We start from the raw sequence: 72089 nt of genomic DNA, 5'->3' as shown, positions 1-72089 counted from the left end.
ATGGTTCAATATATGAAAATCCATCAATATAACCCACCATATAAACAACTGAAAGACAAAAACCATACCACATGATTATCTTATTAGATACTCAAAAAAAAAAAAAAACCCTTTGATTAAAATCCAACACCACTTGATGTTAAAGGTATTAGAGAAATCAGGGGTACAGAGAGCATAGCATAAGTATAAATATACAGCCAGACAATAGCCAACATCAAACTAAATGGAGAGAAAATTAAAGCAATTCCACTAAAATCAGGGACAAGATGAGGCTGCTCACTCTTTCCCTATCTATTCAATATAGTACTTTGTTGGGCCTAACAAGAGGTCTAATCTCCATTCCACCTCCACCCTTCAGTCATGTACACAGGTGGAGGGGCGAACAGGCCCTAGAGAGATTTACATACTAATGAGATACCTGAAGGCCAGAGGTGGAGCCGATTAAACATTCCTCCCCACTTCTCCCCTCCCCTTTTAACTAGGGTCGATCCTGTGTTTGGGGGGGTATGCATCGAGATCCATCCACGATCCGCCATGTGAATAAACCAGTTTTGGAAACCCAAGGGCTTCCTTGTGTGTTGGGGCTGCGCCGCTATGAGGAACCATGAGGAGCCAGGGAGAGGCTTTTAGTTAATGAACAGCCGGGCCCAACTTCCAGCTGGAGAAACCCAGAGAGTTCCCAGCCGACTACTCACAGCATGGCAGGAGGAACCGCGGGATCCCCAAGCCTTTTTCCCCACAGTACTTGAAGTTCTAGCCAGAACAATAAAACAACTAAAGGAGATCAAGGGGATACAAATGGGAAAGGAATAAGTCAAAGTATCAGTATTTGCAGATGATATGATAATATACATAAGGGACCCAAAAAATTCTACCAGAGAACTCCTACAACTGATAAACACCTTCAGCAAAATGGATGGATATAAAGAAATTAGTAGTCCTCCTTTATACAAACAATACCCTTTACAATAACCATGAATGATATAATATATCTTGGTGTAACTCTAACCAAGCATGTGAAAGATCTGTATGACAAGAACTTCAAGTCCCTGAAGAAAGAAACTTAAAAAGATATAAAAAGATGGAAAGATCTCTCATGTGGATGGATAGATAGGATTAACATAGTGAAAATGGCCATCTTACCAAAAAGCAATCTACAGATTCAATGCAATCCCCATAAAAATTCCAACATAATTTCTTAATAAACCATGAAAGAGGAATTCTCAACTCTGTATAGAAACAAAAAACAAAAAAACCAGGATAGCCAAAACAATAAAGAACTTCTGGGGAATCACCATCCCTGACCTCAAGCTGAACTATAGAGCAATAGTTATAAAAACTGCATGGTATTGTCATGGAAACAGACATGTTCATCAAAGGGATTGAATGGAAGACCCAGAAATAAACCTACACACCTATGGTATACAGGTCAAATGGCCCTGAGTGGGGAGTAAAGCTGATTATAGGAAAGATAGAAAAAATATACAAGCGAGAGATATATGAGGGCTGCAGGTCATTACCATGCCAGCCTGAAGTGTGTTTCTCATAGTCTTATCCTACAGTACCATGGGAAACAAAGCCACAAGAAACAAATATAAAAAAACTCTGTTCTCAACCAAAAAAAAAAAAGAAAAAGAAAAAAAAAGGTTCCTTCCACTAAGGTTAATAGAATCTTCAGCTCTTCACCTTGAGCCTCAAGTGCACCTCCTCTTATCAGTCCATGCCTCAGCAGACTGGCAAACCTGCCAATAGACCCTGACCTACCTTAACTGCCTGGCAGGCAGACTTTCTTTCTCTGTCTCTGTTTCTCTGTGTCTGTCTGTGATTGTCTGTGTCTGTCTGCTCTTCTCTTCTCTTCTCTTCTCTTCTCTTCTCTTCTCTTCTCTTCTCTTCTCTTCTCTTCTCTTCTCTTCTCTTCTCTCTCTCTCTCTCTCTCTCTCTCTCTCTCTCTCTCTCTCTCTCTCTCTCTCTCTCTCTTTCTCTCTCTCTCTCGCTTTGCTTCAGAGAAGTGGCAAATGGCTCCTGCCCATATGGACACTTTATTTTTGATAAAGGAGCCAAACCCATACAATGGAAAAATAAAACATCTTCAACAAATGGTGCTTGACTAATTGGATGTCTACATGTAGAGGAATTCAAATAGATCCATATTTATGACCCTGCACAAAACTCAAGTCCAAGTGGATCAAGGACCTGAACTTAAAGTGAACAAACTAAATCTCGTAGATAAAGTGAGAAATACCTTTGAATGCATTGGTCCATGAGACAATTTTCTGAACAGAACACCAATGACTCCGGCACGAAGATCAACAATTGATAAATGGGACCTCATAAAATTGCAAAGCTTCTATAAGGCAAAGGGCTCTTGTCTATAGGACAAACCAGCCACCTACAGATTGTGAAAGGTTTTTCACCAACTATACATCTGACAGGGGGCTAATATCCAAAATTTACAAAGAACTCAAGAAGTTAGACATGAATAACCCAAATAACTCAATTAAAAATGGGGTACACCTCATATAAATAGGAGGAAAGAGGATGGGTTAAGGAGTTTTTTGGGCGGGGGAGACAGAGAAAGGGGATAACATCTGAAATGTAGATAAAGTATCCAATAAAAATAACAGAAAAACAAACAAACAAAAATATCTAGATAATGGAACTGGCTATCATAGTCGAACATTTGAGACTATTTGGCAGCAATTTAACATTACCCATATTACTGGGATTTCTTATAATTGTGAAGGATAAGACTGTGGAAGGGGCCCATGGAACTTTAAAACAATATCTTCATAAAATAAAAGAAAGGGTGGATATATACGCATACACCACAAATTTATTTAAATCATGTTCTTGATTTCAAATTTAAAAAAAAAAAAAAAAAACAATTTGGAGGCCAAGGAACTTTCTGCTGATTGTCTATGGCACTCTACGACTAGGCATACTTATGCATAGGTGAAAGGGAAGGATTCACTTACTGGTATATGGCATGATCCTGATCAGGTATTAAATATGGGAAAGAGGGCATGTTTATGTTTTTGCTGCAAGATGCTGAAAGAGCATGATGGCCACCAGAGCAACGGGTGAGACATGCTGATGCCAGGACAAAGAATGATGCTGACCTGTGAGCTTGCTAAGTGCCCTGACAATGTTGACTAGGAAGCTGTATTGGACATATGTTCCCGACTCACCATTGCTTATCTATACCCCTGATGGGACAAGGTGCCTTGCCTCGAGTTTTTAGACCTTGTGGAACAGAGAATCAAAAAGAAAAGTTATAATGACTCCCGTATTGTTCTTAAATGTGACCAGTTATTCAGATTCAATCATGGACTGCTCTAGAAATCAATCCAATATTGGAAATAACAGTCTTCATTTGGAAGTCCAGTTCTGGACATTTTCAGAGACATATATGGAAGTTAGCTGCAGTTCTCTATGATGTTATGTTAGCAAGAGATCAAGTTGGGGCAGGATCCGGATTTCAAACAGGTGTTAGCACATGTGTTAAGGCTCTTTTAAAAGTCAAGTTAAAATTACTTTTGTTTCTTCTACAGTATTTAATGTAAGTTGCATTGATTGTACACTTTCTAATTGTGTTTGTGTTTTGAAATCCAGCATGTCAGTTACGGAGGTCTATCAACCAGCTTTTGTTTTAGTGCTCTGAGTATCACAGAACCTTGGTAATCCAAAAATAGCTAGCAGATACTGAAAGAAGTAAGTCAGCCTGTAAGCAGAAGCAAGAGGGTAGTGGGCTTGATTGTTGCTGGTATAACAGATTTAATTACATTAATTGCTAGCACTACTGCTTCTTCAATTGCTTTGACACAAGCAGTTAAGACAGCTACTTTTATTAATCAGTTAGCAAGAAATGTTAGTAATGTGTTGAACATACAAGAGGATTTAGATTGGCATTTGGAAGAACAGAATGATGCTCTTTATCCTATTCAAATTATTGGAAGGAGGTTCAGACTTTAAGGGTAAGGAGCCATCTTGAGTGTCATGTCAAATACCATTAGAGTTGTATTAGTTGTAAAATTAACAGTGGTTGTCACTATAATTAGGAAAAAGTTTAAAGACCCTTGCAGTGTATTTGGGATAATTCTAACATTTCTCTGGATGTTTTAACTTTACATAGTGAGTTTATGAATTTCAAGAATACTGCTCTGCTGAGCATTGATGTGGTAGATACTGCTGATAAAATTACTCATGGCCTGAGGTATTTCTATTTTGGTCAAACTTCAAGAATGGCATATATAGCTTGATCATGCTAGCCCTTTTTGTCCTGGGAATAATTTTCTTCCTGCCCATCATATTAAAACCTGTCTTTAACAACATCAACATGTTGGCAGCCAAATACATGGCTTGAACCTGAAAATAGAGCCCCAGACAGAGTTATTAAATTAACGGACTGGCAGGCCAAGGATGGGTTAGATTCTGCACAGAGCCTTACCAACCTAAGACCTAAATGCATTGCTTTTGATAATGCATATTTCATGATGGGTAAGGAAGGCATTCTTGTCAGAATGACCTAAGACAGAATCAGTCTTGTTAATGAAATAGAAAACAAGAAGAGGCAGAGAGCCTTTGGGACTGTTTGGCAAGAATCTGACATGGGCCAAGGACAAGGAAATGGGCTGCTTAGCAGGAATATAACATTGGCCAAGGACAAGGACGTGGGCTTCAGGCAGGAATCCAACATTAAGCTAGAACAAAGAAGTAATTTCAGACAGGAATCTAAATTTTAGGTTAAAACAAGGAAGTAGGCTTCATACATGAAAATGACTTTGTGCTAGGACAGGGAAGTTGACTCAAATATTTTGATCATCCTGATAAGCCCTTAGAAACAGTGGTCACGGAGTGTTCACGAAATTTTGTTTATTGCCTTTTCTTGTTCTTTGACTATTTCTGTTTGTCTTGCTTGGTCTTTGACTATTTGAATCTATTATATTGCTAGTCCTTCAACCTAGAACTGACCTGACTACTTGCATGTAATTCAAACAGTATAAAAGCAAAAGAGAGGAGGGAGATGGGATAGGGGATTCTAGGGAGGGGAAATGGGGAAAGGGGATGACATCTGAAATGTCAATAAATAAAATATCCAATAAAAAAGAAATAAAATGGGATACAGAGCCAAGCAGAGAGTTCTCAACAGAGGAGTATTGAATGGCTAAGAGGAATTTAAAGAAATATTCAAAAATCCTTAGCCATTAAGGAAATACAAATCAAAGCAACTCTTATGTCCCATATTACACACATCAGAATGGCTAAGATCAAAAACTCTAGAGATAGCACATGCTGGCAAGGATGTAGAAGAAGATGAACTCTTCTTCCTTGCTGATGGGAGTTCAAACTTATACAACAATATTGGAAATCAATTTGGAAGTTTCTCAGAAAACTGGGAATAGTTCTAATTCAAGACCCAGCTATACCCTTCCTGGGAATATAGTCAAAATATGCTCCAACATCTCACAAAGACACTTGCTCAGCTATGTTCATAGCAGCTTTATTCATTATATCAGAAACTGGAAACAACCTAGATGTTCCTCAACTGAAGAATAGATAAAGAAATTGTGGTATATTTACAAAATGGAATACTAGTCAGCTATTAAAAACCAAGACATCATTAATTTTGCAGGCAAATGGACACACAAGAGATGGCTAGATGGCCATGGAAATCTGTAACTGATATGAGTGAAGAGGTGGTGAGCATCTCCAATATTATTGGGGGTGACCTTAGCTGTAACTCAAAATGTTGGGTATCGAACCTAAAGAGGCCACCTCCTGTATCCAGGCAGAAACCCCAGTGAAATGATAGAGACACAAACCCACCCACAAAACTTTCAACCCCAAAAGTATCCTGTCCACAAGAAATGCAGGGACAGGAAATGGAGTGGAGACTGAGGGAATAGCTAACCAATAACTGGCCCAACTTGAGACCCATCCCATGGGCAAGCACCAATCTCTGACACTATTAATGATACTGTGCTATGCTTGCAGCAGGAGCATGTTGTCCTCTGAAAGGTTCTACCCAGCAGCTGACTCAGACAGATACAGGCACCCACAGACAAATGGGATGGAACTTGGAGACTCTTATGGAAGAATATAACAAAGGATTGTGGCCCTGTATGTGATAGGAACTCCATAGAAAGACCAACAAAGTCAACTAACCTGGACCCTCCGGGCTTTTAGAGTCTGAACTACCAATCAAAGAACATACAGACTGGACCTACACATATGTAGCATATGTGCAGCTTGGTCTTCATGTGAGTCCTGAACAACTGGAGGGGGGCTATCCAAAAACTGTTGCCTATCTGTGGGATATGTTCTTCTATCTGGGCTGCCTTGTCTGGTGGGAGAAGAAGTACCTAGCCTTGCATAGACTTGAAGTGCCAAGGTGGGGGGATACACAGAGGTGGTTCCCAACTGCTCAGAGGAAAAGGAGAGGAGGGAGTAGGGGAAGGATTGTTGGAGGGGATGACTGGGCTAGGGACAGTAAGTGGGATGTAAAGGGATTAATTAAAAATATTAAATTACATTAAATTAAAAAAAAATCTCTAGCCTGATGGTTTACATATAAGGACACTATATTCAATAGGCAGTATGACCTCTATCTTGATATGGGTTTTCTCCAGGAAAGTTCATTAGCTGGTGAAGCATTTTCAACAGAAACATTTTCTGATGTGTAGTCCCTTTTGCTGATTTGGGACTGCAATCTGCATTTTGAGTCAACTGTAAGGATTTCATTAACACACAGCTCAGAACCTAGTGTAGAGCAGCCTGTGTGATGAATGGGATCTGGGGTTCTTCTTGAAGCACTATCACACCATATATCAGGTTTATGTCAAATGAACTGATGGTTTTATGGCCTTTCCTTTCAATTTGATAGGCCCCTTGTCATCGGTTCTTTTTAATATGGCTAGAGGGCATTTTTTGGTGGTGATGACACAGTGATTTATAAAACTCACATTATTCGTCAGCCACATATATGTAAATCAGAAACATTTCTTTCTAGGAGAAATTGTCTTTGATATTTGATGATAAATAAGTGCATATTCAGTAGGCAGGCATTCATCAAGACAGATTTGAATTCTCATTTCTGTATGCCATATGACCAAACAATTAGCATCATGTCAGGGGACAGTACTCTACAACAGAATCCTTCCAATTTAAGACTTGTAGCATTCAAGTTCAGAACTAACATGACTCTCATTATGATGGAGCATGGTGGCTGGGGACACCTGGACATCAGCCTAAATGATACATGGCAAAGAGATTGTTTAAAAGGGGCATTACAGATTAAAAGAAACGGGAGTACCTTTTCACCTCTGTGTTTCAGCATTGCTGTATAACTTAGTGTTACCTGTTTGATTTAGTCCTCAAAACATTCTGAAAGGTGGAAATTGCTGTCTAACAAAGAAAGGAACCTAAAGTGAACTTAGGTCAATCTAACTCTGAAACCCATAGTCTCTCTGCTATACTAATGCACCACAAAACACCTTTTGGGTCAAAATTTGAATTCTGTCTCTGTGATAGCAGCTTGCGGTGACAAGGTTACAATGCTTAGCAGTTGTACATGCCATCTGCATTCTGGGCTCAGGCTTGAATTGATAGAGATGGTATCAAAAGTATTAATGTTTCTGGGTGTAATGGCTTAGCTCTTTAATGACAGCTATTTGGGAGACTGAGTCAGGAAAACCACATATCCTGGGGTCTGCCTGGGTTGCAGATTGAGTGTAGGGACAGGCAGAGCAATTTACTGAGACTCTGTCTCAAGGTAAAATTTAATAGGAAGGTTGAGGATATATCTTGTTGTAAAATGTCTACCAAGCATGCTAATCCCTAATCCCTTTGAAACACAACAAAAATGCTATAATACCTAGAAAGTTGAAAAGACACATTAAAAAAAACCTCTAGTTGGTTCTCAGAAACATTGTTAACTATTGTTCATTCTTAGCTGCTTGACTGAAATAAAATTATGTGTAAACTTTAATACTACTCAGAAGTCATTGGTAACATAAAAATATGAGTCTGATAGCATTATTATTTCCTAAGGATTTGTTTGTTATGAGAATGAACAATAACTTTTAAACAATGGATATTTGCAAATCACTTTTAAAATATCATGTTGCCCTCATAATGGGTGTTATTTGCCCCATTCTTAGACAGGAAATTGAGGCTCAGAAACTGGGGGAGAATCCCAGAAATGGTCATACAGACAGTCAGGGCAAGGTGAACTTCCATACTCTAAATCCCATGTTCTCATTGCTCACAATTTTATACACACACACACACACACACACACACACACACATGTATCTACATATACATATATATAACTACTTTTATGTACTCTCAAGTCTCCATATCAAAACACAAATACACTCCAATAATTTTAGATACAAACTTCATTTTCAAAGAGATAAGAGAATTTTTTACTCAAATATTTGATTGGGGACTACCTTTATAATATGGGATACTAAATTTTATTCTGAATTGGAGATTGCAATCTATTCATTTTATTTTGTGTTTTCCCAATAAGTAAAAAACCAGAGGTAAATATTTGGCATAAAGAAAAAAAACGGTTCAGGGACACTGACCTCTAGTTAAAAAAAATATATAAGCAGGATGATTCACAAACCAAAATAGAAACCAGGCAAAGAGATTATAGACCTGGATTCTCCTGGCAGATGAAGGAAGGAACACAGAGGGCCTGTTGCTTAGAAGACTACATTCAGAAGTGAATTCTGGAATTTCTTTTCTGTGAAGATATTTGGTAGCTTCTTCCCTGAGGCAGCCAGCTGGACATGAAGCAAAATTCATGAAAGGTGAAAATTCAAACTGCAAGAAGAGGAAGAGGAATATCATGAAGCAGCATTTCCATAGCAGACAAGAGAGAAAAACCCTTTGGACAGTGGGCTTGTCTGAAGCCTAGCATAAGAGGGATTGTGTAAGTAACAGGATTCAAGCTGGACTTTAAAGGGCGTAGGTAGAATTTCATAGGGACAAATATTTTTGCCTCATGGCTTTGACCATGAGTTGGGGAAGCTTTCTAAGATGATTTTAGCTAATAGTGAGACTGTGACTAGTTCCATATATTTATATACTTTAAATATATTACCTGCTCATATTTGAGAGTTCTTTACCTGTCTATCATGTGTCCATATCTACTTCAACATCTAGCTTTTTAGACCTGATTAGCTACATGTGTGCATATAGGCTTGCTTCAGTACCTTCTTCAACCAAGAGGATGCTTGCTGACCTAGTAGGTGTTTTCTAGCCAACCAGACTAAGTTAAAATTATTTGTATGGTACAAATGGAATATTTTTTATCTGACCCCAGAGTTATTGCTGGACTAGTGTCTGTATTCTAACTCCTGTTCTTCAGGCAACCCTGGGAAAAGCGTCTTTTCTGCTGTAAGCTTATTTCTTCATCTGTAAAATGGGGATAATTATTTCATTTTATAAATATACTGTATGCATCAAATTAGAATATTTGTGCAGTGCTTAAATTTAACCCACTTTTATGTATTTGGCTGAGTGTGGTAGAGGAAAAGAGACATTTAAAATGTATATTTTATACAATCCCATATTCCCAAATGGCCCAGTCATTTCTGATCATGAAGGTTTTTTTCCTAATTGTCCCACAAACCTCTGAAGTGTGGCTATCATTACCTGGAGAGAGATGCAAAAAAGAAAAGAAAAGGTGGTTAAGAGTGATGACGTGGAGAATACAGTCTTACTGCTACAAGGAAGACAAAGAAGCAAATATGTGAGGTGATCATCAACATTCCATCCACAGAACTTTATGCTGATTCTAAATCCAGCCAAGTTGACAATGAAGATTAATTACACTAAAGAGTTGTAATTACTGTAATAAGGTTCAATCATTGTATGTATGTAAAAAAAGCATTAGATACACTCTACAATAGAATAATGAGTTCTTGAATGCAATTTTACAGGTGCTTTTTATTCTCTTTTTATTGCCTAATGCTTTTTAGTATTAGCAGGCTTTAATGTGTAGACAGATCAGCATTACACTTCTAGGCTCTATGAAAGGCCTGAGACTACCCAAGATGTGAAGAGGTTGTGATGGTTAACAAGTAAGAATGTTGCAGTGGTTATTTAATCTCTGTGAGATCTCTAGAAGTACAGACCTGAACTGTGGGCAGAGAGTGAACTGGAGGAAAGGAAGAAGACAACCAGTGAGACACTGCTTGCTTTAAAATTATCAACTCAAGGCTGGAGAAATAACAAGTAGTAGGCTTGGCTCAGATGTCCAGGACTGTGGGTTTGATTGAATTATTGAGAGACACAAAGAGATAGAGGCAGAGACAGAGAGAGATAACATAGAGACACAGAGAGACACAGAAACACAGAGACAGAGAGAAACAGAGAGAGACACCAATACAGACAGAGACAGACAGAAAGTGACAAGAGAGAGGAATTGTGGAGCGAGTGGTGGTTTAAATAAGAGGTGTTCCCCTGAGGCTTTGTAGTGATGCTCTTTGGGGAGTTGAGTAAGTGGATATGAAACCCAAGAGGTTTAAGAAATGTGTTCAAAGCCAGTATTAAGTTGATGCCAAAAGTAAAAGTCAGATCTCTCTTGTTACTCTATCACTACCTCCTCGTGCAAAAGTGAACTTGAATGATTGCACTCACGTTTGAGGGTATAGTTTCACCTAATTAATATTTCCAAAACTTTCAGAAAAGAAATTTGACTGCTCATTCCTCCATCATAGGATTTAACATAGTGGGAACAGAGTGGGCAAGCCTTTTATAAATGCTGAGCAGGGGTAAGACTGTGTTCATGTCAGATTCTCTCCTGGAGTTCATATCTTTTCCAGTTTAAAGCATTTCACAAATAGCTTTGACGATAGCTGTCAAAATAGCAGATATCAGGCACATTTTTAATCCCCCTATTTCAAAAATTCGCTGCCTTCATTGACAATATATTACCCTCTTTATTCAGACCTTCGGGAAATTGTTATATGCAATCAAACTATCTGGACGTTTTAAGAGAATGGCTTTTCTTTTCTCCGCTGAGACATGTTTTTAACAGTCACTTGATGACAGGGAGTAGACTCAGTTTTGCCTGATCTTCATTTGGTGGTATTTGCTTTGTCTCTGTTTACCTTAACACCGTAAGAACTTTTGTTTCTCCTTAGAGGAGCATGTGACTAAATAACACTTCCTTGCCCTTCAGTTTCTAGCACATCTTAATCACAAATAAAAATAATTTCAATAAACCAACATGACACAAAATTCTGAGGCCCTTCTGGCACTACAGAACTCTTTCTCCTAGTGTTAAGTTCATGGAGGAAGAAAGAAAGAAAGAAAAAACTAAAACCTACCAAACAAGGGGTAATCCTGCTGATCACACCTTTTTGACTGGAAGAGCAAATTACTACCAGATGAAGCCAGCAAAGAAACTGACCAGAGGATTTCCTCCTAGCAGTCTCTCTTCCTCTTTGTAATATTTGCAGAGATTGCCACCAGCTGGAATACCCAGAATTGATTTACAGTGGTCAGTGCTTCTTCAGCTGTCTTGATTATCAGTGCTAACTCTGGGAACTCTGCCATCCATGTGACTTTAGCAGATAAATAACACCATTATTCTTTAGCCTTCATGCTTGGGTGTAAGTCTCACTCACAGATAGCTGAGATTTATGGATGATGTAATTTAGAATTCTGGCCCCATAAGTTAATGTTCCACGAATGTCTTCTTTATCTCTGCAGGGATGATCCATGGGCAGATCCCTGGAACAACTCTCATCTTCTCACTTGTTCTCTTTGCTTTTGATGAAGGCTTTACACTGCCAGAATCACTGCTGTTTGCACTGGGAAAGAAAATTGATTTGCTGTGGACAAAAATGAGATTAATGTCTATGATGAAGCAATGTTTTTTTAAATGCCAACTCTAGAGAGATAAATGACCATATAGAGCAATTACTAGGTACTATATATATATATATATATATATATATATATATATATATATATACACATATATGGCAATTAACTGAACTTTATCTTATGCTTCATATAAATTCACCTATAAATCCATTTAATTCTTTCAACAACCCCATGGGATATGCATTTTACTCTTGTTACTTTGTATTTAAGAGATGAGAGGCTTGGCAACATTATGCCATTGTTCTAAGAAGTGTTAAAAGTTAGGCTGGAAATTGGTCTGCTTCTCTATAGTGTCTGTATTTTAACTATTGCTCTTTATATATGAATCAAACTGATGCACAGAAGGGAAATCCCACTTGATTGCAGGTTACATGCAGTCCCTTCCCATCTCGGACTTCAACATGTATGTATATGGACATATAAATACATTTTCTACTTCTTCATTATTGTTTATTTCTCTCATATAAATACCCTCATATTATGGATGCTTTATTTTGAGTAAAATTCTTTGAGTTGTGTCTTTTATCGATGGTTCATTTATTTAGTAATTTAGTTGGTTTTCATTTGTAACACATGTAGAAATTCTTTGCTATTTGTTCTTGTGAGAGAGTGGCTCCCAACACAATTCTCTAAAGGCTGAATATGAGTGGACATGATAGCTATTTCATATCCCTAGACATAAGCAGGCAATCTAATGTTAGTTAGATACTTGTATTTTGTCCCAGTTTCTCAAGTGTCACAGTAATCTATTTAGTCAAATCCCTGACAAGTCAGAACATGTATGTATTGGTTTATATGAAAGTAGACATCTTCAAGCTCGTGAACGTAGTTTAGTATGTCTGAGCCCAGGAGACTTTTCAAGCCCACTTTTTCAAGGGTGCTTCCCTATCCTGTGCCTGACAGATGCTCCTGTCCAGCTCTGAATTAACACCCATCTTTGAAACGAAAAGATTTTTGAACATAAGAGCAGGGCAGACAGTAGAGAAGTCCTTTGAAAACCCAATAACCTTTCAAGTTGGGTAGAGGCTCCTGTACATTGTCACTGCTTACAGTTCACCCAGTATCTTAACGGTCTACATCTATTTCAAAATCAATTGGTATTTGTCTTAGTTTGGATTTTACTGCTGTGAACAGACATCATGACCAAGGCAACATTTATAAAGGATAACATTTAATTGGACCTGGTGTGCAGGTTCAGAGGTTCAGTCCATTATCGTTATGGTAGAAAGCACAACAGCATCCAGGCGAGCATAGTACTGAAGGAGCTGAGAGTTTTCTGTCTTCATCCAAAGCCTTGAGCAGAGTATCCTCAGGAAGCCAGGAGGAGGGTCTCAAAGCCCACCCTCATAGTGACACATGTCTTACAATAAGGCCACACCTCCTTCAACCAGACCACACCTCCTAATAGTGTCACTCCCTGGGGCAAGTATAAGTTTAAAAACAACCACAGTGCTAGTTGGGACTCAGATTAGAAATTTACTAAGAGGGAACTTATAGCTTCTGTTGTGGTCCTCTGGGTTGTAAACACTCAGAGTCTGTAAGTTTCCTTTTATGATGATTAGTTACATCTCTCTGGTCACATGGCCACCCTCCAGTTCTATTCTGTATACTGATAGATGATGTGTTAAACATCTCATTCTCTCCTGAAGAGACAGCCTACCTTCTTGAGATCAGAACACAGGTTAGTTCACCAAGTACCCATGAAATTATGGACCAGATATTTTGAGAGGAATCTTATACACCACTGACTATATGAATCAGTGGCAAGAATTTTCTGTTTAAATCAAGAAACAATTTATTTCCTCTTTCATTCTAAAAGATTAAATATTCTTTAATACTATCATATTTAATGAGAAAAAACTAAATGGGAGATATTTGATAGAAAAAATTTGGTCATGGCCTAAGTCAGAGTTGATTGCATTATGCACAGTGGAGAATAAATGTTTTTTTATCTGTATAAACAGATAGAGAGACAGACAGACACACTCTATATCCTTCTACATGTGACATTAACTCCAAGCAGTGAGTGAAGAAGAGACAGACATTTGTGGCTAATGGTGGATAGAGTTTCCTTTTCCTTTTCTCCTCAAGGTAAAGCTATTCATCTGAGATGGAACATACTTAACCTATGCTTTGGGTCCATAGTAGTACCTCGTATGGTTAGTAAAGTTTCAACATACTGTTGCTCTCAAGTGCACTCTATTGCTGTGGTCTAAAGAGTAAGCATATTATTTTACTGGCAGGTATACCTTCTAGGGTTCTCATTGGCAGGTTCCTTCAATACAAACACAGAGTTGAGATGAAGAAAAAGGTAGCCTGTGGTGTCCAGAAGCAGAATGACTAGGCATAATTTCAAAAGGAAGGAGGTAATCAATAGTACAAAAAGCAAGCTTAAAATATTGATGGCCAGATTTGGGCTCAGCAGGTAAGACAGGATCACATGGCTAACATGGAGACCCATGTTAGGGGTATAGCTCGATCCAGTTGCAAAGGTAGCTTAATTTGACACTCCCCAGCTGTACCTCTTCAGATAGATTTCTAAATTCTCAGTTTAGGAACAGATCACCAGTCTAGACATGCTTAGACTCACTGTCTATGGATTTCCTTTAAATTGCCATCATTTCTCCTTTGGCTCTGAACAGTGCATGAGTATACGCCTGGGTCTCATTTTGGTGATGCCCATTGATGCTGCAAATAGAAAATTCTATAGCCTCTGAATCTCCCAGTGTTGTAGAATAAGGTAGCTTTCCTTTGCTAAGGTTAAGGACTTCCCAGAGACTGTGCCCTTCCTCTCAGCTGCCCTGTGGTTTAAAGTAAATCTCGGTGGTTTTTGCCCATGTTATATAAAGCCAATGTTTTACAGTGCAGAAAAATCCCCATCTTTCCCAGATAAATCTTCACTCTCAAGAATACTGTTCAATTGTCAATTCAAAGATGTCGATTTGAAATTCGAAGCTTAAAGTAGACTGCTTGTAGCCAGTTTTTGTTACTCTCATGTTGACAGGAAGACCACCAGGTAACAAAAGGATCTGTATGACAACCTTGAAAACTTGATCACCTTTGTTATTGCAACACTGGTTTTTTTCTTTATATTGCTTTAAACCTTTGCCTGTGTTTTTGAGGGGAGCAAAAATTCAGCTTTCCTAAGTCCCTTGCTCATCAGTCAATCCTGTTTCTAAGCTGTCTCAGGGCTGCTTGAGACTTTACAGACTTCTTTAAGCATGTCTACCCATTAAAACCTCTGCCCCTACATGGGCATAGACGAATCTTACCTTCCATTTGGGTACATTATTCAAGCATATCCAATCTCTAACAATCTTCAGAACAGTAAATACACCCCACATACTCTTCTCCTTTTTATGCAAACATTTCCTAATGTCTGATCCTCAGCTACGGTACCCTCTGTTAGGAATCTTTTAGTATAAATGTGTTCTGAGTCTCCTTTCTTTTTTGTCCCTCCAGGCATTGACTCCAGGGCTGACTCCAGAGTAAATAATGGCATAAGTAAAACTTGCGTTTTTTATAGTTTTCTGCTTTGAGTTCCACTGTGTTTCCTATTATGTATGCAGCAGTCCTTAATAAGCTCAGATACATAACAGCATGTAATTGAATTTCTATTTTCTTTGATTATTAGCTTTGAGAAATTTAATGTCATTAAATAGACATGAAAAGAATATTCTTAATGCAGTGATGATCAACATATTTGAATTTCTCTTGAGTTAGAGTTGTCAATATTATTATTTAAAATTAGTTTTGAGAATCCAACATTGTAACTGAATTACAGTCTCATTCAGACACATGAAGGCCAAAAATTCAACTCCACCAACTTAAAACACAGTCATTTCCAAGTGCTTGAGTCACTTACTTGCTTAACACTTAATTGTCTTTTTTTTTTTTTTTTTTTTGGAACGATGTGGTTTTTGTTCTGTTTTGTTTTTGTTTTTGTTTTTTTTTTTTGTTGTTGTTGTTTTTCTAGACAGGGTTTATTTGTGTATCTGGCTGTCCTAGAACTAGCTCTGTAGACCAGGCTGGCCTTGAACTCACAGAGATTAGCCTGTCTCTGCCTCTCCGGTGTTGGGATTTAAGGCATGTGCCACTACCACCTGGCTTGCAAGTCTGTAATTTTTATACCCAGGAATTCTGTAGGCTTTTACACCCAGGAAGATGAAATATGCTAAGATCTGATGACAAGTTAGAGATGTGGCTTTATTTTGCCATCTGGAAGAAAGGCAGCAGGATAGAAGTCACCTTGATGAATGCCATCTTTGATATTTGAGTTAGGAAAGTACGTATGTGTACTAAATGTTTAGAAATAAATTATTTTTGATTTTCCCTTGACTGCCTGCACTTTGTCTTCCTGAACATGGCTTGAAATTCATTGTCCCAGTTGTTGAGCCCCATAGGCACCTGTTATTTGCTTTACTATATTTCATACCAAAAATGTACTTAATTCTTCCTAGAAGTGGAGGGTCAGCCTGTTTTCCCATTCTTTTCATATGTTTCCTAAGCAGGCATCTCATAAGCCTCACTGAGATGTAATCTGAGACACTGAAAATGCTTTCTGGCAAGAAATATCCCCAAATAGGAGTAATAACATTGAAGACATAAACACAAACACATACAAATTTGTCTTTATTTTCCAAGAAGCAAGGCTAATGGGTAATATGAATTTATCAAGGGAATATGAGCCAGGTTTCCAAGTTGAGATTGTGGTTTTGTTATTGTTTTCTTCTCAAAGCTAGGTTCTCAGCCTCCTCATTCTTAGACCAGCTGGCAGCAGCGGGCGGTGGCCCAGTCCATGACTGAGCACTGGCAGTGGCAAGTATTTCCATTCTGGATATCCCAAGATCCACAACCATAGCCACAAGCACATCCAGTGACAGCCATTCCTGCAAAGTCATGTGAGACAGATGTCAGAGCCATTGAACTGTAAGCAATGGGTAGGCTCTATCTTTCTCTTCTTAGGAAGCACATGAGTAGACCTAGGTTTTGCAGGACATTTGCAGCTATTCAAGTTTCACAGTTCTCTTCAAGCAAACTAATTGCAAGTTACTTAAACTGAAGGACTTGGAAGGAGGAGATTCACTGTTTTTCAATTAATAGCAAATTCACCCCTGTTCTACCCACCCCACCCCAACACACACACTGATACACAATATAAGGGAATCGATTAGGAAAGAAATGAATAAATGAATGCTATATCCATGGCCAGACAGTTGAGGGACAGAAAGGGCTGTCATGTGAGGTCATGAAGGAAGAAGTGACAGAAGGGGCAGAACCCAAAAGTCCCTCAGTAACATCCTTGGGGAACTGAAAATCAGGAAGTGGTATTCGAACACTTGGAATTCTAGCTCAGCTCCATGGCAGTACAAATCCAACTTAAGAGAAGGTGGCATTAAAAGATTGATGGGGGAGGACACAGGGACACCGCAGTCACAAATTCTTTTTGAGGAATTACTCACCAGTGGGACAAGAGGCCAATCTGCCTGATGCCTTGACACTAGTGCAGGAGAAAGTCTTCGTTACCGGGGAGGCACAGTTATCTGAGTGAGAGAGAAAGAAAAGTGATATTGCCCGTGATCTTTCTCGCAATTCTTTTGTGATCCCTCTTGTTTCTTAAGGGTGTCACTGTTTTCGTAAATAGTCCACTCACTAGCTTTTAAGATCCAGTTTCTTCATTTGTGAAGAGGAAGTAATAGTTCTACTTACCTCATAAAGTTGCCTGTGAAAATTGAATGAACTTAGTGAATGTTTAATATGCCTGTTTTGTGATATGTTCATAAATTACAGCCCCTATCCTTTTTCTTTATCCTGATCAAGAACATTGAGCTCTTACTCAAGAGTTCAAAAGGGTAGGGTGCTGAAGGAAGCCCTGGTCAGGAAGGCAGGGATGAAGAGGACTAAGGGCTTAGAGCAAGATACAAAGGATTTTAGAATTTATGTACAGTCAGCATCAGCAAAGGTCAAACTGTGATCTTTCCTACTCTTCTCATACCTCGTTGGCCAAGAAGTTCCTTGACCTTTTTCTCCACGATAGAGTCTAAGGTCCCCTCAGTATTCACTAGGACCATCAGGTGGAGAAGGGAGATGCAGATGAGAAGGGAACAAGTTGCAGTCTTCATCCTGTTGAAAGTCTGCGTCCTGGGGCTGGAGGGAAAGAGCAGAAAAGATGAGATTGCTGAGCTCTGGGATGGCTGTGAGGAAAAGGATGTATTCTGGAGAAAGCAAGGCGAGAACAACAGAGGTAACTGTACTAAAATTGTTCTAGATGTTTAGAGAAGATGAGAGCTGACTGACTCACCAGAATCTCAAAAAGGTTCCAGGACCTGGCAAGATGAGATGCTTTTATACACCGTGGGATTACTAACCTGGGTACCCTTAATATATACAAACACACCCCAATGCAGTAAACACTTTCAGTCCATTTTGACATCCCGGATGTTGACTATAGCAATTTCCTGTGAATTATGACACTTGACCAAAGAAAAACAGGTGAGGTTCAAGAGACTAAGAAAGTAAACCCTCTTCACCTGTCTGGAAAAGCTGAAACTTACAAGGTTCACAATCTCCACTCTAACCAGCTGAACTGCCAAGTGGTGACTCTTGGCCCATTGGAGATGCCTGGAATGCCTTGCAGAAAGCTCTATAGATGCAGCATGAGGGAACTGTAATACATTCTGGTATGAGCTTTTCAGTGATGCAGTTGCATTCAAGCTGCCCTTGAGCCTGAAATTAAAACACACATGCACACACATGCAAACACACACACACACATGCAAACACACACACATCACATGCAAACACACACATACAGAGAGAGAGAGAGAGAGAGAGAGAGAGAGAGAGAGAGAGAGAGAGAGAGAGACCATAAAAGAGTTTCATACAATTTTGGCACCAGAATAGGAACAAGAGAGAACCAAAGGTGTTAGAAAAGAGTGGCTGAATGTCCCTAAAATGCGTGCTGAGACATTTCCCCAAACAGTGTTACAATACCTCTTGCTACATCAGTGGTTATAGGGGACTTTGCTTTGGGTGATGAAACATGCAACCGAGGCTGAGTCATCTACCCAGAGGCACAGCCTGGATGAGGAATCCATAGGAGAACGCCACTTGGAGCTGTTTTTCTCTATATATTATAGAGTAACATGCCTGCTCCATGAGTGGTACCTGCTGTGTGAGTTCAGAGATGCTTTGAGATAGGTTAAAGATTTAACACAAACTTTGTGGACCTTGAGAGCAACAATAAGGGAAGAGAGTATTGGTAAAGTGTAGTGAAATTGCTAAAGCACTGCTATGTGTAATAAGAAGTGCATCTAATGCCAACATGCCTAGTCAGTGGGAATTTGTCTGTTTAAGGGAGAAATTACAAAGGCAAAAAAATGGCAAGTATGTTCTTTATTAGCCTCTGGTTTGGGTGTACATTTAATAAAAGTGAATAGGCTTGCCTACTTCTTACAGCTGGAAGGATGGAAGAGAAAGAGAAGACAAGTTAGATTTGTGCTAAAGGTCACTTTCTGGTATTAAAACATTTTAAATTTATAGAAAGAGTCAGGTAGAAAAGAAAAAGAGGCAAACAAACTAACAAAGGATCATAAAAGTGATGTCTGGGGCAGTGGACCGTGCCACCAGACAGAAAACTTGGTAAGATCAAGTGGATTCAGAAACCCTGTTAACTGTCATAACTGACAATGACAGGTGTTTAAATCTCCTCCCAACCAGTTTCCTGTCCTTGAACACATGACCATGACACCTCATAGAGTGGACTGTGACAATCAGTCACATAGGGGCAGCACCTGAAGCCCCTCCACATGCAGATGAGGAATCCCTCTGTCTTCACTTGCGCAAATGTGGGTGTTGTGCCAACAGATTAACATCTCTGAGCAAGCTCTGCTCTAAAGACTTCTGCTTTCTTTGCTGTACTTCCTCTCTGGAGTTTAGAATTTCAGGTAAAGAAGTAAAAGACAACTTAAGCAGCCATTTCCAACTGAATGACTGATGTCAACTTCACCAGGACATCAAGTTTGGCACAAGACTCCATAAAGTCTCAATTCTCTATTCTCAGCAGATAGTTTTCATTGTCTTTCTTGGTTCTCATTTGTTTCACAATTTTATCATTGAATAATACGTTACATTTAAACAAATCTAGAAAGAACCTAGGTCATTTTGGGGAATGTCACTCTTTGTTGTCACTGCTCACTGTTGCCATCTGGCCTGGGAATAAAGGCTAAGAACCCAGTTTTTGAAATGAAGACTATAATGAAAACAGGATCTCACCCAGGAAATCTGACTCATTGTCCCTGTTATGAATTCATATTCCACAGTAATCCTGCCTCTTAGGTAATAAAGACACCCATCTCATATGCCAGTGAGATATAATCACTGAGATACTGAAAATGTTTTCTGGCAACAGGCCAGGAGTAATAACATTAAAGGCATAAACATAGACAGGTGCAAATATGTCTATGGAAGAATCCCTTTTCTCACATAGTATGTGATTATGGACATTGTTGCTACAGCAGGGGTTGCACGGGCCTTGCTTTGGGTGATGAGACATAAAACCAAGGTTGTATCTTCTATTCAGAAGTCTGAGTGGGTAGTCTGCAGGGAGAAATCAAATGGTGTTATCTGCCTCTCTGTGACATGGAGTGACATCCTTGCTTGATGGATGGGGCCTACTGAATGAGAACACAGATGACTCAATAAAGGGTAAATATTTAGAACAAATTCTGCTGTCCCTAAGAGTAAAAGGTAAAGAGAGTGTCTATGAGCCAGGGCTGAGGAGCAGAGCACTTCTTTGTATAGTAAAGAGTCATCTCTTACCAAGATATCAGTGAGAACTTGCCTGTGTAAGCGACCAATTATGGAAAAGATGTTCTGCTAGCATGTTCAATATTAGCCTCTGGTTGAAAAGAAGAGAGAATGAGATGGAGCTATTAACTTACGATTTCTTACAGATGGCAAGATACAAGGGGAAAAAAAGAATCTACATTAGATCTGTACTAAGAGCCCTTTCTGGAATCCTAAAACTTAAAATCCAAGAGAAGATTCTGATAGTCCAAAAAAAAAAAAAATGATGTGATAGAAAAGTAACAATAAAGAAGCTAAAGCTTACCTAAGTGATGGTTAATGCCTAGTTCATCATGTAAGATAAGATTGTGTTTACAGCAAAGATTTTGTTTAAAAAAATTTATCAGAGACTTTGATATTTTATTGAGCCTTAGTGACTGGTGAGTTGCATGATAAAACATGATTTTATTGTTTAAATTAGGAGAGGCTTTTAGAACACCTAAATGATCTATACCAGAATAGAAATCAAGTTTTAAGGTACTAAAGCACCTGGTAGGAGATGAACAAAAGAAAAACAATTGATGACTTCCGTACGGTTATTACAAAACAAATGTGGCAAGATTTGTGTTGAGCTCTTAAAGTCCCTAGGAGGAAAGGCTGGTAAAAGCAAAACAAATGGAATACTTTTGTGAATTCTGAGAAGGCTTTTCAAGCTTAACCAGTGTTTCAACAAAGTTTAAATGAAGGTACTTTCGAAAGTACAAGTGGTCTTCACAGAAATTCCTGTTTTGGAAGAAATACAAGCCGCTTCCCTGACAGGGTGATCAAAGTTGTCTGTACTTGAGGGCCATTCCTGGCAACTGGTGGCCTTCTGTCAAATTATGAACTCACTGGTCTGCTATTAATGTATAAATTTCTTGGGCTGTGGTGGGTTCTGGACCCAAGTGCACCTTTATGACAAAGTCTCAAAAGCACCTGGGAGCAATGGGCAACAGTGGATGGATATGGGAATAAAATAGCCCAGGTAAAAAGCTTCACATTTCACTAATGGTATGCAATGATCCACCAAGAGAAAATTGTGTGTATTTTTTTCTGCCAAAAGGAATGTTTAGAGTGGAAATTGTTCATCTAGCACATATACATATTTGCTACCACCACCAAGATACATGATAACGGAGATGGAGTGTCAGAATGCAAAAGTGGGATGAGCATTTTCCTTCAAGGTTAAGTTCAGTTCTCAGGAAGGAGCTCCAGATAGTACAGCTTCCTTTGCCTGGCTTGAGGATACACAAGATGCTTTCAGGGGAACTGTGGCTCTTCCTTTGCTATGTGATGTTTAAGAGATAAGTAAACATTTTTGTTTTGATTTGTTTTGTTTTTTTAGATTATTTTATTTGCTTTACATCCCAATTGCTGCCTCTCCTCCTGGTTTCCTCTCTCTTCCTGCACACAGTCCCTCCCCTTCTCTTCTGAGAAGATAGAGCACCCTCCCAAGTTAACATTCTTAAACACTATGCATGCTTATCTCTGAAGCCAAAGTTTGCCTGGCACATGGTAGACTAGAATCATTTCCTAAAGTGTGTTCATACTTCTTTCTAGCCTTTAACCTTCTTTCATGGGGATATGAAACCCAAGGGGCTTAAGAAATTTGTTCAAAGAAAATAACAAGTTGATGCCAAGAGTAAAAATTAGATCTCTCTTGTTACTGTGTCACTACTTCCTGATACAAACTTCAACTTGATTGGTTGCTTTTATACTTGCATATGCTTTTGAGAGTATAGTTTCCCCATGGGGAAGAGATGGTTATTTCAATTCATTCCTCTCCCTCCTTCCATCTAGTAGCTAGGGATCTTTTTTCCATTGTTGAATTCCTATTGTATGATTGAAGAAAACAGTTTGAATCATGCATTACTCTAAGAGATTCTGTACCCTTGACTCACACTTCCTTCTTGTACAAGTAGTGATCACCAGTCAGCCTGACACAAATAACTACATATCCTATTGGGTAGAGTACCCATCCTGTGTTTCAAGTTTGGATGCTAGAGGCAGTGCAATGAATATGCCTTCAAGATATTTAAGGGAAGCTATGATATGCACATGGTTATAATTTCATATACCCCATATCGAGGGACAAAGCTTGTAACAGTGGAACTCGGTGATTGCAAAAGAATGAATGGTGGTCTTGAAAGCAGATTATTGATGTAAATTTCTCTGATTCTCCTAACAGCCTAACCTTTCTGAAACTAGCTGGAACATTGAGAAAAAGGAAATACCTCATAGATAATGTAGTCTCTGGTCAACAACCAAGAAACCTAATGATACAAGCACAGAAAGATAATCTTTATTATTTGTGATACAGAGTGTCACAGTCAAAATGGCCATGTGTGGAACCATCATGATTTACATGAACAGTGGTAGAAGTTTTCTGGTTGAGGCCATGGCTCTATGGCTTCCTTCATAGACCTAGCTCTCAGGATTCTTTACTTAGAGTAGTAGAAGTAATGGGCAGTAGTCTATCCTGTGGGATCCAACCAGCAATAACAGCATGTTGTTCTCCCAGGATGTCTCATAATCTGTAATCATAGTGATAGTACTATCCTGTGATAATATTCCTTGCATAGCATGAGTGGTAGAGATGGAAAGAAGAGGAAATTGAAGCCCTTAGGTTTTAAGGACAGCATTTCAGTTTGTTGTTATTGCTGTTGTTGTTTATCTGTTAGGTGTTTCCAATTGTAATGAAACACAAATAATGTGAGATTAGAATGGGAAGAATAGACAAAAGGTATTAAAAGAAAAAGAAATGATGTTTGAATGATTAAAGAAAAAGGAAGGAAACAGAACTAAATCTTGAGTCTCTAGCCCCTTAATTAACAAAGACAGGAAGGAGAGATATGAATATTTAAATTGTCATACAACCTAATAACATTATTCTCAACCAATGGACAATTTGTAACAAGTTTCTCGGGCATCAGTTTAGTTTCTTGTCCATGACCTCAAATGAGAAACAAAGCTGAGAAAAAAGGTGCATATAAGTAAGATTTTTGGGGAAGTAGAATAAAAATACCCCTAAATAAGAAGGAATCTAAAAATCATAGGTTTCTGGACTTGGGTTTCATTTTTATCTTGGCCAATTGGTCCTGACTCTAAACAAAATAAGGTATTCAGTTGGCAAGGGACCTGGTTTGGTAATTTGAAGGTATATGAAGGATTCTAACTAGTCAAGAGGTGGAATAGAAGGGCATAGGGTCAGAAAAAAGCCTGCCAAAACAAACAAAAAAAAAATAGTCAGACATAAAATCCTGCCAAAGGCTCCAAGAAGTATATAAACAACAACAACAAAAACAACAAAACAAACAACCCAAGAAACTACTAAGAACAAAAAATCCACATAAGTAAATATAGCAAAGGCTGGCATTTGCATTGGATGGTATCTTGGTAAGTTGGGGACCCTTTTCAATGGAATGGGTAAGTTGTTCCTTTGGCTAACCACTGATTACCTAGAACGTATGTGTTTTCAGACTTTACTCCCAGTTTCATCAGCATGTAGATACTGCATGTGTATGCTTGGTCTTGTTAATGGGATGCTTCATTCCTAATTCCTAGCATGACTGAATACTGTGTAGACTCCTGAGGAGCAGGGAAGCCTTGGAAGGCTACTGTGAATGAGCAGTGTCTGTGACCTAAGATAGCTCTGGACGATAAAGCTTCCAAAGTCCAAAAGACAATTTCTTTCTTTTTTTTCTCCTCTTTGCTTTCTCTTTTTATTATAAACTTAAAAACACAATTATATCATGTTAAAATTTAAACTGTGTCATATTAAGTCTATACAACAGCATTTTAGCAGCTTTTCTCTTCAAGGCATTGGTCAATTTCAGTATACTGCATTTACCTTTACCAAGTACAGAGTTATTGTCTTTTTTAAAAAAGAAAATGGCCCTGGCCCAGATACCTGTGGCTGGAGCAGTCTCCCAGCCAATATGCTCCCCTCTGGAAACTGAGTTCTGAGGCACCCTAGGAGGGCATGGATCGCAGAGCAGCAGGTAGGAGAACCTGCACACCGCCCTAGGCCTTAGAAGCACAACTGGCAGTAGGGAGACCCCAGAGCGCACCTGGAATCCAGACCCTGCCCCTGTGGAGAGCCACTCCACTTCCGCCCCTGGCCTGGATACCAGTGGCTGGGGCAGTCTCCCAGCCGATCTGCTCCCCTCTGGAAACTGAGTTCAGAGGCACCCTAGGAAGGTCACAGACCGCAGAGCTGCAGAGGTACCCAAGAGAGGTCAAGGACCACAGAGCTGCAGGCATCCTAGAGAGGACACAGCCCACAGAGCTGCATAGCAGGGGACACCATATCCTGAAGCATCCTAGATAAGCAATTACATTCAGAGCAGCAAACACCTAGCTGGTCTACTACCGTGGAGACACCATACCTGAAATATCCTAGAGGAGCCACTGTACCCAGAGCAGCTGGAGCTCAGGATCATAGAGTCATCTAGACCCCGAGGAGTTCTGACACAACCAAGATAACTGGAAAGGCAGACTCCAGTCAGAACCAGTGAGTGCAAGTAGCACTAGAGCTAACCAAATGGCTAAAGGCAAGCATAAGAATGTAAACAACAGAAACCAAAGTTACTTGGCATCACCAGAACCCAGTTCCCCCACCATAGCAAGTCCTGAACACCACATCACACCAGAAAAGCAGGACTCAGAATCAAAATCACTTCTCATGATGATGATGGAGGACTTTAAAAAGGACATAAACAACACTCTCAAAGGATTTGAGGAGAATGCAGGTAAACAGGTAGAAGCCCTTAAAGAAATGCAAGAAAACACAACCAAACAGGTGAAGGAATTACACAAAACCGTCCAGGACCTAAAAATTGAAGTAGAAACAATACAGAAATCTCAAAGGGAGACTACGCTGGATATCACCATCCTTGACCTCAAACTATACTATCAATTCATATCTCCTTGTACAAAGCTCAAATCCAAGTGGATAAAAGACCTTCACTTAAAACCAGATACGCTGAAACTAACAGAAGAGAAGGTGGGGAAGACCCTTGAATACCTAGGCACAGGGGAAAAGTTCCTAAACAGAACACCAATGGCTTATGCTCTAAAATCAAGAATTGACAAATGGGACCTCATAAAATTGCAAAGCTTCTGTAAGGCAAAGGACATTGTCAATAAGACAAAACGGTAACCAACAGATTGGGAAAAGATCTGTTTTCAATCCTACAATCGATAGAGGGCTAATATCCAAGATACACAAAGAACTCAAAAAATTATACTCCAGACAACCATATAACCCTATTAAAAATGGGGTACAGAGCTAAACAAAGAATTCTCAAGTGAGGAAACTTGAATGGCCGAGAAGCACCTTAAGAAATGCTCCACATCCTTAGTCATCAGGGAAATGCAAATCAAAACAACACTGAGATACCACCTCACACCAGTCAGAATGGCTAAGATCAAAAACTCAGGTGATAGTAGATGCTGGTGAGGATGCAGAGAAAGAGGAACACTCCTTCTTTGTTGGTATGATTGCAAGCTAGTACAACCACTCTGAAAATCAGTCTGGCTGTTCCTCAGAAAACTGGACATAGCATTACCTGAGGATCCAGCTATACCACTCCTGAACGTATACTCAGAAGATGCTCCAACATATAATAAGGACATATGCTCCACTATGTTCATAGCAGCTTTATTTAAAATAGCCAGAAGCTGGAAAGAACCCAGATGTCCCTCAACAGAGGAATGGATACAAAAAATGTGGTACATCTACACAATGAGGTATTACTCAGCTATTAAAAATAATGAATTCGAGAATTTTTAGGTAAATGGACGGATCTAGAAATTATCATCCTGAGTGAGTTAACCCAATTACAAAAGAACACACATCGTATTTACTTACTATTAAGCGGATGTTAGCCCAAAAGCTTGGAATAGCAAAGACTCAACTTGCAGACCACATGAAGCTCATGAAGAAGGAAGACCAAGAGGGGATGCCTCAGTTCTACTTAGAACGAGTAACAAAAATACTCAAGGGAGCAAATATGGAAACAAAACATGGGACAGAAACTGAAGGAGGGGCCATCAGGAGACCATTCCACCTGGGTATTCATACCATGTACAGTCACCTAAGCTAGACACTGATGTGGATGGCTGGAAGTGCATGCTGTCAAGAACATGATATAGCTGTCTACTTAGAGGTCTGCCAAAGACTAACACATTCAGAGGACAATGCTCACAGCTAACCACTGATATGATCAAGGGTTTCCCAATGGAGAAGTTAGAGAGAAGACTGAAGGAGCAGAAAGGGCTTGTGACCCCATGAGGAAAGCAACAATACCCACTAACCAGAGCCCCCCAGGGTCTAAACCACCAGCCTGGGAGCACATAGGGAGGGACCCATGACTCTAGCGGCATATGTAGGGGAGGATGGCCTTGTTGGGCATAGGTGAGAGAGGAGTTTCTTGGTCCCATAAAAAATGAACACAGAGTGGGGAGGGAATGTGAGGGTGAGGAGGGGGTAATGGGGGGTAGGTGTGGGTATTGCCTCATAGAAACATGAGGAGGGGGAATGGAATAGGAGGTTTCTGGGTGGTGGGAGGAAGTGGGGTAAGGGGATAAAATCTGAAAGGTAAATATAATACCCAATTAAAAAAAGAGAGATGAAAAAAAGGAAAAAAGGAGAAAAAAGAGAAAAAAAGAAAGAAAAAAGAAAATAGGAGATTTAATAACACAAAGGGAAGGATTTAGAAATTTAGGAGGCAGTTTATGTTAATGGAAACAGCATCATAGGAACTGGAAAATCACACCCTCATAGAAGCACAAGGAGGGGGGATGGGATAAGGAGTTCCTGGATGGTGGGGGAATGGGATAAGGGGATAAAATTTGAAATGTAAATATTACAACCAATTTTAAAAAGGGGGAAAAAAAAAGAAAAGTTGTTAGAACCAACATATTTTTAAAAATGTCATCCCTCTAGGAAAAAAATATTTTTTTTTGATACTAAAACTTGTTCTGGTGCCATTTAAGAAATTATATCTTCATCTTGATAATAATTGTACAGATTTCTACCAATAGGTTATGGATATGCAATAAATCCTAGTTAATCCTCTCTATTCCCACAAAACCACTACTTTTCCCTAGAAAGACAGCCCAGCATTTACCACCTTGGTCCCCAAGCCCAGGAAATAGGGGCACTGACTCTTCATTGGCTTCTTCAAGCTGATTATGGGCGTTGAGATATTAGAAGAGGAGTGGGGGAAAGAGCAAATTGATAAGCCTCTGATGCTGTGTCTTCACTGCATTCAGATGGAATTCCAGGACCTCAGAGGTTTGAGCAGTTCTGCCCAGCTTTCTTGATGAGTAGATACACCAAGGCTGATTATTCTGCAATATACAATTCTCAAAACAAATTTTAGTATCAAGATAATTTTTTTAAAAGGGCTGACATTTTATTAAGGATGTTGGTTGGGTACTGGGTTACACCTCTGATTGAGCATTACCAAACTTATAAAGCCTTTGATTAACATTTTTAAAAAATGTATAAGTGCAAAAAAGGAAAAGGGGGCATGGGATAGGGGTTCTCTAGGGAGGGGAAATGGGGATAGGGGATGGCATCTGAAATGTAAATAAAATATATAAAAAATTTGTCTTCAATGTGATTCCCAATTTGTACTCTCACTCACTGTGTGACCGTTCTTATTTCACCATCTCCAAAAACAATATTGAAATGCATACTGTACAAAGCTATGTAAGTCTGATTACCTGAGTGACAATTAAATATTTTCAATGTTTTCCCATATTCAAATAAGACTAAATACACCTCAATGTTTCCATATATTATATTGTTGTTTGGGCATTTGTTGTACAAAATAAAGGACTTTGAATTGAAAAAAAAAAAGGAGAAAATGTCAGCATCTTAATAGAGAATATGGACAGTGATCAAGCACAAACAACAAATGACATTGTGTCTACAGTTGCTCCTCCAAAATATCAATCCTCTTGATGAGCCTTGCAAGAGAGCTAAACAGGTAATGGCACTTGGCAAGTCTAGTGACCTGAGTTCAATTCCAAGGTTATACATGAAAGTGGAAAGAAAAAATAGTTCACACAAAAGAATACAGCTCTCACCTCAAAAGGAATCAGACAGTATATTCTGTAATCAAATTTGACTGCCTATGGCCTGGGAATATATCTTTAGGCCTCCCCAGATACAATGTTCGAATATGAAAGTAGCTTCATGGAGTTTTTGTAGTAACAAAACAAAGAAAGTCATAAATCAAGGCAATTTTAAAATGCATTGATGGGAACATTAAGTGGACAACTAGAAAAAAAAGATGAATCTCAACTATAGGACCCAGATGCTGATAGCATCCTTAGTCCTCCCCTTTGGTAGAAAATAGGATTTGGTTAAGTTAGTACATTGCAAAGGACCTTATCTATTTACCACGATGTTAGGTTTGTTACAGAGATAGACAAGGGATGACCTATAAACAATTTATAGCCAGCATCCTGAGAGGTTCCAATTGCCTTGGCTCTTGTTCTCTGCTTGTATGCATGTATGTGTGTGTGTGTGTGTGTGGGGGGGTGTTCTTGCCCTTTTCTTCTTGGCAGCTCAATTTTCTTCTCTTCATATCCACTAGGCAGAAACTGCCATTTAATAACATCTCTCATTAGAAGTTCTTTGGTTATAGTTTCAACAGGGAAAAGTAGTAAATTCACAATTTGATGGAAGATTGTTGGCTAGCATCCTCTTGGCAAGCATGGCATTGCTCTCAACTCACTCACTATATGGGTTAGTCAAAGAACCTTCTCATTTTCAAACAGGAGGACAACTGCCAGAGTACAAGACATCATCTTACATGAACAGCCCAAGAAACAAGGGTCTTGGGCCCTCTTGAGCCTAGTTTTTGTTTCTATACTTTTTCAATTGGCATATATTTATTGTATATAGTGATGGATTTTTATGGTATTTTCATTTAGATATACATTTTGACAATATCTGTCTCTGTTCCCAAAAGCAGACAAAGGCTTAAGCCTGTTTATTTTCTTAATGGTTTATTTGTTTTAAATTTGGAAGCAAACTCTCAGAAACATGAAGCAAATTTCTCTTATGGTCTGGTTTATATGATTCACTAGTCTGAACAACTTCACCTTATACAGAGATGGTTCAGAAACAAAATATTTGACCAAGAAATGTGTGAGTTTCATTATTGCATTCAATAAACATCTATTCTCCAAGGCAGGATACACTACAATCCTGAAGGAAGCCAGAATTTGTTAGAACACAAAACAAGCCATTGGCCACAAAGTCAGAAAATATGTCAACCTACTACAGAGTCTGCCTTCTGTCTTTCTTTACTGTTGCTAAACTCTGGTCTCCATCTTCACCCTCAGCATTTTCTTTCTCAGAGGTACTGTCTATAAACTGGTACATTTCTAAATGACACACTGGGACACAGACTTCTGTTAAGACAAAGTCTCTTGCTGTATGACCAGGACAGAGGCAGAAGAAGAGGCACAGAAAGACAAGTTGACCTGGATTCAGAGTTAGACTTGTACTCTACTTAATTTGTTCATGCTGAGTAGGAAGCAGTAGGCTGGTGTAATGTTTAGGACTGCAGGTGTGACCAGAGTAAACTGAGAAAGGGACAGAAAGGAATTCAAAAGTATATTCATGTACCAGGGAATGCAGAATTTTGTTAGCCATGGTCACATACATGGGATATAATTTTTCATGTAATGGAAATCACAAGATCAGTGGTTCTCAACCTTCTTAATGCTGTGACCCTTTAATACAGTTCCACTTAACTGTACACATTGGCCATAATACTGGAGCAATAATTCTTGTAAGGTTTTATTTGTAAGGGCATAGTTATTAAATGTGTAAAAGCAATATACATAAATGAAAGAGAAATTACAAAACACATTTTAATATGTTCTTCATCCTATCACTATAAATATGACAAAGAGCAGTAAGTAATAACCATGCCACAGCCTCAGCATTATGATGAAATGGAAAGTTCAAGACAACTTAATATATAATATTTGAATTAAGAGTCACTCAAAGTTTCTGAACATGGGCAGAATGTATCTAGTCCTTGTGAGAATGTAACATAAATGTCCTCTAGTTCATTTCTCAATAGAGTCCTTATTCCCCTCCATACCTTGTGATTCCAGACTTTACCTTCCATACTTCCACTGGCATCCTGGCATTCCAAACTCTATCAGAATCAGCATTAACTTCTGGATGCAGTATCCTAGGGGCTTCTCTGTGTTTCAAATGTCAACTGTCAACTGGGATCAATATCAAAGTCTTTGGGCTTAAAAGACATTTGGCCTGGATCTAATTTAATGTCATTACTCAAAAGATAACTAACCTAAGACTAAGGTGATCACTTGCTTACCTAAGGTCACAGATGAGCATCTTGTAGATCAGTAGCTGGTACTAGAACCAAGATATCTCCACTGTACTGCATTATCCTTTGTATGATGCTGTCTAATTTCTCTGAGGCTAAATGAAATGTAAAAAAAAATTGAATAAGACATATTTGCCAACTTTGTGAACATCCTCTATTTAATAAGGGCATTGACCATAAAAGAATGTCATGCAATTATGCTGTAATTTTTACAACAACATAAAAATAAAATAGAATGATTTTTCTTTTCTGGATGCAAGATGCCTGGAGAACAGAGAGGCTACTTGCACTCAGCGTCAAAGGTTTTTTTTTTTTCCACCTAAACAAAGTTGTTTCAAAAGCAGTAGTATGGTGATGGATGTTGACTCTCCTCTCTCCTGCTAGGTAATTGATACTCATTATAGAAATAAATAAATATGCAGGAGTTATTAAAACATTCTAACAACTTTTAGCTCAATATTCATTTTTTTTGAGATAATCTCCTGCAAGCATACATGTCATGTGTACTGTGATCACTGTTACAGTCCTCTTCAGTCTGTTATTACTATTCTGTCTTTGCCATGGCAAATCCTGGGAAGGTGCTGAGCTGGGCATGAAGCACTACAGCTGTGTTATCAAGAAGAATAAGCATCATCTATTCTCCCTTGCACAAACCTGGGTGTTGTGCCCATAGATTAGCAACTGGGAGCTAGTTCTGATCTGAAGACTTCTGCTTCCCTTCTTCACTTCCTCTCTGGAGTTTAAAAGTTCAAATGTAGAATTAAGGAACAGTTGAAAGCAGTGGTTCTTCTTCAAGGTGGCTGATGCCAACTGCCACATCTGTGATGTGACCTTAGCCTTCCATGTTGATATTAAGTGTAATACAAGACTCTTAGTTGTCTCTTCATGACAGTTCCAATGTTTGTTAATTCTCTCTGTACTTACCCTCTTTGCTCTTTTCACAGTAAAATGATAGGCTGTATTTATACATCTGGTCATAATCAAGGCCATTTGTAAACTTGTCCCTGTTTCTTAGCATGGACCCTGACCTCTTCATGAAGTGCGGCCTGGAAGTTTGGTGTTAGGACTGGAGAACTGGGAAATCTGTCATTCAAGAAAAAAAAAAAAAAAAACTCAAGAGGATGCTTATCATGCCAGCTTTTGAAATTGTTTGTTTGTTTGCCTTAATTCAGGTTAAGTTCCAAGAGTGCCATTTGGTCCAAAAGGCAGGACCCAAGATGCCAGGAGACAAAATAAGAGCAAAAGCGATGCTGGGAACTGAGTAAGAAAATCTAACAATTTAGAATTTGCAAACTTTGGCTTCAGTGCTAAGCATTCATAGGATTTAAGAACATTAAATTGTATTTAAACATCATGTGTCAAAGGAAGAGCACAGTTCCTCCTAAAGCACTTCATGTGCACCTAGCCAAGTCAAAGAAAGCTGTTCTATCTAGAGTTCTTTCCTCGGAGCTTAACTTACTGTGGAGGAAAGTCCTCATTCCACATTTGCATTCTGACACTTCATCTCTGTTATCATGTATCTTGGTGGTGGTACCCAACATCTATGTGAGTATGTGTGGACCCCAAGTCATTCTCAGGTGTTACCCTCAGGATCAGTCTACTTGGTGTTTGAGCTTTCTCATTTGGCCTGAAGATCACCATTTGGTTAGGATAGCTTGCTAGCAAGCCCCAGGGATCTGGCTATCTCTTCCTCTCCAACTCTGAGACTACAAGCACACACACCACCATACCTGGTTGTTTCTGTGGTTTGGCATATCAAACTCATGTCCTCATGATTATCCGACAAGTACTTCACTGACTGAACTATTACCCAGTCTTTCATTTCTATTTTACCAGAAATCACAAACACCTACCCTCTTTCCCTGTTTTCTTCTAGATGGTTCATTATCAAAACTGACTGAAAATAGGCAAGACCTTTTAACACTTCAGATTCAGCTACAGTCCCTGATATGATTGTTATCTTAGATCCTGCCCCCAAACCTCTGCTCTTCGAGAAGTACCATTTGAACACCTCTCCTTGGACTCAACGTCACAACTTGAGAAAAATAAAAACAGGTGATCCAAATTCTGTTTTACAAAATTCTTTTAGTATCTTGTAAACTTCAAGCTATTTTATTTTATGTTCACTAACACTTTGCTTATATTCCTTACCAAGGCAAATATTTGGTTATTGTCAGGGGACCAGGTGTGCGATTATGAAAGCCTCTGCTCCATGGAGATTATAGTACAGTGGAAAAGGAAACCATGAAACATGACAATAAAATTTAAAGAAAAAACCTACAGATTTACCATTAGGTAGAAGCTAGAGTGAAAAGTAGAAGAGAGTCCTCACTGGGGATGATACAGTGCTGAGACTTGAAGCTTAGGTGAGCAGCCTGGCACAAAGACTCAGAGCAGGAAATGACTCTTCTAGTGAGAACTTCCAAATGGGGTAACCACACTGGATTAATGGGAAAGTAGCTCAGATATAGCACAACTGGCCAGTGTATTACTAAAATTACCAAGATTTTCAAATGCTAAGTCACAGAATCCTAACAAACAAACAGAAACAGAAAAACTTCTAGAGTGATCAAAGCATTCAGGGACCTGCCTGAAATTTCAATTCCCAAGGTCCAATGGAGATGAGAAAACTTTGTCCTATCTAATCCACCATATCCACTCATTCCTAGATTCAGAATATAGTTAGGTTAAAGATACACATTCAGAACATATTGTCCAGCCACTATGTAGAGCATTCATGAGACAGGAACAAAAGAACATTTTGGGAGATTCTAGGACTGATCAATAATCTTGATGAAAGATGCTGGATGTGTGGAGCAAGGTCGTTAACAGGAAGCAAAGACAACTGAGCCGGGAGTACAACTGTGAAAAATTGCTAATGGATTCAGTAATACTGTTAGCATGTGTTTAGTGAGCAAACACCCTTACACATTTGGAAATCATTAGTAAAATACCAGTGGATCCTCTGAGCTGCAAGCTGGCAAATGTAAGGATTTCAGTAGGGACCACTGTTGAAAAGAGTAAGTGAGGTATACCATAGTGATACGGGACTGGGCTTCAGTGCAGGAACAAGCAAGGGGAAACAAATGAGTGATGGTGAGCCACCAGTCATGAAGTCATTGAAGGGTCCCTGTGTCACAGCTGGCCCACAAAGTGGTCTCATATCCCCTGTTCATTATCCCTGCAACAATCACTCTGTGGAGTGGTAAGTTTAGTAGCAGAACCTAGACTCTTGATGTATCACACAACTTTAGTTTGGTTTACTTTTCTTTTTCTTCTTTTATTGGATATTTTCTTTATTTACATTTCAATGTAAGTAAAGAAAATTTATTTACATTTCCTGATTTCCCCTCCGGAAACCCCCTATCCCATGCTCCTCTCACTGCTTCTATGAAGGTGCTCCCCTATCTAGCCACCAACTCCTGCCTCCATGTCCTGGCATTCTCCTACAGTGGCATATTAGGCCTTCATAGGATCAAGGGTCTCTCCCCTCATTGATGTCTGACAAGGCCATCCTCTGATACATCTGCGGCTGGAGCCATGGGTACCTCCATGTGTATTTTTTGATTGGTGGTTTAGACACTGAGAGCTCAGGAGTGTCTGGTTGGTTGATATTGTTGTTCCTCCTATGGGGCTGCAAACCTCTTCAGCTCCTTCAGTCCTTTCTCTAACTCCTCCATTGGGGACCCCGTACAGTCCAATGGTTGGCTGTGAGCTTCTGCCTCTGTATTTGTCAGGCTCTGGCAGATCCTTTCAGGAGACAGCTATATCAGGCTCCTGTCAGCAAGTACTTCTTGGCATCCACAACAGAGTCAGGGTTTGGTGACTATATATGGGCTAAATCCCCAGGCTGGGCAGTCTCTGAATGGCCTTTCCTTCAGTCTCTGTTCCACACTTTGTCTCCATATTGCTTCCTATATTTTGTTCCCCCTTCTAAGAAGGACTGAAACATCCACACTTTGGTCTTCTTTCTTCTTGAGCTCCATGTGGTCTGTGAATTGTGTATTGGGTACTCCGAGCTTTTGGAATAATATCCACTTAGTGAGTGCATGCAATGTATGTTCTTTTGTAATTGGGTTGCCTCAATCATTCAATCATCACTCAGGATGCTATTTTCTAGTTCTATCCATTTGCCCCAAAATTTCATGAAGTCATTGTTTTTAATAGCTGAGTAATACTTCATTGTGTAAATGTCCCACAGTTTTCTGTATCTATTATATTCTCAAGACGCCTTGTTTTTAAATATTTACATGTTAGCTATTCAAGCTGTACATCATCCTGGAGACTCTTCTGTAGTGACCGTAGGGTTCTCCAGTAAGTTGTTGTAGCTGAGAGTCTCACAGAAACTTTGTGGTAGGGAAATAGATTTATCTCATTGTTTCTAATATCATCTCTTCCAGGTTTCTATGTGTCTGACATTTGTACATCCTTTTGTCTCCTTAGAAATCTTCTCACTACCAAAGAAACAAATTCACAAAGGTGTTTTCCTAACTATCGACTCCCTGACATTCTTGGGGCTTTTCAGTCATTACTTCATGAAAAAGTTGTTATTTTGGCTTTAACAAACAATCTCAAATTCCTGGTCTTACCCTTCAGTCTCTATGTGACTTCTGAGTGCACTTCAAAAGATGACACTGTTTTCTCCTGTTCTAGCTGTGGAGAAAGAAACTACATATCTTTTCAGGACCTCAATTTCATCTTGGGAATGAACAAAAAAGAACAATTGTGAGAGCTAAGCTATGTATGTAAAATTATAGTCATAGCTTCTCCCAGCATTTTGTAAATGTTAATATTGTGTCTTGATGAAAAATTATATTGTTATATTATTATTATCCTCTTCCATGTCAATATCTATACATCAGGAATTGGTTAATGGGCTTTTGAGGCCAAATTAGCTTATTTTAAGTATGAAGAAACATGGGTTTTGATTTATCAAAGTGGTAAGTTTGTTTGAAAGAGAGTCTCGAGATCCTCTTTTTACTATGGTTCTAAATCTGAAATAGTTAATGAAGGACACTCAAACTCAGAAACAAATACTAATTTCATAGTCGAACATAATTTTCTTTCCAGAAACTATGTCAGTAATGCAATAATGATTCACATTTATCTAGTGTAAAAGGGCAGGGGCTTATGTGTTGCTTGAGATGGAATTTGAAAAGTCAGTCCCTCCTTTGACTGTTGGAAATAACCAGGAGCTGATTTCTGTTTGAGTGTGTCTAATGCTGGGCTTGTTCTGCTTCTAGTAAGCATTGAGCCTCATGGACTGGAGCCCCCTCCTTGGAACAAGTCCTTCCTCACAGTCGCCTCCCATTCTGCTTCTCTCGGGCAGTTGTACCTCTTTCCTTCAGCCTGGGTGACTCTTTTGCTTAATATTATTTTTTTCTTTAATCTTGAGACTTTCATACCTATATATAAAGAAACACAAAATGACTCGTGCTCATTTCTCCCTCAGACTCCCCAAATGCCTCCCCGAATGGCCCCTCCCAACTTCATGTTGTTGTTTTGTCTTTTTGCTTCTGTTTTTGTTTTGTATCTCACAGGGTTGAACTTGGGGTGCCCTTATCTGTATGGGCCATCCACTGAAATATGGTAAACCTACTAGTGCCTGCACATATAAAGGGGAAAAAAATAAAGTACAATTCTTAGTCCTCCTGAAGCTTTTCTTATATGCTGAGATTTCTCATTGGCATAATGGAGGGACAGCAAACATCGACATAAACAGAAAATAATGATGACAATGTTTATTAACCTCAGCCTGCTTCGGGGTTTTGATCAGCACGGGTTCTCAGGTTTATTGCATTCTATATCTTGGTTTGGGGTCAGAATGGCTTCTCTTTTGATGCATGACACCTTTATTGTGCACTGGTACATCTGATTCCTTGGACTGCCACAACATAGTACACACAAGCATGCAATGGAATCTCATCATTCTGGAGGTAAAAGACTGAGATCAAGGTGTGGCAGGATGGCTGCCATTGTCAGACCTTTCTCCTTAGCTAAAGTTGGCTTCCTTCTCTCCATTTCCCATTGCCTTCCCTGTGGCTGATGTCTGTGTGACTCACCTTATAATAACACCTGCAAACTTGGCCTAAGACCTACTTTTATATTGACAAGGTTGGAATTTTGCTTTCTTTGAAAAACACAGGAATATTGTGGGGAAATGTTTTATTTTAATTCCAGGTGTCAGATATGGGGCAGCTTCAGATTGTCCACAGCAGCTGACAGAGCCTCTTGCTCTAGGAGGGGTGTGATTCTGCCAGCTGCAGATGGTACCATGGATCACCAGATGTTATGCAATCAAAGAAACCATCTGAAGCTGCCCCATGGAAGTGAGTATTCATACTGAAATCTCAGAAATAACGTCACTTAAGCAATAGGTAAGAGAATTTAAAAAAAAAAACCTGCTTCTGAAAAATTGCAATTATTAAAAAATTACATAAAACAGTATAATAAGTAACTTCTTTTAATGTCTTTCTAAATTCTGTATGCATGTTATATATGATTTAAATATCTGGTATGGTTATTAGCACTGCTACGTTTGGGTTTACTCTGTTTTAATAGATTTTCAAACTATCATGCAAAATAATAGGATTTTATTATGGCATTTTCAGACATTCTACACTTCCCTCCTCAGGCTGTCTTCCTCCCTCTTTCTGCCCCTCCCCCATCTCCTCTTCTACTTTCAAGTGACTTATAATCAAGTATTCTCTTTTTATCTATATTCCCCTCCTATCTATATTCCTCTTAAGCTATCTTTTGCCCCTTTCATGGTTATTTTTCTGAGTTTCATGATCCATACTCAAACTCACTTCTTTTTCAAGGAACTGATTCTAGTTAGAACAAACAGTGTTCCATGTATTTTTCTCTGGAAGTATGAAGTGGCTATTTCATACTTATCTTATTTACCTAAAGCCTCTTACAGGTTTATTGCTCATATCAGTATTCCATTAAATATTGACACAGCCCTTTGAAATCCTGCCAGCTGAGTGCCAGTGGAAGTCCCCAGTTTTTTTTTTTTTTTCCCAGAACTTGTCATTATTAGGAAGGGCCTAAGTTCACCATTAGCTCTTTTTGTTGAGAACCAATGCTCAGCCTGTAGCAGGAGGAAACTTATTTTTTCCATCAAAGTATGTTTTCTCATTTCTCAGTCTTCTTCAGTCTCCCTAGTCCCTCTCCTATCATTTCTGCTTCCTCTTTATCCATCCCTACAAACACATCCCACATCCTTGGTATTTCTAGAAATTTCTCTTCAGTTAGATATTCTCTCCCAGTTTCCACCATCCATCCCCCTTGTCTTCCTGCTGAGCCTGGCACTGAGCTTCAGAGATGACTAACAGAAGTTAGCTGGGTATTATCCTGCTCAAAATTCAACTTCAAATGGATCAAGAACCTCAACATAAGGCCAGATACCCTGAATGTGATAGGAGAGACTGAACGTGATAGGAGAGAAGGTGAGGAATACACTGAAACCCTCTGGCACAGTAAAAGACTTTTAGAACAGGACACTGACAGCTCAGGCACTAAGAACAAAATTAATAAATGGGACCTCATGAAATGGAAAAGCTTTTCTATGGCGAAAGATAACACCATTCAGACAAAGCATCAGGCCACAGGCTTGGAAAAGATCTTTACTAACTATATAAGAGGGTTAGTGTCTAGAATACATAAGGAAATTTTAATAGGAACTAAACTTCCAGAAAACAAATAATCCGATTTAAAAATGGGGTCTGGATCTAAACAGAAAATCCTCAAAAGATGAAACACAAATAATTGAGAAACACTTAAAGAAAGGTTCATGACCTTTAGCCATCAGGAAAAACAAAACTAAAACCTTGAAAGTTCATCTTACCCCAGTCACAGTAGCCAAGTTCAATAAAATGAATAAGGTGAGGATGTGGGGAACAGGGGGAACTTATCCACTGGGGTAGGAGCGACAACTTGTACAGCCACTATAGAAATCAGTGTGGTGGTTCCTTGAGAGTCTGAGAACAGCTCTACCCGACAATCCAACTGTACCACACTTGGGCATATACCCACTCTATATCTTATTACAGAGACACTTGCTCATCCATGTTCATTGCTGCTCTATTCACAACAGCAGGAAATTTGGAGTAACCTAGATGTCCATCAGCTGATGAGTGGATGATAAGAATGTGGTAGATTTATTCGATGCACTATTATCTGGCTCTTAATAAAAACAAAATAATGAAAAATTTAGGTGTATCAATAGAGCTAGGAACAATCATCCAGAATGAGGTGATCTAGACCCAAGAAGACAAATATTGCATGTTTTGTCTTTTCTGTGACTGTTAGCTTTTAATGTTTCAGTATGTGTGCTATAATCTGAATAAACCCAGAGGTTATATACCTAGTAAGAAACCAGGACTAGGGAGTGTAGGTAGATCTTCCAAGGAACAGGAAATAGAATATAGTGTTATAGAGAGAAAAAGGCAAAACTGGAGAAGAAGAATTAAATTGGGAGGAGGAAGGAAGGACAGGTAAACAAGAGACTATGAGCAGGGATAATTAACACTGAAGGTCATTTGCAAAACTATTTTTAGATTTTTAGTTTTAAAGACATGTTTATTTTTCTGCATGTGAATGTTTTGCTTCCTTGTGTATAAGCTCACTGCGTATGTTCTTGATGTCCACAGAAGTCAGAAGAGAGAGCTGTGTTTTCTAGAACTGGAGTGACAGTCTATTGAAGGATGCCATATCAATGTTGGGAACTGAACCAGGGTCCTCTGTAAGAGCAGCCAGTACTCTTAACCACTGAGTGATTTCTTTAGGCCCCTTGACCATGTTTTTAAATTTTAATTTTCTATTATTCCTACAATTATATAAATCATTCTGTTCAGAAAGATTCTTTATATTAACATATAATTCTTTATATTAACATATGTATTTAAATTGTCTCACAGATTTCTGATCATGTCTAATGTCCAAATTAACCCAATGTTAGCAATTGAGGATAAAGAGAATTGGCCAGGGCATTTGAAGACAGGAAGGGAGTTTTAGAGTCTGTCCAGTTATAGCATCACTCATGAAAGTAGTTTTGGGTGTTAAAGTCAATGTTAGCATGGACCTGTAGAAATGTCTGCCTATTTATTGCTTTTTTAGTCTGTTTAGAGCCTTTTGGGAGTTTCTACCTGAATCCTACTACTTCTAACTTCTATACAAGACTAAAGCTAACTCTGTCTTTCCATAATGATTATGTGTTTGGAGATTTCCTTTTTAATTTTCCCAGAAGAAAACATGAAAGTCTTTTCATCAGAGTAAGAGATTTATTTAGCTAAATCTACATTCAGCAACTCAAAAATAATATAGACGGCAGCTAAAAATAAGAGCCCGATAGTGATTTACTGTAAAGGAAGTGACTTCCATTACTCTGGTGCACAGCATGTACCGAAGTTCTGCCCCAGGCATATGGAGAGCACCATGTAAACAAATATTCTTGGAATATAGGCCAATAAAATATGATAAGCTGGTAACTCAACTCCCTGATAGCTTTTATAGTTTCTACAGAAGTGGAAATCTGCTCCTCTAAATATTTCCAATTATGTTTTTGCTGGTCTGTTGAAATAGTTTAAGGATATGCTTCCAATTACCAGCGTCACAAGGACACATACTAATGTCAGATATGTGGCAAATTCTCTGCAACTCTTCTGCTCTCCTTGGGTTGTGAACAGTACTCATAACAGTCGGTAGAAACAGATGTGTGTTAGATTAAAAACAGAATTTTTTAAAGGATTTTTTTCAACCTTTTCCACTAACTGCACCAAAATCCTTTACAATTGAGAAATGGACTCATTGATCTCATGATAGGAGCATACGTTCTAGTAATGAGTTTATGAGCCTTTGATCCTGACATTTCATGTGAGAAATTTCTTTGTTGCGAGGCCTCTAGGCATGGCACGATATTTCCCAGTGCTCACAACCTACTCTCACTGGCAGGTAATTACCATCCTGTTCTTCCTAGGCACAACCACCAAAACTTTCTCCAAAAATTTCCAAACTCCCTGGCTAGGAATTTTTATTGTAGTGTACAAAGAAGATAGACCTTGCTATTCAAGAAACCCAAAAGGTGCTCTCATTTCACTGACAACTTCATCTATCCCATTGTCTAGGCATTTCTTCTCTGGTATTAGAACTCTTATTTATTTCAGATTCCAACCTAGACTGAAGACTGGCAGCTCTCTAGATTCTCTCTGGGACTCTACTGTCCAGTTTGAGACTGCTGAGATGTCCAGCTTAATACTAAACAGCTACCAGTTTCTTAGACTTTCCATTAGGAGACAGCTATTGCTAGACTACTTGAATCACAGCCTGTAAACTACTCTAGTGGTTTATACACTCATGTGTGCAAGGCAGCACACATGGCAGGTGTAGTGCTGGAAACATAGCATAGAGCTTTATCTGATTATCAAGCAGAGTAGCAAAGGGAAAGAGAGAGAGAGAGAGAGAGAGAGAGAGAGAGAGAGAGAGAGAGAGAGGATAGATAGATAGATAGATAGATAGATAGATAGATAGATGATAGAGAAGAGAATACCTAGAGAGACAAAGACAGAGATAGAAATACACAGAGACACTCACACAGAGAGACAGAGATGCTGTGCCTGGCATAGGCTTTTGAAACCCAACAACATATGTCTTCCAACAGACTCACCAACTGGCACTAAACCTGTAAATATATGAAGGCTTTGGGGCTCATTCTCATTCCAACCATAAACACACACACACACACACACACACACGTTCTGTTTCTCTAGAAAATCCTGACTAGTACAATTGCTAAGAAATCTTCTCCCCACTCTTCCTTTACTTTTTTTTTGTGGGGCAACATTATATATAGGGTGGCACCAGACATGATCTAGATTATCAGATTACAAGCTGATAAAGTAAAATCAGGAGCCACTGGGGCTACATAAATGGTTAGGGCAGTGTTATACTGTAAGCAGAATTTATGGTAAAATTTCCAGAAAACTGTCAGCTTATAGGTGGAGAAAGGCCTTATGAAAATGTTAATTGTTGGGATTCTTTTTAAAAATGCATTTATTTGCATGGTTAGAAGCACACACACATGGTGCTCACCAGTACTATGGTCCATGTATGGAAGCCAGAGGACAATTAGGGCAAGTGGCTTCTTTTCTTTCACTATATCGGTTCTGGGAATGTAGTTCAGGTCATCTGGCAACAAACACCTTTACCCCTGTTACCCACTGAGATTGCTGATCCATGTAGGAATTCAGCTTCTCAGCTTAATAGAGCCTTTAGTGAGTCCCTGGGATGAGGCTCCTTTCCCTTCCATGTCTCCATAGTTTTTTCTTCTTGTCCTTTGTTTCTGCACTCTGCTTGAATCCTTCTTGTGGTCTTTAGATTGTTGAGGAACTCCTTCCACAGTCTGTCCCTGGTAGGCCTTCAGTAATCCCACATTGGATGCTGTAATCAGATATTGGTATCTGGGTAAGCCTGTCCCATTGGTCTGTATATGTCACACATGTTTCTTGGACTTTCTCTTTTCTCAAGTGATACAAGCAGGCTAAAACATACACTCAAGTAAAACTATAAAAATATGTCAATTAATCATGCTTTTATATTGGGGCATTGCTGATCATGTGGAGGCTGAAATATGATGCAACCCAACTTCTATGGGGTTTATCAGTAGCCCATTATGTATTGTGCACTTGCTCTTGGGTATTCTTCATCTTTTTTAGTCACCACTGGGTCAGGTACCAGATGAAAGCGCTCCTCTCTCCCAGAACACAATGAAGTTATTCAAGCCAGCCAATCCTAATATATCCTTTTAAAGTTTTTATGTTGCACACAAATATATGTAGTATGTGTATGTGCTGGCATGAACATTTGTTCATGTGTGCACAGACCAGATAATACAATCAGGTATGTTTCTCCATTGTTCCATATCTTGTATACCCAAGCAATATCCCCAACTTGAACCCAGAACTTGTCGATTTGGCTAGTCTATTTAATTCACAAGCCCCTGGGGTACATGTTCTCTGCCTCCTTAGCTCTGGTTGCAAGTGGGCCCCCATGCCAGCGGGCCATTTACATGGCTGCTGAAGATGTGAACTCAAGTTAATGCTTGTGAGATAAGTGCTTCACTCTTGAATGAGCTCCTCAACCTCTAAAGTTTCATAGACTGCCTCATGAATTCCATCAAACAAAAAACGCAGTTGAGGCTTTTACCCATATTTTCCTTTGATCTCATTGCTGCCCAAATGACATCATAAGTCCCTACCTACCTTTGGTATGGTATAAGACTTTTTTATATGTGAGCACAATTATCTGGTCAGTGGCAGTCTTTGCCTAATCCATTGGCAATATGATGTCTGGATAAAACTATAACCTATATTTTTAAAAGAGTATATGAAGATCAAGGTGAGGAACAGACCATCTTTTGGGTTTCTCTGGAGCTGAGGCAGAGCATATGTCCACTGGTATCTATGGAGTGTTCTAAATAGTGAATACTCTTGTAGTTTTACTTCCCTATATTTCTATTGCCAATCTTAGTGCCACTCAATAGTTGCAGAAAAGCAATAAGATAGTCTTCAGGGCAACATCTTGATTTCAGTTATGCCTCATTTCCTCATAGACTCCCCTCACCAGTACTAGCTGGAACATTCAAAAAGGAGAAATATCTTATAGATAAGAGAAGACTTGGGTCAAGGACGGCTAGTGACCCTTATGACACAGCACAGAGAGGGAGTGTTTTAAAACATAAAGCAAACTCTAGCATTTTGATGTTTCAGTTATACTAATTCAAATGACTAGAATTAAATGAAGAATGATATATATATATATATATATATATATATATATATATATATTGCTGTGGTAAAAAAAAACACACACACACACATCATGACAAAAAGCAACTAGGAGGAAAGGTTTGCTTCATTATTTCATCTTCAGCTTGTAGTCCATCATCTTGGGAAGTCAGGTCAGGAATCTGGAGGCAGGAACTGATGCAAAGGCCACGGAGGAGTATTCATTGACTTGCTCTCCATGATTTGCTCATCCTGCCTTTCTATACCATCCAGGACCACTTACACAGGGGTGGCCCTACTCATAGTGATGTGGGCCCACTCACATCAATCATTAATCCAGAAAATGCTTCACAGGCTTACTTGCCACAAAGCCAGTCTGCTGGGGGCATTTTCTTAATTGCAGTTTCCCCTTTCACTATGACTCTGGCGTCTATCAGGTTAACGAAGCAATAGCCATTAAAAGCTTTGATTCTACTGATTAATAGTATGCAAGTGAATAGAACCTTTATTAAACACTTTGATGTGTAATTAGTAAATACAAACATTGTGTTTAGAAAAATGTTCTAACTTCTATTAGGCCTATTTGTTCTATTTCATGTACATGAGTGTTTTATCTAGAAATATACCCCTTGTATGTTTGGTGTCCAAAGAAGAAGGCATCAAATCCCTTAGAACTGGAGCTACAGATTTTTGTGAGCTACCATGTGGGTACTGGGAACCACACCAAGGTCCTCTGAAAGAATATGTGTTCCTAAATACTGAGCAATGTCTCTATCCCCTCTTAATAGCTTATATATCTATAGATAAATAACTGCCTCTGAATTGCATTTCTATCTTTAATTCATGGATGTTAGCTTTGAGAAATCTACTAACAAAGTAAGTTCATAGGGAGAGAAGTTTTAATTGTAATAATAGTCAATATAACTGCATTCCTATTTCATTGCCAATAAGAACAGTAGTTTTGTCTGTTTATTTGTTTGTCTGTTTGTTTGTTGAAAAGTTATTTTTGATGGTCTAAGAGTTGAAAAGTGATTTATACCCTCCTTCAAAACCATAAAGCCCCCACACTGGCCATTCCTTAACTTATAACACCCTTGCTACCAAGCCACTGACTCATTCATTTGCTTAACATTAGTAGCAGCATTTAAAATTATTTCATAGTTTGGAATTCTTTAAATTTTTAAACATGGGAAGATTCATTGTATCAAGACTTTACAGTAAGTGGGGCCGTGGATAACTAAATAAAGGCAATGACAGAGAGATTTCCTTGTCGAAAGCCTTCTCAGGCAAGTAAGTTGGAAAGAGTACACACACATTGTAAGACGTTACAAATTATTTTAAATTTCTCTTTCTGCCTGCACCTTGCAAAGCCTTCTTGCACATGGCTTGGGATTCACTGTACCTGTTAGTGAACTCTATGAAAGCATAGTGTTTTGTTTTACTATATTTCATGTGAACAATATGTTCAATAATTTTGGTAGATCATGAGGAAGTAGAAGAACCAGAGGGTCAGTCCATTTTCCCAGGCTTCTCCTGTCTTTCTTCACCACCCATTTTACATGCTGTACTGAGTTATAGTCCCTGAGACACTGAAAATATTTTTGATAATAGATACCCCAAGCTAGGAGAAATAACATTAAAGACATAATATACAGGCACAGATCTGTCTTTATTCAAGAATAATTATTTAGTAATATGGATACATTATGAAGACAATGAGACATGTTTCCTGGTTGAGATTATGGTTTCATTATGATCATTATTTTAAAATTGGATTCTCAGCCTCTTCATTCTTAAGCAATTTTGCAGCAGCGGGCAGTGGTCCAGTCCATGACTGAGCACTGGCAGTGGCAAGTTTTTCCATTCCGGATATCCCAAGATCCACAACCATAGCCACAAGCACATCCAGTGACAGCCATTCCTGCAAAGTCATGTGAAACAGATGTCAGATGTAAGAGATGATGAGACTCTAACTGTTCTCTCTAAGAAGCTCATGCTAAATCACTTTTGAGAAATACTTTTAAAAAGAAAAGTCGCTTAAATTCATTAAACAAAATTCACTTTTAAAAGGCTTGATGTTTCAATGTCATCCAATTGATGGAAAATTCACCTCAACTCCCTGTTTGTAATACAAGGGAATAGATTGGAAAGAAATAGGGATATACCTATACCCAGACAAGATGTAAATGGGTGACATATGGGAGTACAATAGAAAGAAAGGAAAAGAAGGACAGAAACTCAAGTTCTTTCAGTAGCATCCTTAAAGGAACGGAACATCAGTAAGAGATAGCTGGGCTCCAGGACCATGGCTCACCTCCATGGCAGTAAAAATTTTGATCTAGAAAAATAATTCATTATTAGAACATTGATGAGTAAGAACATAGGATGTCTTGCTCACAAATTCTCTGTGTGGAGTTACTCACCAGCAGGACAGGAGGCCAGTCTTCCAGAAGCTGAGACACTAGTGCAGGAAATCTCCTTGACCGCTGTCAAGAGAGGGTGCTTGAGTAGTAAAGAATAGGGGGTACTGCCCATGTTCTGTCTCACAATCTCCTTCAAAAATCCTCCTGCATCTTAGAGTTGCCAATTTTCAAAATCAAGCTACGCACTAACGTTTAAGGTTTAATTTTTTTTACAAACTTTTGTGTGCATGGATATTTTGCCTACATGTATATCTGTGCATCACATGCATGCCTTATGCTGTTGTAGCCAGAAGAGGGCACCAGATCCTCTGTGACAGGAGCTACAAATGTTTATGAGCCACCAAGTGAATGCCAGGCTTCAACACAGGTCCTGTGGAAGAGCAGCCAGTGCCTTTACCTGCCTAATCATCTCTCCAGACCCCAAAGTTAATGTCTTAATTTGTGAAGTGAAAGTAATAGTTATTCTTAGCTCATAAATTGGCTGTAAAAAGTAAAGGCTCTGTTTTATACTTGACTCGTAAAGTGTTCATACATTACAACTACCACCCTCCTTGTTCCTCCTCATCAAAAACTTTAGCTCTTGATCAAGTGCTCAGAAAGAAGTAGGATACCATAATGAATCCCTGAACAGAAAAGTAGGATTCCAGAGGACTAATTAGAGGCTCATCAAAGATACACTAGAGGCTCTTGGAATGGGATGGAGATGAAGAAAAGATTTAGGAATAGATGGTATAAGTAACATTAAGCTCAGATGTTTCTTGCCCCATCTCTTACCTTGATTACTGAGAGCTTTTTTGATCTTTTGATCCACCAAAGAGTCAAGGGTAGACTGCGTGTTCCCTGGGACCATCAGCTGGAGAAGGGAGATGAGGATGAAAAGGAAACACAGTGTAGGCTTCATGCTGTAGAAAGCCAGGCTCCTGGAGCTGGAAGAAAAAGGGAAAGAACATAAGTTTCTGAGCTCTGGGGTGGCCATGAAGGAAGGGAGAGGACAATGTGTAATGTCAAGGGAGTAAAAGGGGAGGAACACCAGCTTCCTTACTGCAGTTCTTCTAGCCTTTTGGAGAAGGAAAGGGAGTTCCTGAAAAGTAAATTTACTCACCAGAAAGCTCAGGGAATGCTTTTGAGGTCTTCTGGGAAGGATGTGTTACTACTTTGAGACTGTAGACCTGGACACTCTTAATATATATTCACACGCATATAAATATTTTCTGTGTCTTGACCTCAATAAACTTTGGTGTGTCTTTGATAAGCCTTGGCTATGGATCACTGCCAAGAGGAGTGATCCTGCTTGTTTGTTCTCTCCACTTTCTTCTTTGTCAACTGACAAGGATAACACCTGGGCCATCAGTCATTTGCCTCTTGCTTGATCCTTCACCAGGAGGTAATTGCTTTGTAGACTTCTTAATGGCAGTCCTGCTTAACACCTGTTCAGACACGTTTCTTTGTTTTTTAAATTGCAGGATAATCTTATCTATGTAAGCATAATTTAAAAAAATTATTTAATCTTCATATAGAAATAAGGAAGGAAAAAACATGCTACCTGATTCCAGAGCATGTTGGCAGGCCCAACAAAGTTATCATTTGCTTGATCTTTTTGCATTTTATTCCAATGTTTCCAGTGTAACTTTTGATGGTGTCTTCTCATAGTCACAGGCAGCAAGTAGTACATTCTGAGACCAGACTCTGAGCAAAAGAAAGGACTGTGACAACCCCATTATCCTTGGGGGCTTTTCCTTTTCTCCTTATTTTGGCAATTTCTCATCTCGTATTTCTCATTCTTAAGTTCTAGGTCAGAAGACTTACCCTTTCTAGCATATACATCTGGTATAATGATTAACGTTCTCAAATTGGTGGAATTAAGAACCACCACCATAGAAACAAACATCTGGATGTGTGTCTGAGGAAGTTTCTACATTAGATTAGTTGAGATGAAAAGACATCCCCTTTATATGGATGGCACCATTCTGTGGGCTTGAGTCTCAGGCAGAATAAAAGGAAAAAATTTGGCTGAATACCAGCATTCATCTCTTCCTGCTCCCTGTCTGCATGGTAAAATAAGACCAGCTGCTTCAGTGTAAGGGCATGTCAGGGTGGGGAGGTGGGAGTAGGTAGGCAGGTAGGGAAACACCCTTATAGACAGGGGGAGGGGAGGGGATAGGGGATTCTGGGAGGGACCGGAAATGGGATAAAATTTGAAATATAAATAAAGAAAATATCTAATTAAAAAAAAGACCAGCTGCTTCAGACTCTTGTTGCCACATATTAGTTGCCATGATGAACCAACCACACCTGTGGTTTGTGAGGCAAAAATAAACCTTTCCTTCCTTAATGCTTATGAGAAAGGTGGCTAACACAGAACATTGTGTTCTGAAGTGGTTTGTAGATGTGTGAAACTAACCATGTGGTCTATAAGCCTTTGGAGTTAGTTTGTCAAAGGATTGCGGAAGAGATTGGAATTTGAGGCAGGAAAAACTTTATGATGCTGTAAACAGAGCATAATTGAGCTGTTCTGGTGGAAGTTTAGATGACGAGAATTTCATCAGAAACATAAACATTGGATGCATAGCTCATGTTTCAGAGGGAAATAAATACTCCATTTGGAACTGGGATAGAGGCAATTAATGCTATAACCCAGGAAAGAACATGCCTGTGTTGGCCTGGGCCCTGAGAACTCTATTATGGCCGAATTAAAAAGTAATGGACTAATTTGTTTAGCAGTGGAAATTTCAAACTGGGATTCCATTCAGACTGTGGCATGGCTACTGCTCACTACTATTCCAGCTCTGCAGTGAGAGACCAAAAGGTAAAGCCAAGCGATATTACAAATATGCAGAGTGTGGGTGAGTTTAAAATTACAGATAAGGTAGGTTGGAAAGCAGCCGAGATTGTTCGAGATTAGTGTTACTGGAGGAAAACCTGGAACTCTTCACTCAGAGAACAAGAAAAGTTATGGGAAGGCCAGATCCCACCATTGACACCTCCATCGTGTGAAAATACAAATTCATTTGAATGGAGAGGGCCTACTAGGAACACCATTGAAGGGCCTCAAAAGCAACATCCTAGGAAAATTCTTCTTCACAGTCAGTGCATAAAAGGTGATACAACCTTGGTCCAAGTGGACCAATCTCTACATGTGGTAGTCAAATCTGGCAGCAAAGTCCATGTTTTACAGACATGAAATGTTCAAGAGTGAATTCATTGAATTTTATGTCATAGTTCCAGAGACACACTGAGGCCAGGATTTAGACTCACTGTGGAAACAAATATTGTGAAGGGAAGAAGAAGATGATTATTATTATTATTATTATTATTATTATCATTATTATTAATTGAGGTGGGAAATCCGCCCTAAGACTTGGTCAAACCATTTCATGAATTGGGTCTGGGACTGAATAAGACAGAGAAAAAGAACAGCATTTATCTCACTCTGCTTCCTTACAGCTCACAAATACAGTGTGACCAGCTACCTCACGGCCCTTCCATCATGTCTTTCCCACTATAGACTATACCCTTAAACTTTAAGCCAGTCATGTCACTAGGATATAAAAGTTACTAACACAGCTGAGAAAACAGTGGTGCCCTCTGTTACATTTCCACTGATGTTGAAAACACCAGAAGAAAGCAGCTTCTAAAAGAAAACTTTATTTTGGCTCAATGTTTGGGTTTTGTGGTTTGTTTTTATTTCATGTTTGAGTATTATATTTACATCGTTTCTATTTTTCTCTCATACCTTCTAACTTCTCCTGTTGTCACCTCCTCATAACTCCCTCTCAAATTTACAACACATTCACACACAGAGTAAATTTAAGTACAATCTGCTGGGTCCATTTGCATATATGTTTAGGGCTGATTACTTGAAATAATTGGATAATCATGGGGCTTATCCTTGTAGCGGACCAATTCTCTCCTACTACTCTGACTGGTGGTGGACTGTGTGATGGTCCCCATCTGCTTCAGAAAAGTTTCTTTGATGGATGAGAACTACACTTACCTGTGGGCAGGGAATATATAAAACATGGTCAGAAATTATACTACCTTAGGGAAATAGCAATAGCTGGTTTTCTGATATGCACCATGATCTCACCAGCCACAGGTGCTTGGCAGGTTTACAATACCAGGAACAGGTTCCCTGTCTTTGAGCAGGTCTTACATCCAGTTAGGTGGTTGTTAATTACCTTCTAGATATAAATGCCAATATTGGGTTGGGTTTGTTACAATGTCAATGTCGGTAAGGACTGGAGGACAAGGGAATTCATTATTTCAGAACAACTTAGACTGCAACTGCACCTGGAACAGTCCTAAGGTGTCAGTTCTGCACCCAGTCTCCACAAAACCCAGAGGAGGCTGGACTCCCAGGAGCTCAAACACGCTCAGGAGAGTAGAGGGCATGTTTGTGTTTTTTTCTGCAGGATGCTGAAGGAGCATGGTGGCCGCCAGAGTGACAGGTGAGACATGCTGATGCCAGGACAAAGAATGATGCTGACCTGTGAGCTTGCTGAGTGCCCTGACAATGGTGACTGGATGCTGTATTGGAAATATGTTCCTGGCCCACCTTTGCTTACCTATACACCTAATGGGACAAGCTGCCTTGCCTCAAGTTTTTAGACCTTGTGGAGCAGAGAATCAAAAAGAGAAGTTATAATGACTCTTGTATTGTTCTTAAATGTGACCAGTTATTCAGACTCAATCATGGACTGCTCTAGAAATCAATCCAATATTGGAAATAACAGTCTTCATTTGGAAGTCTGGTTCTGGACATTTTCAGAGACGTATATGGAAGTTAGCTGCAGTTCTCTATGATGTTATGTTAGCAAGAGATCAAGTTGGGGCAGGATCTGGATTTCAAACAGGTGTTAGCACATGTATTAAGGATCTTTTAATTGTCAAGTTAAAATTACTTTTGTTTCTTCTACAATATTCAATGTAAGTTGCATTGATTGTATACCTTTTAATTGTGTTTGTGTGTTGAAATCCAGCATGTCAGTTACAGAGGTCTATCAACCAGCTTTTGTTTTAGTGCTCTGAGTATCACAGAACCTTGGTATTCTAAAAATAGCCTGCAAGTACTGGAAGAAATGAATCAGGCTTTAAGCAGAAGCAAGAGGGTAGTGGGCTTGATTATTGCTGGTATAACAGATTTAATTACATTAATTGCTAGCACCACTGCTTCTGCAATTACTTTAACAAAAGAAGTTAAGGCAGCTACTTTTGTTAATCAGTTAGCAAAAAAATGTTACTAATGTGTTGAATATACAAGTGGATTTAGATAAGCATTTGGAAGAATGAATTAATGCTCTGAAAGGAGATTCAGAATTTAAGGGTAAGGAGCCATCTTGAGTGTTATGCCAAATACCACTGGATTCATGCTAGTTCTAAAATTAACAGTGGTAGTCACTATAATTAGAAAAAAGTTTAAAGACACTTGTAGTGTATTTGGCATAATTCTAACACCATTCTGGATGTTTTAATGATACATAGTGAGCTTATGAATTTCAAGAATACTCGTCTGCCAAGCATTGATGTGGTAAATACTGCTGATAAAATTACCCATGGCCTGAGTTCAGTATTTCTATTTTGGTCAAGCTTCAAGAATGGCATATATATCTTGATCATGCTAGCCCGTTTTGTCCTGGGAATAATTTTATTCCTGCCCATTTTGTTAAAGCTTGTCTTTAACAACATCAACATGTTGGCAGCCAAAGTACATGGCTTGAACCTGAAAATGGACCTCCAACCAGAGTTATTAAATTAACAGGCTGTCAAGCCAAGGACAGGTAAGATTCTGCACAGAGCTTTACCAACCTAAGACATAAGTACATTGCTTTTGATAATGCATATTTCATGATGGGTAAGGAAGGCATTCTTGTAAGAATGACCTAAGACAGAATCAGTCTTGTTAATGAAATAGAAAACAAGAAGAGGCGGAGAGCCTTTGGGACTGTTTGGCAAGAATCTGACATGGGCCAAGGACAAGGAAATGGGCTGCTTGGCAGAAATATGACATTGGCTGAGGACAAGGAAGTAGGCTTCAGGCAGGATTCTGACATTAGGCTAGAACACAGAAGTAATTTCAGGCAGGAATATAAATATTAGGCTAGAACAAAGAAATAATTTCAGGCAGGAATCTAAATTTTAGGATAAATCAAGGAAGTAGGCTTCAGACATGAAAATGACTTTGGGCTATGACAGGGAAGTTGGCTCAGTTAATTTGATCATCCTGATAAGCCCTTAGAAACAGTGATCATGGGAGTGTTCACAAAATCTGGTTTATTACCTTGCTTGTTCTGTGACTATATGTGTTTATTGTCTTGCTTGGTCCTTGACTATCTTAATCTATTGTATTGCTAGTCCCTCAACTTAGAACTGACCTGAATACTTGCATGTAATTCAAATGGTATAAAAGCAAAAAGGGGGGGGATTGGATAAGGGGTTCTAGGGAGGGGAAATGGGGAAAGGGAATGACATCTGAAATGTAAATAAACAAAATATCCAACAAAAATAAAAAAAGAACAGCTAAGAGGTAAACAGATAATTTACAAAGTTAGAGCTTCAAAGCACTATTTTCAATTACATCCTACCTCCTCAATAAAATTATAGTAATTGTTGATGAGTTCAGAGCCTTCAGTATCCAGTTACCTCCTAAAAGTAACCAACTTTTCAGCACATGGTTTTGCTACAATACCCCTTCCCAGACATGTGGGCTCATTCTTTTCTCTCTCCTCCTTGAGAGCAGTGCTTGCCTGTGCTATGTAAGCATATTTGTTCACATTTAGTTGTTTTCTTCTTTGTAAGTCAAATAAACAAAGTGATAGACCAGAAAAAGTGCCCAGAAAGACAAAAATGGATCAAATTTAGTTGAATTATCAATTTTTTAAGATTGGAACAAAGACATGAGATAATCTCTAGAGTCCTTGATACCTAAAATGAGCCTATACAACAGGTGTCTAGGCCATATTTCTAAAGGATGCTGGTCATTAGTGGCATACCCAGTGCATCCAATACCCCAAGGAAGTCACTTTTAATGCCTCTATTCTACATGTAACAACATGAAGTAATAATTATGTAAGGATAGGAAACATCATTATTTTGAATCATATTCTGGTTTTAACACAAAGATTAATATCAATAAAGAAAAAATCCAATCTTAGTAATTTGATTGGACTTCAGTAAAATATATTACATATGTATCAAAATTTGTACATCCCAAACAAATACACAATTGCACTATTTGAGTTATAATTATAAAGTTAATGCAATTTATATAATACAAAATGACCAAATTGATGCAATAATATTTACAATACAACTCCTGCACCTAAGACTCAGGGAACATCTCAGAAGAGGAGCAAATGTCTGTAAGATCCAAAGGACCAGGAAGTTTACTATAATATCGTGTCTTAGAAATGACTACTTCAATAATGTGGATGTCTAAACAAGATTCAAACAAGGTCAGTATCAACAGATATTCTAACAGCAAAGGGAGAAATACCATGGACTCCCACTCCTAGACAAAGAACTACAGCCAGCTAATGAGAGAGAGATAAGGTTAGAATCTCCTCGAGGGCTATGTAAAATCCAGACAACATCGAACATCGCAGAGCTCTGCATCATGAAGCAGGAGAAACTTGGGTCTATAAAACTTCCTAACTTGATACTTCAATGAACTGTGAAGCCATACTGTTACTTAACGTTTAGTCGTGTGTCCACATCTCTCTTGTCCTACCTCTCATTCTGTCTTTTTGCCTTATAATATATGGAAAGTGGGAAGTCGGGAGCAATGGATGACTCTAGGGTTCTGACACAGAAAGAAAATCGTCCATGGGGAGAAGAAACTTTTTCAAACTGGTCATGACCAAATGGGAACACTTCTATTTATGACATATTCTTAGTCATTGGGCTTTCCAATAAATTCTGTTTGAAGGAGCTTCCACAATGGTTGGGGGGCGGGAGGAGTGGACTTCACTCACTATAACTCAGAAAATTTAGGAGCTATATGTCCTTTAATTCTTTAAAGTTGTAAGAGGAAAGCTAGAATAGTCAAAGAGAAGTTGGAAGACCCAAACACACACATGCATAAACATGCATATGCACACACATACACACATGAAAACACATACATACACATATACACATACACATTTACACATCCATGCACACATGCACATTCACGCAGACATATGCACATAACACACACATACACACAGAAACATACATGCAGATGCATGCACACACACACACACACACACACACACACACACACACACCTTAATATATTAGGTGCCCTTAATTGAATACTGATTTTTGTAAGGCATGTAGCTGAGTTTGGAGTTCTTTTTGATACTGGCCATGAAATTAGAGCAAATATAATTTGAGTGGTTCTAGATAAAGATACTCTTATTTTAAATATATCATATATCTTATAGTCTATAATAAATGAAATAGAAATTTTACAACATGTTTAAAAATTTTGGTATATAACTAAATTTTATTTGTGTGTTTAGTCTATAATCAATAAAATAAAAGTTTTATAAAATATTTAAAGTGTGTGCATGTGTGTGTGTGTGTGTGTACACAAATGCCCAAACCAATGATTGCATGGTGAATTCAGAGGACAACTTGTAGGAGTGAGTTTCCCATTTTACATTCTGGATTCCAGAAAGCCAAAACAGGTGATCAGGATTGGTGACAGGCACCTTCACCCGTTCAGCCATGGTGCTGCCTGTTATAGCACTCATGTTATATAATTCTTCTTTTGCTCATTGTAACAGGACTAAGACCATGCTACAGCCTTCATGTTATGTCAGCTTGAAATGTTCTTTACTCAGCAACTTAATACATAGCCTTTGAATTCAGAATAATTAAAAATTTCAAGATATGGGCATAATGCAATCCAACTGGTTGGCAGAATGTAACATAAATGACCTCTAGTGAAACTCCCAATAGAGTCTTTGTTCTTTTCTGAACGTTAGAAGTCTAACCTTCCCTTCCTACATTTCTATTGGCATTGTGGTCTTCCAAATCCCAAAAGAATGACCTGCTAACTTCTGCATAGAGCATTGTAGGTCTTTTCTGTATATCAAATATCAGACTGAATTACCATCAAGTATTAGAGCTTGGAATGAAAGGAACTTTACATCATCACTCAAAAGACAACCAACTGAAGACTGAGGTGATCATTGTGGTTTACCTAGGGTCACAAATGAGCAGTGTTTTCATACTCTGACATGGGACTAGAACCCATGTCTCTGTTCCACTGCAAAAATCTATGATTCTATCTAGAATCTGTGGAACTAAAAAATGCAAAAGATGTAATAAAACATTGTTTTTGATTAATGTTAGATACATTTTTAATTTCAGTGAGAAGCTGGTCATAAAGAGCAAAGACATATAAATTATACAGCAAAATTTTAATACATGATAAACAAAATAAAACAGCAAAGTTATTTATTTTTCTGGATGCCAGGCTGTTTGAGACCACAGTAGAATGAAGATGTTGATACTTATTTTTGCAAACTATATTCCAGATGTCTGGTGAGGAATGTTAACTCTATTCTCTACCAATGGGTAGTTTATATTTATTTAAAAACTAAAGAGTAGCATGCAGTAGTTAGGAAAAAGAATACTGAGAACAGCTAGTTTCAAAAATCCATGTTTTATAGGTCTCTTCCTCAAAAATTAATCTTCATAGATGTTATGTTTACTGACATATTCCTTTGTATTCAGCCTCTATCATCATCACCACCACCACCACCACATTCCTTTTTCATGGCAAGCCCTGGTGGAGAGCTCTGAGCTGGGCATGAGGCATTACAGCTGTGTTATCAAGCAGAATGACCATCATCTACTGTCCCTTGCACAAACATAGTCATTGTGCCATAGATTAGCATCTCAGAGGCTAGCTCTGAAAGTTTCTCATGTTCCCTGCCACAGTTCCTCTCTGGAGTTTAACAGTTCAAGCATAGAGTTGAAGAATGACTTAAACTACTGGTTCTTATTGAAGGTGGCTGATGCCAGCTGAGATATCTGGGTTAAAACCTCAGCCTTCTCTTTTGACATCAAGCTAGGCAAAAGTCTCCATAATTTCTGAGTACTCTACTCATGACAGCTCCAACTTCTGTTGATTTTCTTTTGCCAGTAAAATAGCAGGTTATGTTCATCCATCTGGCAATGATTCAGGTCCATTGGAGAGATGTCACCATGTACTGGCGATGAGCCTGACCTCTTCATGTAGTGTGGCCTGGAAGTCTGGTGCTAGGATTAGAGGTATGGATAATATGTGGTCCAAGAGATAGAAAACTTGGGGGATGACAACAACCTTGGATTTTAAATAGTTTTTATTTAATTTTTTAGTTCAGGTCAAGTTCCAAGCATGCCCATTGGACCAGAAAAGCCCCGGAGACAAAGTAAGCTTACAAGCAATTCTGGGAACAAGAAAGAAAGTCTAATAATTTAAAACCTGCAAATTTAAAATCTATGCAAACACAGACTCATTGTATCTGAAGAAAGTTAATTTGTCATTTAAACATAGTGTTTCCCCATTTAAAGGAAGAGTCACAGTCTACAGTTCCTCTGTGTGTGGCCAAGGGACAAAGCATGAGTGTATGCTAGTATCTGTGGCTATATAGGTGTGTGCTGGGGGTGTCTGGGAGCCCACATGTATGGAGGTACAAGGTCAGTTTTGGGGAGTCCTCAGGTTCTGTACACCTTGGTTTTTGAAGCGTGTTCTTTTAGGTGCTCTGAAGCTTGCCAATTCAGTTAAGATGGCTGGCCAGCAAACACCAAGGACCTCGCTGGGTCTGCCTCCCAAACACTGGGAATAGAAGCATTCACCACCACAAGTGAGTTTTTGTGTGAGCTTGCTTACAGAACTCAAGGCTTCTGTTTGTGCTGTAAGTACTTTACCAATTGAGCTGACTCCCAGGCTTTAATTTCCATTATCCCGTTATCTCTCCATTTTCCCAGAAAGAGTACAGAGTCACATTATCCTTTCTTTGTGTGTTCTCCTAAATTTATTACTATTTGTTTATTACTGGTGCTTGAACAATATAGAAGTCTCTTTGACATTTTTGACTTTGCTTCTATCTCTACTATGATTTTTTTCTTGGCCAAGTCCTTCCTCCAAATCTTTCCACTTGGAGGAAAAGTAACATTTGAAAACCTATACTTGGCTACCAAGTCACAGTTTGAGCAAGATAAAACAGGATCTTGCTTTACAGATTCATTTTTGACTTCTCTTAAACTTTTCATCTTTATATTCCTTATTATATTCAATGTGTTCATATATCAGATAAGTGTTTATTGAGTCACTATTAGGCAACCAGGCATTATTAGACCATTACAAAACCAAGGCTTCCATTGAGATAATAGCATAGAGGAAGAAGAAAACATTAAATATGTCATAACAATTTACAGCAATAACAACAGATTTATTATTTGTTAAAAGTCAGGGTGAAAAGTAGGAGGTAAGCTCTCCTGTAGAAGAGGCAATAATGAGACTCGAGGATCAGTAATACAATCTGGTGCAAAGAATCAAAGCAGGAAGGAATGCTTTCCAGGAGAAATTCCAGATGGGAGGCACACTGGGTTGATAGTCCATGAGACAGGGGCAAGAATACATTTCGCGAGAGGGTGGGGATGATCGATGATCTTTATGAAAGGCTCTGGACCTGTGGAGCAAGTGATAGCAGCCAGTTGCACCAATACATGAGATAAAAGTATATATATATATATATATATATATATATATATATATATATATATTTGGTAATGTGGATAACATGCTGTGTTTATTATACAAGCTTCCTAAAGGTTTGAAAATTTTTAGTAAAGTAGATGTAGATCCTCTGAGCTGCAGGTGGCTGATGGGATTAATCATATAGAGATTTTATTGGGAAGCGGGTCTGAGGAAAGGAAAGAAGAAAAAGACACAGAAGGCTGGTGAGATGGAGTGGAGAATGCAGGTCTGACCGGGATTCAAGAAGAGAGCAAGAGATGAATCCACCACCCTGCAGTAGAGCCATTGAAGGGTCCATATCCTGTATCCCATCTTCCTGAAATTTCTCTGCTTGGCGTTCCTCCTGCAGTAAGTCTGGTTGACTGATAAACAGAACCTGGAACACTTGGTGTATCACATTGCTTTAGTTAAGACTTCTTATACCACGCCTTAAAGTACATGCATTTTAGATATTCAGGCTAGAGACCAGCCCTGGGCATCTCCTGCAATGACTGTAGTGTTTCCAGTAACCTGCTGTAGCTGAGGGTCTCACAAAGATGTAGTAATAGATTACATGTAACCTATATGGTAAATATGTCATTGTTTTTCATAATGACTCTTTCAGGTTTATATGTGTCTGAAATTTTTAAACTTCTTTTTATTTCTCTTATGAATTTTCTCACTGCCAGAGAGGTAAATTCCCCAAACTCTTTATATGAAAAAAATGTATTTTTCCTAATGTTTTATTCCCCGGAATATTTGAGGCTAGCCAGTTATTTCTTACTGAAAAACTTTTGATTTAGGTCAACAAACAGCCCTAAGCTACTGTTTCCTGTCTTATATTTTAATCTCTCTCAGTGTATCTCAGAAAAACTGCATCTCAGAAGGTGGTGCCATTTCCTGTCCTAACTGTGAAGACAGAGGCTTCTTGTTTTTAGAGGAAAGCAGTTTCTTCACCTGGAGAATAGACAAACAACATTCTTGAGGCAATGGTAAGGATTAAACAGGCTCTGTAAAACTATAGTGATAGCTTCAAGACGAATTTATTAAAGGGCAATTATCAACATTTCTATGAAAATTACATTATTATATTATTATCATCTTCCAAGTCAATGTCAATAAGCTTGGCATTGGTTAACTGGCCACTGGGATTAAATTGGTTCATTGTAAGTGTGAATAAATATTTTTTGCTTTGCCAACATAGTTGGTTTGCTCCAAAGATGAGATTTCAAATTGTTATTTATTTTGGTGTGTTCCTAAGTCGGGGACAGTTAATAAATTACACTCAAATTCAGAAATAAATAATACCTTCACAGTCAAATATATTCTTTTTTTCTAGGATACACTGGCAAAATATAATGAATAATATTCATGTATCATGAAGAGGAGAGTCTAGTTGTATAGATGCTCAATTTAATTCTGTTCTTTTCTCTGGGTTTGTATAATACTTACTCTGAGGATTGAAAAAGGAAACTTCCTTCTTCAGTGTTGGAAATTCAACATTAACTTGATTGTGATGAGTATTTCTGGTGCTGTTCTTATTCTATGAAAGTTAGTGTGTGTGTGATGTACTGGGACATCCCTTTTGTATTGATTACTTCTGTTGCTGCGATGAAATAAAAAGAATATAGCAGAAGCAACTTGTATAAGAAAGATTTGGTGTGATGGTTCCAAGTGGAGATCCATAATAGTGGGGTAAGCATGGCAGCAGGGGACAAGAGCAGGAAGGTGTCTGATCAGTTTCCATCACATAGGAAGCCAAAAGAGTGAACTAGAAGTAGGACAAGATGACAAGAGTTTAGGAAACAAATATCACTTAAAGGGAAGCCCATGCAAGGTATAAGGAGGATGCGACGATCAGCTTCAAGTCAAGGAGAAATGTCTTACAATAACACTAGCCCTTCTCCACTGTGGACTCTGTCTGCTAGCCTCCAACACTGTGAGATGCTAAATCTTTATTTGCTGCATTACCCAATGATAAACTATATGAGCCTACCTTTGGTGACATGTTTTCCTGAGCAAGGATCCACTTTCTAAAGGTTTCATAACCTCTTCAAACAGGGCTACTGACCAGGGGTCACGAGTTCAAATACATGATCGTTTGGGACCATTTTCTTTCAAACAACCACACTTGTTAAAACCAGGCTTTCCTCATTCAGTGGTTTGTATTTTTACTTCTCTTAAGCAGGTTTTCTTATGCTTAGAGATTTATCATTGTCAAAGGGCTGGACAGCAAACAGACAAGAGAAGAGAAAATACAGATGGAGTTTACTATCTTCACTCTGCTTCCAGCTTTTGAACTGGCACGTGAAAATAGGCTCCCGTGCTCAGTTCTATTGCAGGTGATGATTCTGAGTGCAAATGTTACAGTCTATATGACAACTTTATTCTGGACTGTTGAATTAGTTTCTGTAGGCTGAGAAACTTAGAAACAGCAATTTGGCATCTCACAAATATATAGTTGGAAGACCAAGACCGAGGTGTGGCCAGACAGTGGATTTATAAGAACTTCCTCTTGCAATCGAAGAAAACAGAGCTAAATAGTAAGACATCCCTGGAGGTCTTTTGTGCAGATAAAAGAAATGCAATATATCTAGAGAATATTATATCATCAGGAATGATTTGTTTTAGCTTATATCTTAAATGGAATAAGCAATATCATGCTAAAAAAAAAAAACCCTCTGGCTTCGGTTATGCTACCTGCCTTCTCTGTTTCCCATGTTTAGCTCTTCCAGTGACATCTGTGTTCTAAGATCTCCTTCTTATGAAGACACCTACAACACTGACTTAAAACCCAATATGTTTACCCCGAATTACGACAATCATCTTTAAAACTCCCTGTCTCAAGCACTACAATCCCTTTCTGAGTACCAGGAGTTAGTGTCAACATGTTAGAAGAGAAGAGGCGCAATTCAGCCCATAAGGAATCTACTTATATTTAAAAGAGTGGCTGTCTCTCAGATGGAGCAGCCAGATAAGCATTTCAAAGCATGTATTTGGGTGGAAAACATTTTTACAATGTTTTATGATGAAAGTTTAATGAGATGCTTTAATAAAATATATAAAAGTTTGCTTTGAATACAGCAGGATAGCAAAAAAAAATAATAGGTAATTTGGGTGTCAACAGGAGATCAGCATCTCGTGGGAGGGGAAATGAAAAAGAGCACTATATTTGCAGATATTTGCATCTTTTCTCCGTTATCTCAATTCTGAGAAAATAAAATAATACGATGTTTGTACTGAGTAAGTATAACTCCAAACATCCGCCAGGGGAGCATTTAGGAGAAATAAAGGTTCCAACTAAGATACTATAGTGGGAGCTCTCTTCTCCAAGTAATATCTCTAGGAATTAAAGAGGGCTCCACAGGAGTTTAACTAACTGCCTATTTATTTGGCTGTGGCACGTGTTTTTCTGATGACTTAAAGGGAATCAATATGAACCAGTTATCTAACAATGAAGGCCAATTCATATTACCTTGCCTAGAAAAAATATTTTTGAATCTCTTACCTTTGTGTGAAATACTGTCATCTTTGTGTCATCACACGTAGGCAAATACCAAAAAGAAAGTATTTTTGCATCACTGTGACTAAGTGCCTGACAGAAACAAAAAAGGAAATATTTATTTTTGTTCAGGGTTTTAGGAAGAGTTCTGTCTGTCATGATGGGGAAGGCCTGGCTGACGAGGTACGGTGTGGCAGCAGCTTGTTCACATGGTTGTGCTAGAAAAGAAACTTTCTGATTGGAACTAGTAGTGCTATGACATTCAAAGACCAACTCCCAATGACCCGATTCTCCTATTCAGGCCTACCTCTTAAAGTCTCTAGTCTTCACAAGAATGTTATAAGATGGGAACTAAGCAGTAAACACTAAAAGAATGCAAGCCTATGGAGAACACATCAGACTCAAACCATAATACATGTACACACAGAGAGGAGAGGGCTGAAAGTCTTAGCTCAGCCTCTCTAATATAAAAACTATGTTCAAGTAGTTTCTACAGCATTATCTGGAAATCCACACATTTGCCAGAACATTTGCACCATGACTTAATAATTTTTGGAAGATCTTATTTGTCTTAGCTTTTACCTACCTAAGAAAACCCTCTACTCAACTCCATAAATGTGTTGTTTCTTATAGCAAACATATAGAATTTTGAATTGTGATTTAAGTACATCACATTAAGGTCTTTGTGTTGCATTCTAGGAAGGTAATTCTTGAATGTTCAAACAAACAGAACGTGATAGCGACAGTGGTCTGTTTACTGTGGAAGAGTACTGTCAGAACATTCATGAACAGTGGGAAACTTCTACCAGAGCTGTGCTATCTAGGTGCACTGTGCTTTCACCAAACATTTGCTTAGAGTCTCATTTGGCCCATTTAATGTGCTGGATGTTGGAAAGAAAATAGCAACCACAAGGTGGCCATTTTCCTTCAGAAACAGAAGAGCTCTTTGATAAGAATTGCTGATCAAAAGATGTAGCCCAGCAATTAGAATACCTGAGCATGATTTTCTTGAGTTTCACGGAGCTAACTAACCAGCCATGTGATAGAGGTCTGAGGAATAGCATATAGTAAATTCATTCAATTAATGAATAGTAAAACATTCAATTAATATAGTAAAACATTCAATTAATATAGTAAAAACATTCAATTAATGTTTATGGTAAACATATCTTTACTCTTTATGTTTTTAAGTAAGGAACAGTATAGTAAAGAACAAAAAAGTAAACAGAAACCCGTAGAATCAATACAGACAGATTGTTTCAATTGGAAAAGTTACGTGCTTTATGCTTTATACTGCTGGCCCAAATGGACATCCAACATTTTTTAAGAAGTGTTCTGGATTCAGCATGGTATTAATTCCAGTATTCAATATGCAAAAGGAGGCAGATCTCTGCGAGTTCAAGGCTAAGTCTAAGTAGTGAGCTCCAGGCCAGCCACGGCTAAATAGTCTCAAAACCAGAAAACAAATAACCAAACCAAAACACAACAAAAAGGAAGTGTTTCACAATTGCTGTGCTTTTGATACTATAAAAACCAAGGACATTTCCCGTCTGATAAGAAGAGTGAGACATCTTCCATCACACTTCCCTACATACCCAAGTGCTTTGTTGGTTCTTAGTATATACATGGAGGTCCATTGTGCTATGGTTTTCTTTCACAACTTATATTTGTCATTATTCTATCAAATATCATAGGCTCAGATAGGGAGCACTGCTTCAGTTTACAAGATTTATCCTTACTTGCTGGGAAGCAGAAGTTTCCACGTTTTCCCTGTATTTCCTTTTTTTTAAATTTTATTTTATATTTTATTTACATTTAAGATGCCATCCCCTTTCCACATTTCCCCTCCCTAGAACACCCCTGTCCCATGCCCCCCCTTTCCTTTTTGCTTTTATACAATTTTTTTAAAATGTTAATCAAAGGATTTATAAGTTTGGTAATGCTCATTCAGAAGCGTAACCCAATACCCAACCTAGATATAAAAACTATCTTTGACTGGTGGAGACATGTGAACATCTGCCTCCATGCCCCCTCTCTCTTTCTCTCTCTCATCACCTAGCTTCTCCTCTTCTTCACCTTCTCTCCTTGTTCCATCTCTTCCTCTCAGTACTCCTTCCCACTTAGCTCCTCCTACATATCACTCTTCCTGTTAAAATAAAACTTTTCTCTCAAAATACAATTAGAGCATACTTATTCCTAATTGTACCAATGAGGTACAAGATAGTCCTAATACCCAGTCCATCATTTTGTTGACTAACCAGAACCTCTGTCATCTCTTCTAACTAAAACACTTACTTTTGATCCTGGCTTTTTTTGGCTTTAGAATTAATGTCAGCTGAAAACCATCTACTCAGATCTTTTCTCTCAAAGTAAATAGCCAGGATTGGCTATGAGACTATAGGTCTTCAACCCCATCAGAAATTCAGAATGACTGAGTTAACTGAAGTTATGGGAAGCACTAAACATAATTTATAAAACTTAGCCAATTTATAGAGACCGCTGAACACCTGAAAATCCCCTATACTACCGAACGTTGGAGCATCAAATCTTCAGCCTTCTGGCCCAGAATCATCTGACAGACCTTAGTGATGCAGGATTATTAAGGGCTGATTACTCTGTCTAGGCAGATATAATCAGTCGACTATTCTGCACATGTGTCCTTTTCTGTACAGTAATTTGTCTGTAGATGGAAAGAGGCAATTCTTGCCTAGTGGCTGTCACCACACAACTGGAGTAACTCCAAGGATGCTCAATTTCTTCTTAGAATCTACGACAGGAAGCTGTCAGGAGCAGACAGGTCTCTAATCAAAATGAACATTAATATATAAATATTTGTAGCGTCAGTTCTATGGACTTCTGATGTTTTGAAAACCAACTATCCATGTAAGGTAACCTGGACTGTTGTCTGTTCACTCCTCTCAGCTATTTCTAAATAAAATATGGAAAACACCCTAACAATAAACTCGAAACCATGAATTTGCTATAGTCCCTTAACTCATAGGTTAACCGTCCCAAATCAGTTAAAAAAGTTAAAAAAGGGCTGGGTCTAGGCCTTGTATTCCTAAATGTGTTATACAGGCACAATGCCCATGAGAATATCAATATTCATCTCATTTTTATATTAATAAGAGGCTTGTACCAATGAAAACCTTAAATTTGAAATCAAAGTAAATTTTGTACCATTTAAGAAATTATAACTTCATCTTGATATTAATTATACAGATTTCTACCAATAGGTTATGGCTATGCAATAAGTCTTAGCTAATCCCCCCTGTTCCAACAAAACCACTACTTTTCCCTAGAAAGACAGACCATTATTAACCACATTAGTCCCCAAGCTCAGGGAATTTCCCTGTATTTCCTTGAGAGGACATTTATGCTTGTCATTATATCTTAGTCGCTAATCACAGTGCCTAAGGTCATCTTTCCATTTTTTCTGTCAGTTGTCTAAATATTCTACTCATATAGCATGGAACTTACTAGTCAACATGATTATTTTTTAAGAAATGAGAGAAATGTTAAGCTTATTGATATGTTTGCTTGGGCAGAATCTTCTTTATCAAGCTATCTATCTATCTGTCTATCTATCTGTCTATCTATCCATCTATCCCCTTCTCTATGTGTATAATAACATGTAATCCATATTATGTAAATGAACTGAATTCTCACCAAATATATACGCATGAATATGCATTTACTAGAAGTCTAATGCAAAATGGAAGATGCTTTTCTGAATAGTTACTGAAAGAAATCTCTCTCATACTGATATCCAATACTTGAACAAATGTATTCATATATGGATATGAATTGGTTATTTCATCTTCATGATATTGGGAACATAATATTTAAGAATAAATTCACTTTTATTCCACTTCACAGCATTGCCTTAGGACTTGTTGCTTTAAGAAGCAAGCAAGTTTGGGGAGCTCTGTTCTTGAGTTTTGCAAAACTATATGATGCAAAAGTCTACTGAAGCAGACACTTTTCTACAGCGATTTGCTAAAAATAGAAAATATGAGCAAGAATCAAAAGTAAACACAAAGCACAGATAGTAAAAGCAAACTCTGAATGTTAGAAACTAAATTTCTAGGAAACAAAGATGTGACAAGCAAAGACCGAAAAAGAACAAGCATGTATATATTTTTGGCACCTCCAATGTCAGGAAGGAAGGGAAAGAAGATTAAGTTTGTAACAACTTCCTTATCTGTGAGCTTACAAATAGTACTATATTTGGGCTACATATGAATACTAGCTGTGACTAATGTCTATCCTGGTTCAACACATGGCATGGGCTACATTAGGAGGATCTCTTGAGTTTCTCACATAGTTTCAGTGAAACTTAACAAGACAGAAGATTATTCTCATTTTTAAAAGGAAAACTTAAAAGCCACATTCTCCTCAATGGCTATTCCACTGAATTAACAGCAAGCTCATGTACACCGAAGTGATGAATTCCTCCTTAAAACAATAGCATTATTGCTGGGCAGTAGTAGTCCTCACCTTCAATCCCAGTGTTGGAAAGGCAGAGGTAGGTGGATCTCTGGAGTCTGGGACCATCGTGGTTTACAGAGCTAGTTCTAGAACAGCCAAGGCTACACAAAGAAACTCTATCTCAAAAAAAGCAAAAAAAGGAAAAAAAATCCAAGCCAAACCAACCAACCAACCAAACAAACAAACAAACAAACAAAAAACAAACCAAGCATTGTCATATGTTGTCTGTCATATCACATCCCATCAAAAGCAGTAGCAGTGGCGTTAGAGGCAAAGTCAAAAGAAATCAAATGGCAACTGTGATGGGTTTAGGATATTTAAAGATTGAGTTGACTTAGGAAAGCTTCAGAGAATCCCAACAACAATGCAAATTGTTGTCCTTCTCTTGATGAAATGAAGCATGCAGCTGAGTGCCACAGGCAGCCAGATAGACAGACAGTGTGGGCATCATATACCAATGTGGTTTGAGGTATGCCCCCCACAACCACTTCCCAATAGTGTGGCTGAGAGTAAGCTGGGCTCAGATCATTTCTCCCCACAAGGAAATGGTACTAGACATAAGTGCTGCCCTTTCACTAGAGTACAAAAGTAATACATGCTAATAAAATCAGTTTACAAAGAAATGGAGTGTGGGTGGGGGGAAATCTCCCAAAGACTCACCACTCTCCATTTTCACCGTGGCTTTGGGAGGTTTTATGAGAAGCAGAACCTGTACTGTGAGTGGGAGGGAAGATACTCTTTCAAGTTGTCCCCTGTCTAAATCATCCCCTGCAGGTGGGTACCTCCACTTAGCCCATGGTTCACCATATAGTCATGGTGGTAGGTGGGAATTTTCATCAAGCATCTGTTATAAAATGAAAATAAGGAACAGGGGTTGTGTATATGACAGATATGTTGTAGATTTATAATAAAAATGTGATTTTTCTACATTAAGAGGGAAAAGATGCATTCCATGACCTGAGAGGCTTCCAAGATCTTACAGCTTAGTAAGATCTGGTCAAGAAAACAAAAATTAGATTATCTTTGACAGCAAACAATCTTGTAGGCATGGAAAAAAGCAGGAAAGAAAGTACACAGGGAACCTAGTGTCTTTATATGTTAACCTTATTGCTGCAGTTTCAGATATAAATAGCATTGGTTCCTCTGAAAACTTGGTGGAGATAACAACTGATTATTTATTTTGTTTTTTATGTCTTAAAAATTACATATAACATTTACCCCCTACCCCTTCTTCCAACTTCTCCTCTCTTATATTTATTGCTTCTTTTTCTTTAATTGTTATTGTTTCTTGTGTGTGTGTCTGTGTATGTATGCATAAGTATGTAAATACAAGCTTCTGAGTCTGTTTTGAATTGTGTAAATGTATATGACTTCAAGGTTGACCACTTGCTATTGGACAATCAATCAAGGGGATGATCCCTGGGAAAGACTACTTCTGTTCTCAGCATCCATTGGCTTCCTGTAGTTATTTGTCTAATGGTGGGGCCCTGTGAGATTTGCCCTTTCTGTGTTAGCATGTCTATTTTTTTCATTTTCTTCATTTTTTATTGGATATGCTATTTATTTATAATACAGATGTCATCCCCTTCCCCATTTCCCCTCCCTAGAACCCCCTATCTAACCACCTCCTTCTTTATGCTTTTATACCATTTTAATTACATACATGTATTAAGGTCAGTTCTAGGTTGAGGATCTAACAATATAATGGATGCAAATAGTTGAGGAACAAGCAATACAATAAACACAATTATTCAAAGAAAAAGCAAGGCATTAAAGCCAATTATGTGAACACTCTGGTGATCACTGTTTCTAAGGGCTTATCAGGATGACCAAAGTATGTGAGCCCACTTCCCTGTCCTAGCTCAAGGTCATTTTCATGTCTGAAGCCTACTTCCTTGTTCTAGCCTAAAATTTATATTCCTGCCTGAAATTACTTCTTTGTTCTAGCCTAATGTCTGATTCCTGCCTGAAGCCTGCTTTCTTGTCCTTGGCAAATGTCATATTCCTGCCAAGCAGCCCATTTCCTTGTCCTTGGCCCATGTCTGATTCTTGCCAAGCAGCCCCAAAGGCTCTCTGCCTCTCCCTGTTTTCTATTTTATTAACAAAACTGAGCCTGTCTTAGGTCATTCTGACAAGAATGCCTTCCTTATCCATCATGGAATATGCATTATCAAAAGCAATGTACTTATGTCTTAGGTTGGTAAGGCTCTGTGCAGAATCTTACTGGTCCTTGGCTTGCCAGCCTGTTAATTTAATAACTCTGTCTAGAGGTACATTTTTAGGTTCAAGCCATGTATTTGGCTGCCAATATGTTGATGTTGTTGAAGAAAAGCTTTAACACAATGGGCAGGAATAAATGTATTCTCAGGACAAAACGGGCTAGCATGATCAAGCTATATATGCCATTTTAAAAGCTTGACCAAAGTAGAAATACTGACCTCAGGCCATGGGTAATTTTATCTGCAGTATCTACCACATCAACACTCAGCAGACCAGCATTCTTGAAATTAATTAGCTCACTATGTACCATTAAAACATCCAGAGATGTGTTAGAATTATGCCAAATACACTGCATATGTCAGTAAATTGTAGAACTAACATGAATCCAGTGGTATTTGGCATGACAGGTTCCACAAGGTCTAAAAACTTGAGACAAGGCAGCTTGACCTATCTGGGGTACAGGTAAGCAAAAATGGGTCGGAACATATGTTCACAACAGCATCTAGTCACCATTGTCAGGACACTCAGCAAGCTCACAGGTCAGCATTATTCTTGTCATGGAATCATCATGTCTCACCCATTGCTCAGGTGGCCTTCATGCTCCCTCAGCATCCTACAGAATAAACACAAACGTGCCTTCTTCCCCATATTTAATACCTGATTGGGATCATACCTTATGTCAGTAAGTGGATCCTTCTTTTTCACCTATGCATAAGTATGCCTAGTTATAGCTTGCCATAGACACTCATCAGAAAGTTCCTTGGCATCCAAACTTTTTTTTTTTTTTAAATTGAAGTAAAAAATAAAAAGGCCCATTGCCCAGATCCCGGAGGCTAGAGCAGTCACACAGCTGATCTGCTCCCCTGAGGAAACTGCCTCCAGAGGCATCCTAGGGAGCTGCAGGTAGGAGGAGCTCCACACCTCCCTAGGCCCCAGAACAACCACAACTAGCAGTGGGGAGCCCCCAGAGCACACCTGGCATCAAGAACCCTCCCCTGTGGAAAACCACTCCCCTTCCGCCCATTTCCCAGATCCCAGAGGCTGGAGCAGTCACACAGCTGATCTGCTCCCCTGAGAAAACTGCTTCCGGAGGCATCCTAGAGAGGTCACCCACCACAGAGCTGCAGAGCAGGGGACACCATATCCTGAAGCATCCTAGAGGAGCAACTACACTCAGAGCAGCAAACACATAGCTGGTCTACTTACATGGAGACACCATATCCTGAGATATCCCAGAGGAGCCACTGTACTCAGAATAGCTGGAGCTCAGGATCATAGAGACATCCGGACCCCAAGGAGTTCGGACACAACCAAGATAACTGGAAAGGCAGACTCCAGTCAGAACCAGTGAGTGCAAGTAGCACTAGAGCTAACCAAATGGCGAAAGGCAAGCATAAGAGTGTAAACAACAGAAACCAAAGTTACTTGGCATCACCAGAACCCAGTTCCCCCACCATAGCAAGTCCTGAACACCACATCACATGAGAAAAGCAGGACTCAGAATTAAAATCACTTCTCATGATGATAATAGAAGACTTTAAAAAGGACATAAACAACACTCTCAAAGAATTTGAGGAGAACGCAGGTAAACAGGTAGAAGCCCTTAAAGAAATTCAAGAAAACATAACCAAAGAGGTAAGGGAATTACACAAAACCATCCAGGATCTAAAAATTGAAGTAGAAACAATAAAGAAATCTCAAAGGGAGACTACCCTGGAGATAGAAAGCCTAGGAAAAAGATCAGGAGTCATAGACGCAAGCATCACCAACAGAATACAAAAAATAGAAGACAGAATCTTATGCGCAGAAGATACCATGGAAAACATAGACACAACAGTCAAAGAAAATGTGAAATGTAAAAAGCTCCTAACACAAAACATCCAGGAAATCCAGGACACAATGAGAAGACCAAACCTAAGGATAATTGGTATAGATGAAGGTGAAGACTCCCAACTTAAAGGGCCAGTAAATATCTTCAACAAAATTATAGAGGAAAACTTCCCTAACCTAAAGAAAGAGATGTCCTTAAATATACAAGAAGCCTACAGAACCCCAAATAAACTAGACCAAAAAAGAAACACCTCCCATCACATAATAATCAAAACATCAAATATACAAAACAGCCACTTTGCTGAAGTTGTTTATCAAGTTTAGGAGTTCTCTGGTGGAAGCTTTAGGGTCACTTAAGTATACTATCATATCATCTGCAAATAGTGATATTTTGACTTCTTTTTTCCAATGTTTATCCCTTTGATCTCCTTTTGTTGTCTAATTGCTCTGACTAGGACTTTGAATACTATATTGAATAGGTAAGGTGAGAGTGGGTAGCCTTGTCTAGTCCCTGATTTTAGTGGGATTGCTTCAAGTTTCTCTCCATTTAGTTTGATGTTGGCTACTGGTTTGCTGTATATTGCTTTTACTATGTTTAAGTATGGGACTTGCATTCCTGTTCATTCCATGACTTTCACCATGAAGAGGTATTGAATTTTGTCAAATGCTTTCTCAGCATCTAGTGATATGATGATGTAGTTTTTTTCTTTGAGTTTGTTTATATAGTGGATTACACTGATTGATTTCTATATATTGAACTATTCCTTCATTCCTGGGATAAAGCCTACTTGATCGAGGTGGATGATTGTTTTGATGTGTTCTTGGATTCAGTTTGCGAGAATTTTATTGAGTATTTTTGCATCAATATTTGTTGGGCCTTGGACGAGGTAACTCCATTTAACCTGCAACCTTCAATCACAGAGGTCTCCACCTCCAGAGATTTAAATATTAATGAGTTATCTAAAGGCCAGGGGCGTAGCTAATTAAGTTATTTCCTCCCCTTTTTCCCCTCCCTATAAAATTAGGCTCCCCTGGCCTTTGGGGGGGAATCGCATACCACCTACATCCATTTACCATGCCATGAACAATAAAAGCTTTGGAAAACCGGACTCCACGTGTTGCCTGATCTGCCACCGCCAGGTTCCCAGCCTTTGGAAACTTGAGCCGCCCACCGCCAGCCCTCAGAGGTTGTACCAATGTGGGACCCTCCGATGGCGGCGTGGAAAGCCCGCCCAGGATCCTGATGCCAGACCACTGTGGGACCCGGCCGCCGGACTCCCTCTTTCCCCTGCCCACAAGATTTCTTCCCCACAAATATTCAGAAAGGAAATTGGTCTCAAGTTCTCTTTCATTGTTGTTTTTTTGTGTGTTTATGTATGAGCGTAATTATGGCTTCATAAAATGAATTGGGTAGTGTTCCTTCTATTTCTCTTTTGTGGAATTGCTTATAGAGAATTGGTATTAAGTCTTCTTGGAAGGTCTGATAGAATTCTGTACTAAAACCATCTGGTCCTGGGCTTTTTTTTTGGGGGGGGGGGACTTTTAATGACTACTGCTATTTATTAGTAGTTGTAGGACTATTTAGATGGTTTATCTGATCCTGATTTAACTTTGGTGTCTGGTATCTGTCTAGGAAATTGTCCATTTTATCCAGATTTTTCAGTTTTGTTGAGTATAAGCTTTTGTAGTAGGATCTGATGATTTTTTGAATTTCTTCAGTTTCTATTGTTATATCTCCCTTTTCAGTTCTGATTTTATTAATTTGGATACTGTCTCTGTGCCCTCTGGTTAGTCTGGCTAAGGGTTTATCTATCGTGTTGATTTTCTCAAAGAACCAGCGTTTGGTTTTGTTGATTCTTTGTATAGTTCTTTTTGTTTCTACTTGGTTGATTTCAGCCGTGAGTTTGCTTATTTCCTGCCATCTACTCCTCTTGGGTGCATTTGCTATTTTTTGTTCAAAAGCTTTTAGGTGTGTTGTGAAGCTGCTGTATGCTTTCT

General features: G+C 38.7%; 1 protein-coding gene across 2 annotated transcripts; it reads right to left on the bottom strand.

Moving 5' to 3' along the window:
- Nucleotides 1-16525: 16525 nt before the first annotated feature.
- On the bottom strand, nucleotides 16526-47543 carry Retnlb (resistin like beta). 2 transcript variants are annotated; one of them, XM_034515528.2, is made up of 4 exons: nucleotides 18212-18340; nucleotides 17906-18057; nucleotides 17373-17453; nucleotides 16526-16799 (listed from the first exon to the last, which is right to left on the bottom strand). In XM_034515528.2, exons 2-4 carry the CDS (start codon nucleotides 18030-18032, stop codon nucleotides 16672-16674), a joined length of 336 nt encoding a protein of 111 aa, XP_034371419.1. In that variant the 5' UTR covers nucleotides 18033-18057; nucleotides 18212-18340; the 3' UTR covers nucleotides 16526-16671. The 2 variants fall into 2 exon arrangements, with proteins under 2 accessions (XP_034371419.1, XP_034371422.1); XM_034515531.2 differs by lacking the exons at nucleotides 16526-16799; nucleotides 17373-17453; nucleotides 17906-18057; nucleotides 18212-18340 and adding exons at nucleotides 45566-45830; nucleotides 46333-46395; nucleotides 47107-47258; nucleotides 47435-47543.
- Between the last annotated feature and the right edge of the window lie 24546 nt (nucleotides 47544-72089).

This window comes from Arvicanthis niloticus, chromosome 12, assembly GCF_011762505.2.
Source record: "Arvicanthis niloticus isolate mArvNil1 chromosome 12, mArvNil1.pat.X, whole genome shotgun sequence".
NCBI classification, from domain to species: Eukaryota; Metazoa; Chordata; class Mammalia; order Rodentia; family Muridae; genus Arvicanthis; species Arvicanthis niloticus.
This window is presented reverse-complemented; position numbering and strand designations above follow the sequence as displayed.

Coding starts and splice junctions, on each gene's coding strand:
- Retnlb (XM_034515528.2), bottom strand. CDS start 18,032: ATGAAGACTGCAACTTGTTCCCTTCTCATCTGCATCTCCCTTCTCCAC. Junction 17,454..17,905: donor GGAACTTCTTGGCCAACGAG/GTATGAGAAGAG, acceptor TCTCTCACTCAG/ATAACTGTGCCTCCCCGGTA. Junction 16,800..17,372: donor ATTGGCCTCTTGTCCCACTG/GTGAGTAATTCC, acceptor ATGACTTTGCAG/GAATGGCTGTCACTGGATGT.